Source organism: Helicoverpa zea, chromosome 17, assembly GCF_022581195.2.
Source record: "Helicoverpa zea isolate HzStark_Cry1AcR chromosome 17, ilHelZeax1.1, whole genome shotgun sequence".
Lineage (NCBI taxonomy): Eukaryota > Metazoa > Arthropoda > Insecta > Lepidoptera > Noctuidae > Helicoverpa > Helicoverpa zea.
The window spans coordinates 5,489,875-5,560,363 of NC_061468.1; the positions used below are offsets into that span (position 1 = coordinate 5,489,875).

The 70,489-nt window shown below is 36.2% G+C and overlaps 1 protein-coding gene and 8 non-coding genes across 10 annotated transcripts; 7 read left to right on the top strand and 2 right to left on the bottom strand.

The window, feature by feature from the left end:
• The first annotated feature begins 32,833 nt into the window (after window positions 1–32,833).
• On the top strand, window positions 32,834–43,577 carry LOC124638550. Of its 2 annotated transcripts, none has more exons than XM_047175553.1 (9): window positions 32,834–33,074; window positions 33,251–33,403; window positions 33,805–33,915; window positions 34,480–34,613; window positions 39,004–39,148; window positions 39,246–39,508; window positions 39,591–39,737; window positions 39,809–40,108; window positions 40,187–43,577. In XM_047175553.1, the coding sequence occupies exons 1-9, from the start codon at window positions 32,906–32,908 to the stop codon at window positions 42,677–42,679; spliced, it is 3,915 nt and encodes a 1,304-aa protein (XP_047031509.1). In that variant the 5' UTR covers window positions 32,834–32,905; the 3' UTR covers window positions 42,680–43,577. The 2 variants fall into 2 exon arrangements, with proteins under 2 accessions (XP_047031509.1, XP_047031510.1); XM_047175554.1 differs by having other exon boundaries at window positions 39,815–40,108.
• Trnae-cuc lies at window positions 33,954–34,025 on the bottom strand. The gene has a single exon. It is a non-coding gene; the product is annotated as a tRNA-Glu (tRNA).
• Window positions 43,578–44,677: 1,100 nt separating the features above from the next.
• Window positions 44,678–44,751, top strand: Trnai-aau. The gene has a single exon. It is a non-coding gene; the product is annotated as a tRNA-Ile (tRNA).
• Window positions 44,752–45,078: 327 nt separating this feature from the next.
• On the bottom strand, window positions 45,079–45,152 carry Trnai-aau. The gene has a single exon. It is a non-coding gene; the product is annotated as a tRNA-Ile (tRNA).
• A 2,234-nt stretch (window positions 45,153–47,386) lies between these two features.
• Window positions 47,387–47,460, top strand: Trnai-aau. Its single transcript has one exon. It is a non-coding gene; the product is annotated as a tRNA-Ile (tRNA).
• A 1,018-nt stretch (window positions 47,461–48,478) lies between these two features.
• On the top strand, window positions 48,479–48,552 carry Trnai-aau. Its single transcript has one exon. It is a non-coding gene; the product is annotated as a tRNA-Ile (tRNA).
• Window positions 48,553–50,149: 1,597 nt separating this feature from the next.
• Trnai-aau lies at window positions 50,150–50,223 on the top strand. Its single transcript has one exon. It is a non-coding gene; the product is annotated as a tRNA-Ile (tRNA).
• A 461-nt stretch (window positions 50,224–50,684) lies between these two features.
• Trnai-aau lies at window positions 50,685–50,758 on the top strand. The gene has a single exon. It is a non-coding gene; the product is annotated as a tRNA-Ile (tRNA).
• A 16,625-nt stretch (window positions 50,759–67,383) lies between these two features.
• On the top strand, window positions 67,384–67,465 carry Trnal-aag. Its single transcript has one exon. It is a non-coding gene; the product is annotated as a tRNA-Leu (tRNA).
• Window positions 67,466–70,489: the final 3,024 nt, after the last annotated feature.

Sequence of the window (70,489 nt, forward strand, 5' to 3'; positions counted from 1 at the left end):
CCTCAGTTATCAGACTTAGCAAATTGATATAGACCAAGGTTCCTGTTAGACAGAATGCCTGCAGGGAATCGTTGGTTAATCACTGTATTTGCCTAGAACTTGGATTCCTTGGCTATGTTAGCTTTATAATAGGTTACATCATTCAGTACCTAGTAAAAAGGGATTATTTATTGATATTTTGAAATGTACACTTTCAGTAAAATGTTGCGACTCGGAATCTCGGTAAATAGCGCATAGATGGACATTAATCAAGAGAAGGCCAATAAAAGACGTAAATGGGAAATAGTATTTTAACCCGAATTTCGGGTTATTTACTTCACACACCAGGATCCAGGATAAAAAGTATCCTTTAGCCTTCTTCAATAAATGGGCTATCCAACACTGAAATATTCTTCAAGTCAGTTTGGTAAGTGTTTCCATTACCGCATTGAAACAAGTAATTAACTGAATGTTCAGCTTCAGCATATAATTAGTATAGATATCTTTTAAGCTAGTGAGTCACTTACAAAAGGATCCCTAAACACTAAAATCACTACTTAAAGTCTTAAGTAGTGATTAAATGTTAGTTAAGACATGCTTAAGCAACGTTTATAAGTAAGAATTTGCTTAAACAGCCCTTAAGTATTACTTATATTTAATTCACGTTTATAAGTAAGGCTGTAAATTTACAAAGCACCATAAACATTCAAGTGACCCCAATACCCTGAGAATATGGTAAAGTGATTGTAAGACATCGAGTGTGCTCCCAGTAACCGATGTTTGACTTTCGTTGACATTTCGACCATGTTTTATGCCCATTGGCCAATAGTGAACGGTCCATATTAACTCAACCTTGATACAGAATATCCCTACGCACTCTGAAAGGTGCGATTGTTACAATAAACGATACTTTTACTATGCGAATTGCGATGTAAGTTCGATGACTTGAGCATTAATTAAAGAATTTGCAATCGTTCTGTTGCGTAAGTTTATATCTGGGCGAAATAATTAAAAATATTTTGGTTCTCTCTGAAGCAAAATTAGTGGTTAAAGTGCTTATAGTCGGTTGGCTCTGATTCAAAATTGGTGGAGGTGCTTGTATGTATTGAGATTCTTCATACCGACTATTTCAAACCGTGGTACGCAGTCATTTTTATAAACAAAAGTCAACTGTCGCATAACAGAACTACGAAGTATTTAACGGCAATCGTGAAAAGCAATACTTGTATGTAGGTACCTAACATACCGAAGCAAGCATAACTTTCTTCACCGGATTTTACTATACCATTAATCGTTTATTATTTAATTGTGTTTAAGTTTAACACCTTTAATCGCATAATAAATTGTTATATGTACCTCAATATTTATTTTCCCAATATTCTCACGGTTCGTAAATCGCAAACCGGACATCTGTTATCTGTTAATCTAAACAGATTTCTATCGGCAAATAACTATACTTGATGATCAATCTTCCCATTCAAGGCTTTATCCAGGTCATCTGAAATGAAAATTAGATGTTCCTAGGGCCAGCGTTTAAGGGAAAGCAGAGATAACGTCTAATCGGGTATAAAATTGTCTTATCTATTTCTATAAAAGGTACTCATAACAAGCTTGTGGTAAAAGTTGACCATTGAACGTTCCCTTAATAGATACTCATCCTAATGGATACAAGGGCAGAGCGTAACAAAACAATTTGTAGTATGTGTCAAATAACCAACTTCAAATAACAGTAACCGAGCACAAATGCACCTAGAAGGTTATTACAAATTGTTGTTGTGTTACTTATTTTAAACAAACGCATCAGTGGGTCAACCAGAATAGAATGCACCTTTGTAAACTTCTATGTCTAAAGAGTTTGTCACTGTCTTGTTTTCAATAAAAGTACCTACGATGCAACCATTTAATATTAAGAAAAAATCCAGTTGGTACCCTAAGATCTTTGATTTGCTATTTAATCAATATTATAAAGGCTCATTAAAGTAAAGCCTCTTCATTAAATCAGAATCCTACATTTTGTCTTAATATCTACCTATCATGACAACATAGACAAGTAATTAATTACTATACTTAATAATATAAAGGAATTCAGATAAAATCTAGAACAAAGATATTCTAACAAAATACACACTAAAGTTAAGTAGAAAAAAAAAAGTTAAGTAAGTTGGAGTAAACATTCACAAACTGGATGCAAGGTCGTAATAAATTAATTACCGTTCTTCATCCATTTTAATATCCATTAAAATAAAATTCAATAGGTATTCGTATTTGATGATAAAGATCATATATTATTATACTTAAGACTAGAAAAATTGACACCGTATCGGAAGCTCGGACTAAATTACTAGATTCTCATGTTTTTTTTTTGTTCTCATGTTCTTTTCAGAAGTAAAAATAGATAGTATCTGGATACCAATAAATTATAATTCTGGAATCATCTATAAACAGCGACTTACCTATTTTTTTGTTTTTTTTTTTTTACAGTCAATCAGTCACAAAGTTTTTTCAATAAGTATTATAAAAAATATAATTTATTGTCATATTGATATTTTTTATAATAATTTTAATTACGAGTAATGTTGGAATTAGGTTATTAAAAAAAAGCCTTGAGACAAATAAAATAATTATCTAACAACTGAATTGACGACATTACCGGTTGTCTGTCACCAATGAGAATGACATTTCAAAAGTTACCGAATTATTGCAAAATTTTTAATTAAAAACGATGCGTTGAATAAACATGCTGATCGTCTATGCAAACAAACCAATACATCACAATATTATGATTTTTATATTAAAAAAGCAAAATATTATACAAACTAAAGTAGGTGAGGTTACGTAAAATATTGGTTTCATATAAAAATGTGCAGTTTTTCCGGTGTCAAACGTAACGTTGTAGGAAGAACAATATTCCCTCGGTTATATAAAATGTTCTAGCTCACTTGTTACTTAACTGATCACATACACGCCGATCACATAAACATAAACCAACATGCATGTATTAAAAAGGTAAGTATAATATTTATAGCACATTTCGAAAAAGTTTAGAACTTCAAGCAGCTTACATCGCCTTGTCTTCAAAAATAAAATGATCAGAAATTTTGTCAAGAATGCATGACCTCTACATAGTGATTTATTAGAGTGGCCTAAATGCATCCTTGCTTTAACACGTAATAAAAACTGTTACATAAACCAAACAATTAATAATAAAACCAATAAATTATTTCAAACATGAAGATTTGCAAAACTATCAACACTGTTGTATAAATATAATTTATCTTAATTATTCTTAGGCAGACATCAAAATGAAATCAAGCCTCGTTCGGAAAAGGTTAATGTGTAACATTTTACACATTCTCTCTTATTTATGGCTATACCAAAGACAAGAAATTTGGGAGTTATAAAAAATAATAATTATTGCACCACTTTCCTGTTATAAATGGCTGCAGAAAACTGTAGACCCATGTTTCTGTTAATGTTAGGTATAAATTAAAAACTATAATAGTTTTTTCTTTGTGGATCAGATTGCGATAAAAAACTACCTACGCATACAAAAAATAGCGGAAAAAATAGTGAAAAAAAACCAGAGACAAAGTAAAAAACCTTCATAAAGTTCTACTGAGGCTTAGCTTAGATTTATCAAATTACTTATTTCTTCTAATTTAGGCGTTATTCACAATCATTACACAATTTTTTTTCACGTGTAGCACTCAACCGTCCACAGCTGCAGATTTCTTGTAAATTTTTGAAACAGCCAACAAGGCTTTTGCAAGGAGCCTAACATTGCATTGCATATTAATTCTCAAGTATATTAAGTCACACCAGTAATAAATGATCGAATGCATAATATTAACCTTTTAAATGTCATATTTATGTTTTGCAAATGCAGAAGATCGAAACTCAATACTGTTACATCAGTTTTGTAGCACATTTGTTAGGCAATGTTTGCCTAATTTTGTCCGAAATATAAGTTATGATAGATATACCTCCAGGTGTTAGTAACTTGAAGACTGGTTCTATCTGCAATATTTCGTGGAAGCAATGCATGAGATCTTCTTCATATTAATTAAAATAAAAACGCTTGATCTTATAATACCTATATCTAATTTACCTATGATTTGAATGTTAGGTATATCTTAGCTCCACCCGGACATTTTAGATCTACATTAAGACATTAGTGCTATAAAATATTGTTTTATTAATTTTCAATGACGTTTAATTAATATTATGCAATTCCGCGGAAATGTCGCGGTTGTTTTGCGCATCAATTTTTCATTCGTTTCGATACAAAATTAATTGCAATTATATAAGGTTAGCTAGTTAGATCGCATCCACTAAATTATTATTTATTTATAAATTATGCCATTTTAGAAATATTATCGCTAACGTGTAATATTTTCAAAATATTATGCAAAAAAAAAATTGCTTATTAATGTGATTATGTTTAATAGTGTTATAAAATACTATTTTTAAAATTATCGACCATGTTTTTCGAAAAATTTCCACAAAGTTACAAGTTAGACAATTCCTTTTTGAGGTCATTGTACTACAAGTTAGAATTTGCAGTCCTTTATTAGAATTTTAAAATGTAAATTAGGTAAGCTCTTGTTGTAGGTTATAAGACGACCTCAACAGATCTGTAGCATATTATTTAATTGTTTTATTATACTAATTTATCCAAATATATAAGAAAAATAATTTGGACACTGTTAGTTACCTATTAGTTCCTAAATAGATTTAAATAACCGTCTTTCATATAGCTAAACTAATAAAAATACGGATTCGAAACATCCTTCTGATCGAATCTGATGTTGATCGTCTCCATAAAATGTTAAATAAGAAACAAAAAAAAAAATGTACAACATAAGCCCCGTTCACACTTATATCGTAAACATCCGTTTTTCTTATGACAACTGTTTAACGCGAAAATTCATAATGAATAACTATTTTAATAACACCGACGTTTATATTTTCTATAACTCAACAAATAACCAGCCGCGGTAGTATCTCAACCAAATGATTCATTAAACTAAAATATAATTGACAAAAGATCATATCTACTGATGCAGGCGATCAATCAATAAGCTATAAACAAAATCACGATGATTTATTCAAGTTAATAAAATAAAAAGCTAATAATTTCTTCAAATACAGCGCTTCGAAAATAGTTAATTATAGCTAGTTTGTCTATGATTGGTTTAAGGAAACTTTCTGCTAAAAACCTATGTTAATATACATCCTAACTACTGCAAATAACAGACTTTTTATATTTGTTTATTTGATCCTGCTAATCTTTGGAAATACCAGTCAGATTAAATGTATAAAAAAGTGTGTTTAAAAAAGTTTGGATATTATAAGATTATTATAATTTCAATACCTAAGCTATAAAAATAGGGTGCAGCCTATAGTTTGTTTGGGCTCATAAATCAGTAAAAAGATGAATTGCTGTAGCACATGACAAAGTTCGGGTATGAAGCCGGTATCAGAACGACTGAAAACTTTGATTGGAATCAAGATTTTCTTTAAAACTGCATGCTCTAATGAATAGAAAATTGGCCTTCAATTATTTAGCATAGGATATATAAAGAAATGCCCACCATACATTTTCTAACTGATAGGTGCAAAAATGTTTTTATAGTGTCGTTTATATTTGGACACGTGTTTTTTTTTATTTATGTTTTTTTTTTTTACTTAAATAATCATTAAATGAAACTGTAACTTCTTCTGTTATATTTTGTTTTATATGATTGTTATAAATTGATTGTACATTAATTAGCCAAAGTTAACAGACATATCGAGAAACGGACTTATAATACTTATTCCTCTTTTTGTGTCGGAGTCAAAAATACATAATTATTAGGTATTATCTATTACTTACTTATTAGGTTTTACCTATTAGGCAACTTGATAACCTTTCTTTTATTTTGTTATCAAAAATAGCAAAAGAGAAATCGTTGGTTTCGAAAAAGTTTTAGTTTTATTTAGGTAATTTATTTGCATTAGGTAATCTAATTTATTCTAAATAATTTATTCTAAAAAAGCAACAAAACTTTAAAAGACTCTTTTAGGTATGCCTAATTTTATTACCTAGGCGCTAAATATATCTAGTCGCCAGCTTTCTAAATCTTTATAATGTATTCAGAATATACTATATAATATACAGGTATACTGAATAAAAGATACATAATTGCATGTATTCAGACGTCATTTAAAGCTGCTTTATTGTCCTTTTAGATAAAAAAGCTTTCGCTTCTAATCGTTTCTTATGCAATTTTTTTTAAGTTTTCCATAGAAATTCTAGCCATTTATATTACCCACTGACGAAGAAAAAAAAATATAGTGTTAAATAAAACTGTTTAATTTCAAAACGTTTTACAACACGAGAACAAAAGGGAATGCTTTTTTAATAATAATTTATTACTATTTATTTACTTGACTAAACCGTTGATTGCAGTGGTCACACTTTGAGCTTGCCGAAATCGCTTTGCAGATTTGAGGAGACTCTGACACTAAGGCTTGTAGGCAAAAAGAAAATTGCAATAACAAGTTATGTTGGCTATCTGACACCCGTTCATTCCCCTCAAAGTTTCCCACGTTACGCTTACCTATATTTGCATAATCTACATTACAAATAAACAACAACATACAGTTCTGCATTTCCGAAAACATTTATCTCTTGTTACAGCGCTTCTTGCCTCCATCGACTCGATTTGAATGTTGCAATTTTTTACTAACAGCTATTAACATTTGAGGAAACGCGCCGTGTTGTGAGAAAAACGCACGTTTATCCGGGAAGTGAATCGCGTACTATGAAGGCGAGTCAATCAATGTAACTATTGCATTGTTCTTGGAGCCGAGTCGTCAAAACTTCGACGAAACGTAAATTATAAACATTTCCTCGTTAAAGCGTGATTTAGGTGCGTATGCAAACATGGCGTATTTAAGTTTAAAGTTTACGTAGTTGTATGACGTTTGACAGAGTTTAGGTATACGTGCCAAAGATGCTTTAAAACGAGCTAAAACATTAGAGTGTTTTGGTTGAAATCTCATAGCTTTGCATCCAGCAGCCTCTTTAAACAAATGCGAAGCGCTTAGACTCCCAAAGGCACCAGTGTGACCGAAAAAGCAGTCTACAATTTACTCTTTTCGTAACTTTCGACGACTTTAAAGTATGATTAGAAGCTTGCGCATATATGGTTCAGAATAGACTTGCGAGATCATGATGATACGGCAGTAGGTGCCTAATTTCTTATTAATATCTTACAGCCGCATTCATTTGACCTCTTTAATCAATATGGCTCCGAAGTTATCGTTTATTAAATACTAAACCAATGACTCATTTAGCGATGCGGTTTGTTTGTGAGCAGTGGAAAAATAAAAAAGTATTTAATAGCACATGACAAGGCGTTGTAATGAACAAAATCGATTAGAATAAAATTATGCGGCCAGTGTCTATAATGGGAAGGAAAAAAGTTTTCTGGTGATGCGTGACCAAGGAGGTATGCTTTGATAGGCTGAACTTTTTATTCGTATATTGTTATTGTGTTCTACGTTTAAATAATGACTTTAAGTTCTGAGAGCTGCGCATTAATTAAATCAAAAGACAATCTTAGAAAATATAAACCTTAATCTGAATCAATAAACATTTCACGCCGTTAAAAATAGTGTTGTTTTATGGCAAACAGACATTTAATACTTTCACTAGTCATAATTGTAAAAGGGACAGTGTATCTAATATAAGGTTATCAAACATTTTACTACCAGAAGCCGACCATTTGAATACTGAATACTTAAATCCGTCATAAATGAGAAAAGCATGAATACCTTAACACATAACTATTTCTACAATTCATCATCATCATCATCATCTCAGCCATAGGACGTCCACTGTTGAACATAGGCCTCCTCCTTTGATCTCCACAGATACCTGTTGGAAGCGACCTGCATCCAGCGTCTTTCGTCTCCTTTCTACAATTAATGCTTTTAAATTCTTTTTTCTATTACTTACACACAAGTTTCATCAATTTTTTTTACTTATTACTCAAAATAATGCTTTGCAGCTTTTAACAGGTGTTAGTAAAAAAAAACTATGGAGTGACAAACATAAGTAGGTACGAATAGGTACATAAACGCACGGATGGCTAGTTTTTTGCCCCAAGTCATTTGCCTAGTATCTCGCAGTATTTGCTTGATGAAGCTTCTAATGCCTTCATTCCAATCATAGCGAATGCAACTGTAATTTTTGTACCCACATACTTTATGAGCTACAGCCCAGCACTTAGAAATGAAGGGAAATGTGATAGAGGTTAATTACAATATCATTCGACTTTAATGGTGAATGTCTTCATTTGTTCTCTGTTACTCATATCGATATACTTATCGATTAAAATCGACTTTGGGGCGCAACTAGAGGTATGTTGTGACCTCTTGAGAAATTCACATTACGGAACATTTATCTAATATTTAAATTTTATTCTTACTAAGCTGTACTCCAAAAGTGTCAATTGAAATAGAAATAGCTAAACGATTTCGAAGCTCGACGCTCGATCCCAAAGTGCCAGTTTTCATATAAATCTCCATTCAAGCCCGGCTTAAGTATAAACTTAGTGACACCTCCGGTAACTGAGAATTAAAATATGTGAATTTAAATATGTTGATATTCTGTAATGATTATCCTTACTGAATATATAAGCTGTGTGATTTCTATTTTATCTTAAAAAGACTTTCTTTGACCCTTAGAGTGAGTAATAGCGACCTTGTCGTGGACTTTGCAGTATTTTGATCATAAAATTTCTCACCATTCGATACTAATAAAATACGGAATGTCAGTGAGTGCAAGTTGCAATAACTTTTTGAATATACATATTGATACTTCCTTGATCATTGATATATTGTTGGTACTCGTATTAACTGAAAGTTTAGCCTACGCACACACTGTAGACTAACGAGTCGGCCGACTGTTGGCCCGATGGTTGATAAAATCGTGAATTCAATCAGCTTTTATTCCGTCTGATACCGGACAAATAACTGATCGTTATATTCTATTCTTGGTTAATAGCAAGTTACGTGTGCACTTGCATTGACTTTTTCATACCAATTTATGAGCCCAAACCAACTATCGGCCAAATTAAAGTTTGTTGTGTGGGCGTACTCTTAAGGTAATTTCTGTTCTTTTAACGGTTCAAATCTGACTACAAAAATTCGGTCGGTTGATATAAGTAAGATATTTTATTTCCAGGATAATGACAAAATATTTTTAAGCTTGAAATTATGCGCTGGAAGCTCACGATACATAATGGATTAAGTACAATAATTTATGGTACTCACGTAAGAATGCATAAGTCTTGATCAAAATTAAATGTAGTAGAGGTAGGTAAGTAGGTATACCTTTTTGTCACAGGCACAAAATTTAAATCGCTGGTACAGACTACAGACGAGACTATACAAAGGTTCCGCCAAAGTTAAGCTGAGACAATATTTAATATTTGAATCTATCTATAAGTTAGCTGTCGCGTCTTTGTAACCAGTCAATACCAGTTAGATTATCTCGCGACATGGTGTCAAGATATCCCTAAGCTAAGTGCTACCAGCAATTTTCTGTTTAAAAGCTGTTTATCATTACTCTGACTGTTATTCATGTAAAAGTGTGATCTTCAATGAGATTTGCTAATACAATCTTTACGTGTCTTCGTGTCAAACGAGCTTGTGAATATCAAATAGTTTTGTAAGTGTTCGTAATTATTATCGATGAATGTATTGGCATTTAAATCAATTCGAAAACACTCTTTCTATTCAGGTATTTTATTACACTTTCGTCAAATAACCCCTTTGGAGTCAGACCTTTGATGCCCCACGCGTGCGCACTTAGGCATACATCACAGTGTTTTGTTTGTACATTTTTGAAGATCGTTAAATAACAAACTTCCAAGGGGTATTGGGTTGCCCGGATAACTGCGTTGAGGAGGTCAGATAAGCAGTCGCTCCTTCTAAAACACTGGTACTCAACTGCCCCCGGTAAGACAGGAAGCCGACCCCAACATATGGCTGGGAGATGATGATTTTGACGTTGGCAAAGTTGCGCGACACTTTACAGCGAACTTGAATAGTAATGTAATAGTAGCAGAAAGTATAAGTGATACTCCAGAAGTCCAGAATAACCGCTCATTAGCTCAAACATGAATGCGAACAAATATTACTAAATGAACTGTAATAAAATGTACCAGTAGCACGAAAGGCAACATGCAATCAAAATTTCTTCTTACATCTATGATAGTTAATGCAATAGGTACATTTTATAGCTTCTAAGTATTATTAACATAATACCACTTTTCCTGAATGTCATTTGTAATACAAGTATCGGATGTAAATTAGCTTTTCATTTTATGATTGCAACTTAGAGAAACATTCATTTATCGCTTGGCAAGAGTATTTTCCAAGTGGTATGTTATTAGCACTATTGATTTCCATTATCAAATTTAAGACTCAACGTAACTATTTCATTCATATTGATGTCACAAATACACACAAATATGAAGCTGAAAAACTACTAAGAATCAATTCATTGCCTTCAGAAAAGCATTAATATAGTTTTGTAATAGTTTTCTTGAACCAAAAACAAAACCTGAAAAAAAAAAACTGAGATTAATTATTGTAGCAACCCAATTTGGGATACCTTAGGAAAAAGTATGTCTTGTTATATACGCAGTGTGAAAATTTCAAATTTTTATTTCATTCAATTTTTAAATCACAGAAAGTTTTAGCACACATTCATTCACATAAATTAGGTCAAAATTCATGTAAGTATAACTGTCACAAATAACTGTGATGTAAAAAATACTTATAAAGAATGTGCAAAAAAAAAAAAAAACAAATTGCATATTCGTAGCAACTGCACCGTATTGTATGACCGGTATTTCCGTACAGTGATGTAGTAGTTTGTCGTATGACTTACTGTTTTACCTTAGAGCAGTTAACTAATCGGAACCGCCGTGAGCACAAATCTTTATGGCAATTTTGCCAATTTCCACACGGAAGGAGAGATAATCTGTACTGATATAATAAGGAGGAAACATTTTTTTATCAAGCTCTGAAACTACTAACCCGATTTGAAAAATTCTTTAATAAAGACTACATTATATCTGGGTACGGGTAAAACTTATCCCGGGTTTCGGGTGAAATTGTGGGAAAACTTCTAGTCCAACATGTGATAGCTCACTCATGCTTATTCAGCCACAAAGTCATATTCATACGATAAAAAGCCCGGTACATAAAGGGTCAGGCAAAGCAATGGCTTCTCCAGTTGGTTAAGTTATCCAAGTGTTTTACTAAACGTTTACAGTATGAATATATGGAGTGGAATATTAAGTGTGACAACGTGGACATTGCATGTTTCACGCGTATCTTGCTCTTCATCTGACGGGTTTGTTCTATAAGTACGATTCTGTCTGAGGAGTGTTTTATCCATCATTTTAACCTATCATAGAATATATAAAACTAGCTTTCGCCCTCAGTTTCACCCGTTCCCAAAGTTGGTAATTTCTCGCACATGTCACTTTTTATCCATAGATAAAAGTAGCCTGTATCATCAGTATAGAAGGTACGAGTATGTAGATGGGTACTGATAGCGATTTGCGTGAAAGAGGACAAATATCCAGACATCAATTACAATTAGTACGATATGTTTGAAATATTTGCCTTACTGATAGACATTTAAAAGTAATGCCATTGAATATAGCATATCATCGCATTTTACTTCGACGTTCTCGACACTCGAAAGTGAAAATTGGTCGTAGCATACTAAAATCTCTTTTGTCCAAAAAGCTCACTTACAACTTAAGGCATGATATGCAAATATTAAAACCAACTTAATGAAGTATCATATACCTATGAATGGATCGGATATAGAAATGGCATGTCCGTCTATCTGTCACCTTGACCTAGCCACGAATACATACAAGTCGTTTTTATGTTACGCGCATTGTGCTTTCCAATGTACACATGTATTACAAAGCAGAAAAATACAATAAGTCGAAACTCGAAGAAACACGGTTACGAGCCATCCTCTGATGACTGTATAACGTGTGTTATAAAGTAAATAAGATAGACAGGCCTGGTAAGTTGACTCAATGACCAGATAAAATTCCTATCCTGCCGAGGAAATGGGATTGTTCAAGAGTTACAGCGGCCCTGGTACACAAAGGGCTCTAGAAGGAAGAAAGGTAGGTAGGTACTCGTAACTAGACTGGGACAGAAATATTTAGAAATCGACAATTAACTGCCCATCTAGCAGTGAGGAAAATGATGTGAAAGGAAAGCGATGAGGGTTCGAAGTAACACATCGAGTAAAAAAGAGAACATAATTTTATCACTCGTGATAGATTGGGAGCAGAACAAGAAAACTTGCTTATTTAAAGCATAACCTTCCTATAAGCGGAGTCGGTTACTAGTTCTATCTAGAAAACTAGACACAAATCAGAAACTTTATAGCTTGACAAGGGGTCATTAACTTGTCAATGGTACTGCAGACGCACAGATAAATCATTTAGAATATTTCTAAAAACTGTGATTAAACAAACACAAACACCTACATTATAATGATTGAATTTTTATATGCAGACAAGGCGTCTACAGACATTTAATTTATTGTCGTCTGGACATTTTTGCATCTGTTTTTTTACATGTTTAAAATGATTATTATATTTATTTGTCCCCACTTTGAAAAAATACTAACGCATTTTGGCCATTGTAAATGTGACAGCACTTTCTTTAATAGCTATTCTATTTTTTTAATGCATTCATTTATATGCAATTTGGTTATGGGATGTATAGACTGGATTTGTGAAGAGGATTTTTAAGGTGTTTCTTCCATATTTAATTTTCCTATCAGATCTTCTCCAAGAGAGAGTCCTGAGAACCGAGCACTTAGCTGCTTTGACAGTTCATAAAGTCACATAGAAGAATATAAAATTCTTTGACTTATTAGTTACTAGATATATTTAACAATGTTACCGTGAAAACAAGTCCCTTATATCCACTTACGAGTACATATTGTCCAATCATATCCTTAAGAAAATTAAGTAGAAAACGCCTTCGAGCCTGGATTTTGAGTTATTATCCTGAACCAAAGTATAAATCTTGTCATGTGTCACATTTGCACACTGAGATCATTGAATCAAGACAGTTTACCATGATGCCGTGGGCAGAGATATATCACCTTTCGTTTATTTATTGTGGGCTTTTAGTACATCTCTATGCCAGCTATTAACACGCAAAATTAATCCGTATTGTTAATCCCATAAGGTGTGAAATAGTATGACTGCAAGTACGCTAAAGGGTCGACGAAGGTTTAACAGTAATTCATCGTGACTATTTCTTTAATTTAATTTTAATTGTATATTTATGAACTTATTATATTTATGAATTACTAAGAGTTATATTTTATTGAAAGAAAATTGGACGCTACCAGGTGGTAGCTTATAACAGGTTAAACATTAGTAGAAGAATGCATGTAATTATCTTCTCAACGAAGTTTTAAATATTCGAATATTTTTTTAAATATTCGAAGAAACTGTACACCAGGGTAAATTAATAACAGTATGGAACCACTACAATTGTATTTACCTTTAGCCCCTGAGCTATACCACATTTATAACAATGGACACGGGTAGTCAGAAGCTAGAAAATCTGACAACCGGTCGTACCAAGGGGTATTGCGTTTCCCGGGTCACTGGGTTTAGGATGTAAGATAGGCTGTCACTCCATATAAAAGTACTCAGATGTATCCAGTTAGACTGAAAGCCGACAACAATATACGTAACAAAAATCAGGTCTTTAAAATAGATTTACAGATCTGACCGATTAGTAATGACTTTCTTTACTACCCATGCTTTTAAAATCCGCATATTCCTAATGTTTTTTGAGACGCAATATGTTAATATGGTGAGGTCATAACTAATTGAATACTCATAGTTAAAGGTGCCTATATTTTGTGGCGTTTGAATAATTTGTCTGTGAAAGTCTAGGCTAAAGTTAATGTCTGGACAAAATGATGGATCAAAAAGAGGACAAACTGGTAAAGAACGTGGTTTTTTGTGGAATAAAAGTTTAAGTTAACGATAGGTGGATATTTTTAATATTTCACTTGCCTCTCAAAATATGGTTGGTATTTGAAAATGCCAGTGTTGGCTAGGACTTCATAGCTGAATCAAGGTAGGTAAAAGTTAATAACATGAAAATTTCACAATGCTAGCTTCTACCAGAGAATTCAACCACTTTCCGTGAGAACTGTGTTGGCACGCACACTTGGAATAAAAAGTATCTTAGCCTATCACGAAAAATTGGCTAGTCAATTATGTTTTTTTTTTTTTATCGATCCCATAGCAAGTGCGGTTAAGAAAATAAACATACCAACCTAAAACCAACATAAAACATATCTACAGAGGTTTATTATGCTATAATTTACACGTCGTATGATGGAGAGAAAGATAGTCAAAGTACATTAAAAAATTTAAAAAGCTCCTTTACATTTTTGTAAAAATAATTGTTTAATAAATAACAAAAACTCTCTTACTGTTTCTAAGTAGTTACCAACACATTTTTCAGTGCAGTATACACCTAGTTAGGGCTGCCATCCGTCCGGATTTCCCCGGATTTGTCCTCGTTTTTAGGCCGTCCGGGGGCCGTCCGGGCGGGGTTTCAAGAAGTGTCCGGGGAAAACCCGGACACTTTTCTTGTAAGGAAGCACCTCATTCAATTAAAGTACCTATATGTTAAAAGTAAATGGATTACAAATTAGGTATTATTTTGTTTAAAAAAAATCGTACTCCTTCGGGGAAAAAATGCGATTTACGCCAAATGTCCGGGTTTTTTTAATGTTTGTCCGGGTTTGGCGAAATTCGAGATGACAGCCCTATACCTAGTACTATATATTTGGTAGGTAAACATTGCACAATATTTTTTTTAGTACGAAAAGCTAGGAAAACTTCCAAAAATGTGTAATACCTACCCCAAAAGACAATCATTTTAAACCGCCATTAAAATACGCGTAGAACCGCGCGGTTAAAATCTAATTAACCCGATTAGTTTTCCAGTCAAAACTATCACGAATTTTCATATTTTATCGCGAGAGCCTACTGACCGTGATTCCGATCTATCCAATCGATCCGGAATCGAGCGATATGGTTAGGGCGGGTCGGGTCGAATCGATCTGTGCAGAACTGCAGAATAAGCAATCGCACCACTCGTGCGCCGACCGCTCGAGCCGACAAGTCGCGCACTAAACCGCGGGAATATTCACCGCCCTTGGAACCGTTTGAAAATAGAATGTGATTGTTTTTTTTTAATTTAGTGAATGACACATAAATGTTGGTGTGACATGTTATCAACCTCCTTGGAATTTAAATGGGATAGTGATGTTTTCCTGAAATTTTTTAGGTAAGTTTTTACAGAGGATTCTACTTATTAGTGCTAATATTGTAAAACATTTTTGTTTATTTGATATTGCCTACTTCCATTGACAGTAAAAAATATTTTTCAAGGAACTTAAAACTTCGGCTGAAATAGAAAAAAAAAACTTTTTTTATGTAACGTGAAAACCGGATGAAGATATTACTGAAAATACTACTGTCTCAGAAAATATAAACTTTAAAGTTAAAAGATAAAGTCACAATTAACATAATCAAACAATAACACTAACTTCACAACAATAAAACTTTGTCGGTTAAATGTTAATTCAGTAGATCAAGTTTAAACCATTTATGTCAACATTTAATATATGACAACAGTTTATCGATAAAGAAGTTAAAGAATGTTTAACATTATATAGAAGCTACTCAATTTTAAATAAAATAACTATTGTGATATATGAATAGGTACCTATTATACATTAGGAGATACCATAAATAGAACTGTTAAACTATGTATTTCTGCTTTATCTTGAAATAGTAATAAAATGATTTTAACAATTTAGACGATGAAATAAAGATTTAACAGCATTTTATGTAAAGTTGATCGAATAATAACGATGATCCATATGATTTTCTTAAGTGGTTGTTAATAAAGTATACCTATAACTTAAAAATACACCGTCTTACCACAAAAACTTTTAAACGTCAGTTTATGCCTTGTCTAAAAAAATGTCAAATTATGACGTTGACATATGGTTCATTTTGCAGCCAAAATTTTATTAGACAAGTGTAAAACAGGGTTTAAAGTTTTTGTAGTAAGGCCCACAATGTTTACTAATGTATTTATTAACGAATTTAACTATTATTAGTTATTACTTAGCAATACTTAAGGGTGCATAAGCTGGAAACCACACTAATTTGTCTAAGAAATAATAGTACCTACCATAAAAAGGTATTTTCCCAAGGTAGGAAAATGTTAAACCTTTTTCAAAAATCCTTTTTTATTGGAGCAATAAATTAAGCATACTAACTTTCCACGACAATTAGTTTTCTATCCAATATAAATACTTATACAGAAGTCACTTTCTCAGTTTATGCTTACATTAGAATTAATGAGTAACTTTAGCACTTAAGTATTCCTTTGAAAACTATTTACTGTCATTTTGAGTGACAACTATTATGCGCGTGCGCTAAAGGGTGCCATTTGACCTCCACAAGATCATATTTCTTCCCATTTCTACCTATCTCTATTTAGCTGTAAATATTTTCAAGTATTTGTATCTTGTTGTACCTCCTATAACTTCTAGCTAATTAATATTATTTAAGGGAAAACTATTCATTTGTTTGGGTATAGAAAAAAAATACATAAAATAAATTTTATTAAGACAAAAAGTATAGAATAGTTTTTTTTTGTCATCAAACAGGTCTTCCATTCAGTGTTCGCAAGTAATAAAAATCCATTTATATATCCCATTATTTTTATCATGATATTATTAGATATTTTATTTATCATCTTGCTTAATATGGGCAAAGGCAGATTCTAAAATAACTGCCGTAATAACGATGAAATTTCTACACATTAAAATTAAGTTATTAACGCAATTTTAATATAAAAAACACCTTTTACGAGTCCCATTCTGTCGCCTCTTTCTTTTAATTTTAATTACACTGCCATTAATAAATCAATGTTTCCACTACCGTAGAGGCACCTTACCGTATCATTATATGTACTAGAAACAAAGTACGTAAGCAGCTATATTATTTTAATGAATACTTATAGTGATAATTAAAACACGCGTAAATAACTGTTATCCACTATAACTAGTAAATATGTTATTAACCTCTTTAATGGTTTTAATTAGACACTAAACGAGGCAGGTTGTTTTGTACCGTGCACCGTGCAATGCGTTGAAGAGTAACTTACTTTTAAAATGAAGAAATAAACGAAACCTCTATACTCGGTCAAGCGTGAAACAGATATTTAGCGGGGTTCCGTCTGTAAAAGTTGTATTATTTTTCTAAACATTTCGAAAGTGAAATCTAATCATTTAATTACTAGAACCCGTTTCTTCGGTTTTTAAAGTAAGTATCAAAAACTTAAATCTCAAGTTTGTTTGATGTTCGTTCAGTTTCACTACGATGATTTTGGACACGGAACACTAGCTCACGTTTTTCACTTTCGATTTATCTGCAACCGCAAACAAAGAATTTATGAGCAAGAAAGTAACGGCTATTGCTATAACTTACTGCTTCGATGTAATTTAATAATATTATTTATTTATTTATTTAAAATACTTCATGCACATCGTACAACGGCGGACTTAGGCGTTCTCTACTATATTATTTGTTTATTATTAAAAATAAATGGCACAGTTATTTACTTGGTTACTAAGAATTTTCAGAAACATTAACAATATTGTATTTTATTGTTCAGTGTGCTGTATGGGAAAATAATAACTTAAATAAAAAAGATATGTAACTAATATACAAATTTCCATCTGTTTAGTCTTTGCGACTAACAACTCTTTTGTTTTCAGTAACAACAATTTAAAGTCAAGTGTCCTCTATATTTGTCAAGGTTTTCTTCACGTTACTTTACTCGACTGAACCCTAATAAACAGCCTACTAGCATTCCCGTGCGTACATCAAAGAATTTGTCATAAATAAATCTAATACGCTCGATATAACGTTGGACTAATGAATAATTTATACATACATATCTATATATTTTAAAAACAACATCGGTTTGATCAACGGTAATTTCTTTTTTGTGATTTAATGGTTTAGGGTATTTCACACGATCTTAGGCGTATGGGATTACGATTAGAAATTCTGTGCCGGAAAAGTACCTTTTAGCTTGGTGACTGCTGGTTCAAAAGTATGGGTCTGACGGAATAGTCGTGGGACCGTATCACATTGCTATTAGTAAACGGGTTGGTGACTGTACATTAGTTGAACATTAAATTTTGTATAGGCGGCCGAGAGCAATAGTGACTTATGGTTATGGTAATGGAGTCTTGCTATTTGAAGGTTTAATGCTGTTTGAATTTGTAGTATATTTCTTCTATATTACATTTCTCAAGTACTATTAACGATCATAGATTTTAATCACTTACATTTAAGTAAGTATGTTATTATTGAAAATTCTCTCACTGTGCTGATGATAGACTACATAATTTATTATTTAGCTCATAATTTTCCACAAATGAAAGCTCTCTCCTTTCATTAGCAATATTATACACATAACTTTGTTACTGAAAGCTTTTTGATTTTAGAATTTAATGGCGGAATTTTATACAATACTTGCCTATCATGAAATGTTCGTAGAATACATGTCTCCCCTTTCGTCGGTTTTAAATGATTAGGTGCTTACATCAATCCCGTAACGTGTGTTTGATGATATAGCAGTATCTGATTACAGGCGAGTGATTGGCTAAGCTTCTATTAGACACAGCTATACAGGAAGAGGATTTGCCCCACGCATGCTGATTAAAGCTATTCTATGTCCTATAGATTTTATAACCATCCTTTCAATAACGTACGAAAATTCTTTTGAATTTTAATTGTGTCAAAATGCTTGATTGCGTCTTGAAAGTCATTTCTTCATTCAGAAATAGAGGCTCACTACATATAGAGAAAATTAAAAATACGATAACTATATTCCCGTCAACGCAGGAATCGAGGACTTCTCACTTCCCATGGGAAATGTCAGATAGTTTCGTACACTCACGAACTTAAGTAAATAATAACCGCTCGTCGTCGCACGCTATTTGCCATAATTTTAATGTCACACATTGCAGAAATATATTTACTTTACACCCTGTTTTAAACTTGTGTTTAAAGGCAACATTTCTTTTTCTGTAATTTTACCGTTTTCAGTCGCAATTAAAGTTATGAACAAATTGTCTGTATTGTGTATGGTCATTGGTCAACGGCAGGGACCATAGATAACATAGATTACATCACATTCGTTCAGTATGATGTTTTGTTGGCAATGTTTTTTTTTTTCTCTCTTTCTTATTTATATTAAGTGTGTTTTTTATAGTAGTATATTATCTTTTATAAATACTTTTATTTTATTTAATATGTATTTACTTAGTGCTTACACACCGATTGACGTCACATGTCAGTGTTGGCCATCGCTGAAAACCAGCGCCGCGACTCTGTTTCGGATAGGGTCGCTGCATATGCTGAGCGAGGGCCATTTCGCGTGATTGTGACGCATATTTTCCTTTCACCATATTCCTCTGTTCTTCTATTTTATTCTTGTTTTGGTTTTGTTTGATTTTATATGTATATTCCTTTATGTTTGTGCGTCACGAACGCGAATAAATGTTTTGATTTTGATTTCATTTGATTGATATGCTGGTGTTAAGATTCGACTACACTACTACGACTAGATTATATGTACGAGTCGTATCGTATGTTACACTGTCATCTACTTCTAGTATAGAAGTCCAACAGTCTGGTATCATTGAGTCTGTTTAGTCGACGTAACATGAGATTCTAGAAAGTCACAATTAAAAAACTATCTATCTTAAAAGATCTTCAGAAAGACGGAAACAGTATTTATATATATGTTTGATAAATTTAAAGACCTAATGTGTTTAATTAATCATCGATCCGTATGCCAACAGTGATTAAAAAATTTCGAAGCTATTAACTGTCCAGTGGTCTGGGCAATTAAGTATCACCGTTTAACTATCAAAATGTATATAAAAACGCGACGATGATACCTTACCTACCTAATTTTTTGCGCTTAATCATAGAAAGTATGATTAAGCATTTATTATAACTATGAATTTTTGTATGAAACGCTACTTATCCATTTACATGTCAAGACATTATGATTGATTTTAAGAAAGTAATTAATGAGTCACTTACACTGTAGGTCCCGGCTGTCATTGAACATCCTTGGCAGTCGTTACGGGTAGTCAGAAGCCAGTAAGTCTGACACCAGTCTAACCAAGGGGTATCGGGTTGCCCGGGTAACTGGGTTGAGGAGGTCAGATAGGCAGTCGCTTCTTGTAAAGCACTGGTACTCAGCTGAATCCGGTTAGACTGGAAGCCGACCCCAACAGGATTGGGAAAAAGGCTCGGAGGATGATGAATTAATGAGTCACTTGGATAAAAATAGCTTTAGAACAATGTTGATTTATGTGTCTCTTTCTTTTTACATACGCTTATATTGTACGTGCATTGGAAAAACTTCTAAACACCTTGAATTTCCGCTAACCGATACTTTGCGCTGGAAATTAAACAACTGGTTCGCACAGTCGATATTTTGCTACTTAAGTATTCCATAATATTTATGGTGTCGGGGATGTAACATAATCACAATAATAATGCTCATTCTTATATACGTAAGTATCTATTTGTCCTATTCAAAGATCTTACCGTTTGATGGGATTAAATTCCTGAAATATTCAACATACTGTGGAATATTAAAAGTGTGTTCATAGGCATAAATTGATTTTACAACTTAACTGTACCCCAAATTAATTTTCTAATAGGCCCATCATAAAAATTAAGCCTATGGAGCGATAAAGATATATTTTTTTATATTCTGACCATAAATTAATAATACGATTAGTCAAACAAATTAAGAGACGATGTAAATTTTAGCACACTTCTTCTTAATATTACGCATACATTGCTGCTTATTAGAGAGATGTATTTTGACATACTTCACGGTGATATTTACGAGCACTCAATGATCGAAATAAACAAAATATATTTTAGTTTAAATATTCATACAGCGCTATCGATAAGAGCATCGCTGACCCAATTCCCGTAACCGCTAGATTTTCGAAAGTATTTAATTTTAGCTAGCAATACTGCTTTTCATATTTTTATTGATCGCTTTCCCCTATTTCAAAGAGTGTTTAGAAAAGCTGATCGATTTTGATTTCAAAATAATCAATATTGAAATCCTTTTTACGATTCGCAGTGATGGTCTTTAACTGTGGGAAGTGAATTATGGTTTTAGTTTTCATATCGATTAAGATTATAATGAAAACAAAATCAAATAAAACTATTTGTTTATGTAAATTCATGGTATCTTCAGGGCATGCCATAAAGCTTTTTAATTGAATTCAGAGTCATGGATACTTTTTTTAAGTTTGGTATTTTATCGATCTCGTATAGATCTAATGCAATGCGAGCCACCGCGCAGTGGGAAACCACATTTTTCTCTAATATATCGCCGCATAATGAATATTAAAATATATAGTTTTAATAGCTTTCAACAGCCTTCTAGCGACCTTCACGAGGCCACCATATGACAGAACGGGATTTTATGTTTTTAAACCATAATATTATTTATCATATTCATATTTTTTACGACTAATCTAGTAGAACTTGACAGTTTTCTTTTACAACGTTCAGTGCAAGTTTTCTCGCTAGAGTAGCCACGATAAGAGTAACGAGTAATGATAACTGTTGTTTCGAGTAACCACAAAAAATAACAGTTGCATTAAAGATGCAATCAGGACTGGCTCGACAAGTGTAAGTAACTCTCCAAAAAGTATTACTATGACTAGGTGTTAGTACTCCAGAAAGCGGTAAAGACGTGTTCATATGTACCATCAAGTTTAGTCAGTCATTAAAACATATGTGGACTCGTTTGCACCAGAGCTAAATTACTTACGCTACAACTTCCATGATGTTTTTCATAAGGATTATGAAAAGGACATGTACTTAGTTAGGTTAGATATGTCTATTTATAAACCATTTGAGAATTCAGCCTTCTTAAATCGTGTACGATATCGCAATGTCTTCAACTTTTAAAAAGAGTTTATATATTTATGTATCCATCCATATCATCCCGTTATTACATTTTCTCAAATCACGAAGGGTAAACAATAATATTTCAATATGTTTTTTTTTTAATTAACTGTGTAATATTTCAAATATTGCTTGTGTTGCTTTAATAAGGCGTCAAAGAATTTTGTTTTGCGTGTTTATTATTGCTAATTGCTTTATTATTGTTAAAATATGGTTATTTATTATAATTAGGTTCTTAAATGGCCTATTTTTTTGTTCATTTGAATAAATTAATTAATTGCGTGCCCTACTGCCCTTAGATGTATTTTGAATTTTCAGATTTTTAATCCGTAAAATTATTCAAATACGCACAAATATTTTTTTTTATTAACCAGTACGAATATATTATAATAAAAGTTAAAATTCAAACTAAGTTTCAACGTTTAACAGAAATACTGTATATCTGAATATATTTTCGAATAGATTGTCATATCATCAACTACTAAACAGAAAATAAATATTATTGAAATAACACGCTATAAAATAACAGTTTATCCAAATAAGGATTTTGACACTGACAGCTTTTTAAATACGGTTTTTATTTCAAAACTGTATTTTTCAGCTTTCTAGAACGGTATGTTTTTTTAAATACGCAATGAAACGAATCATGAGACCAGTTACAAATCTAGACAAATAGTTTATTTTGGAGTTAATATGAATTTTATTGATTCTTTTTCATTACAATTTACCGTGTGTTTCAGGCAATTATAATGATTTTAGAATAAGTCTATATAACATTTTATAAAAAATGTGTAATAAACAGCAGCAAAAAAAATATCATCAGTTTTGAATATAATTTTATTGAGCTTTTTTCCGTTTTACTTAGAAGATTCCGTTTTCAGAAACTGTAGCATCGAAAAAAATATTAAGTATTCCGTTACACTATGTGTAATCCTATACATGCATATGCATACATTATTTTTTAATTTATTCAATTACTTAAAATATTTTTTTTTATTACCTGCGTTTAAAAACTAACTGTTTTATTTGTAAACGCGGGAACAGTTTATTTAACTGACTACCTAAAGCCGTTAAATTTAGATTACACTTAACTTGTCGCTTCGACTATCGGAGATTCTTAATAGCTCATCTTTTATTTATAAACTACAGTATCATAAAGGGCCGACCACACGTGCTATTTATCGGCATCGACACCTCCAGTAGAAAGTAAGAGAGAGATCGAACTAAATACGTCTATAGCGCTGTCCCTTTTTTGCATTGGAATTCGATAATCAAAACCATATTTTCCAATGTCAAACTGTGTTCTACTTAGCTTAATTAAATTTTCATTTATTGATTAAATAGTTAAGTAGGTACACATATCGATGACTTGGAGTGAGATCTCGTAAGTGTAAGCTTAACTTTTCAGCAGGATAAAAATATATGTAGCAAAAATGTTACTTCCGAGGTTTTCACTCTAGGAAGACGATGTGTTGTTAGTTGACTCGCCGCGACAAAACGCGCGATGTTTGTTCCGTGTGTAGAAGCTCTTATAAAGGTCTAAGATAGCTAATCATTGTTTGACAGGTAAACTGCCACGCTGTCATGTCCCTACATTCGATTTGACATTTATAAGGTACAAAGATATATTCATTTGCTTTTTAGATCGGATTTTATCTGATTTATTTGTATTTTGTAATGTTTTCCAAAGGACGATGGGCGTTTTGGTACCCTGTCCAACAGTGTTGATTCTAGTACCATTGCGTAGGTCTTGGCAAGCCAAAAAATGTTTACTATGACGACTAGTGCCAATTCCTTGTCCATTTCGCGTGACATCGACTAATAGAATGTATAATGTTCATAAATCATCAACGTAGATGTAGTTCTTAAATCCAACTGTATTGAATAAAAACTGGTAAAGTAACAAAAAAACAAGAATTTGGCCTTCTTAGAATGTTTGCCTGCCCACTGCTTTAAAAAAAGTCTGTGTGCAAACCTTTGCAGTTCACGCAGAATATAGCTTATGTATTTGATGAAAGTCTTTCAGTATTTACAATCAATTAATGTTTAATGATTATCGTGTTTTAATAACAGGTTTTTTTTATTTCATATAATGTGTAGGTACATGGAAGCCAGTATGTTTAAAGATAGTATGTAACTAAAATGATTTGTTGTGTTTTCAGAAATGTTTTGAACTTTTGTCAAATCAGATGACGATTGTGTTTCCGTAGTATGACTCCATAGACTATTACAACCTTTAGATTATAATAGAGTGTATCTCAAACAATTTAAGATGTCTATTAACTGAGTTTAAAATTATTATATCTACTGACGACATATGCCTCTTAATGAATTTGCATATCTGGATGACATACTTGTTTCTATGTCGATTTAATTTTTATCGTTACTCGGATCGGATAGCTAATTGAGGCAAGCCCCATAGTTTTTATTATTGTTCACGTAAATACCTTTCGAATGATATATCATACGTTACTGTTGGAGCGGGTACCAAATCCCATACAAAGTGCCCATTGTCCTTTTCAGCTGGTGATGTTATTTATTGTGCTTCTAAAGAAAATTTATAGGCATTTAATATAATATTTTCTGCGGTCAATGGATAGTCAAGAATGTTTCAAAGTTTTGTTAATTCGTTTATTTCCACGAGTTTCAAAAATATTAAAAATAAACAATATCATTCCTTCCAGTCTTGCAAGAAAAAAGCTGTTACTTTTTCTTGTACATATTTCGTTTTTCAACCTTTAGAGCGCTCAGGACTAATCCTTCTTACTTTATGGTATTGCGTGTAGGTATCTAAAACGGATCGGGAAATATTATTTCTTTTGATTAAATGTTAGGTTAGGTTAGTTAGTTAATAAAGTACCTAGTAATTAATAAAGTAACTAAAAGTATCATCGTTAGTGTTTATCCATAAGACAGAAAAAAAAGTTGAAAGTTGCTAATAGAGCTATCTAAAAACCAATTAACTCCTATACTAACTAACCTAACCTAACAATTATCAAGCTTTTTCTAATTAATTAAGTACTTAAGAGTTAACGATTTTAAATCCAAATTTTGATTTCCTTGCAATCCAAAAGGCCGCACCCTGTAATCAACAGGTCCGTATCGATCACTGATTTATTATAATATTAATATTCATTATTAAAAATAATTATACACCGTGATTTCATTAGACATGTTTATAAGGCTACTTTTTCGTGATTAATTTATTCAAAAGAAATCAGTAGGCCGTTATTTGAATTGAGGCGTTAGATAAATGTACGGTACCGCTTTAATTTTGCCAAAGAAAGCGTCTGGGTGAGTTATGGGCTCTATTTATCTATACATATGAGACGAGAAAATTTTATGGAGTATTTCTTTCGTGCATTGCGTATTGAAGGAGTTTATACTAGAAGAGAAAACTTATACTTTACTTAACTAGAAGAGTATAACTTTCGTGCAAGAAGGATTTTGAGGTACAATATTTCCGATAAAGCTAAAGTATGAAAAAGTTAATTACTTATATGATTGGATATGAATCAAGAAAACATCTACGGAATAGCGAGTGCTGTATGATACGGTCGCATGATTTGATATAACAAAATTTCAATCAGAGGGAATGTCATATTAAAAAAAATGTCCGAGACTCCTTTGAAATATGATGATTATATTATGTTCACATTTTTTATTAATTCTCATAGCTTCTAAACACTACAATAATAAATATACATATAGGCCCCCAACCGAGTCACGCTATGGTTCAAAATTATTTAAACATGAGTAGACATATGTAAGGGCTTCCTAACATAAAAACAAGTTTATCCATAACGGTTCAAAATTAAAAATTTGTTTTTAATGTTTTTAAATTAACTCGTTTTAAGTTAATCTGTCAGTTGATTTATAGGCGATAGTTTGAGACAAGTAATTTGCTATCGTGACAAGCTATCAAGAAAAACCCAAACAGACTTAATTTCTTTAATCGTTTTGATCAATACACTACCTTGTCAGAGGTAATTTCTATGTGCAACCTCCTATCAATACTGTTTATAATAAAGCTTTAGACTTTTTTGTTTGAACCACTAGTCCTACGAAGAAGAGGACCTTTTTCGAAAATTCTGTCAATGAAACATAGACCGTTGATCGAGAAAGGTTTTAAGGCTACATTTAATAAGGGTGTGGGAACCATTTCCCTAGGAACGCGAGCAGAATTGCGTTGATAAGCACCTATGGGCCAGGCCACAACAGTGCGTTGCGGCTTCGCATCGCAAAAATCAACGACGCATATCATATTAATCGCATAGCTGTGCAATGTTGTTTTTGCGATGCGACGCCGCAACGCACTGTTGTGGCCTGGCCCTATCTCTATATGCCTGAAAGTCTGAAAGCAAGACTTCGATGAGGTGACAATAAAAAAGTCACTCTATTTGACAATATTGGTGCAATACCTTAAGCCTACATATAGCCCCAAGCTCCAATTCTCAAGTACCAAACAAGAAATGTTTGCACTACTTTCATACATTATTATGTCACTGTTATACCATAAGTGATTAAATTCGATCAAGTTCTTTCAACTGGTTCAACTGGTTTAAGTGAGCTTGTAAATTTATTTAACATTACACACGTAAGTTGAACGTAATTATTCACTTGATACTAATTTGTGAATATTAAGAGTTGAATATAATTTTATGGTCCGTTAAGTTTATCGATGTAAGGTTAGGTAATGTTTGTAAGTGCAGGTTTAATTGATTTAGTGTTAGGAGTTATACTTGGGTGATTTGTATTGGTTTAATGACTTATTGTCGTGCGTTACGTTCCTGGTCTTTAATTGCTCGATTTAGAGGTCGGACGTTTCAGGCGTTATTACCCACTTAGGCCAAACAACCAATGCACCTGGCTCCACTTTGTTCGCGAGCGAACGAGCTTCAAAACATATTTTCGCTTTTGTGGAGCCTAAGTCCTTAACCTTAGCCTAAGACCAACATTCAACGCATCATACATGTACCTACCACCACCTAATATAGTACAATAGATTGGGAAAAAACAGTCTATAATGCTCTGACCACCTAATATGTATAGTCAATCAGATTTGTAAAAAAGGCTATATCTGCTACTTCTTAGTTACCTAATATTAATTAATATTTTAGTATAGTGACCCAAAATATTACTTACAAAACTTTACTTACGCAACTATTTTCTTGACACGGAAGAACAGACGAAGCGATATTAAAATTCGTATTAAATGTTGGTTAATCGTGATCTTTTCACATGTGATTTGTTTATATTAGAAACGGGGAAATATAATAATAATCCTCCAATCCCTAAACGTTGAACTATTTTCAAATCTCCGTGGGTTAGTAATTCCTCAAAATGTAAATAGGTATGTTATTTAATTAATTGAAACATAAAATAACATGCAGGCATTTACTTTACAAATTAAATGCGTGAGATTTAAATAATATTCTAAGCAAACTAGTCGTTTCTAAAATATGATTAAACTAACTTTACTATCTGCCACGCACATCTATAAACATCTTCGAAAAATGCAATTAAGTATCATAAAGCACCGCGGATATTTTTGAACTACTGTTTTTGAATGTTAACCACGCTGCGGCCTCAAAAAAGGCGTGTGAAACTAATCAAGGTGTGGTCGTAAAATAATTGACTGCTATTAAAAAACATTAAAAAAACCTATTAGGAAAGATTTTAAGATCCGAAAATACGACTTTTAAATCGACTTTTTTTTAATATGGGATATTTTAAAGTTTTGCACAATCGACCCTGCCTGCGTATTGCAAGAATGTGTAAAGTGATCGAAGGTGAACCGTTTTTAGAAATGAAAGTGTACCGCGAAATTAAAGCAGAATATTGTATTTTAATTATACTTGTTAAAATCATGTTAGGTATATTTCTTGAAAGATGTTGAAATCTTTCCCTCAATGGTTTTCTCGGTGACAAAAAAGTCGGTTTTCAAAAAACTTGTATAGATCTACTTAAAATTAACTCTGAATAAGTAATTCGGGTTTGCGAGAGTAGGTCGAGTAGAGCTGCATTGTTTCTTTGGATTTTTTTTTAATTCTCAAAAGCTTACATTACAGTCATTAATTATAACAGTTCCATCTCTATTATCAACCGACTTCCCAAAAAGGAGAAGGTTCTCAATTCAGATGTTTGTATTTTTTGTTTATTTCAATTGTTTCGAAGACAGTAACAATCATTGGTTGTCCTAACTACTTCCTCATAAGTCATATCTATATAGTATTCGTCACTCTCTGCCGAATAGTAACTACCTTTATGATTACATTATACTAATTGGCTACAAGCATGATTATATACCTTGTGTTGTGTAAACAAGTGTTGATATCATTATTATCATTATATTGTCCTTTTGTTATTGTTTTGATTTTTTGTTGCATGGCTAGGTATCGATGTCATCAAAATAGTGATACAAATTGGACTGTTTATTTTGTTTAGAGAATAATATTTAGAATTATTTGAACATTACAGAGTTTTAGCATAATCTAGCCGTTGTATAATACGTTAAGTTTAGCCGCTAGAAACGCCAGCATACAAAAACTACGAAAAATAATAGAGACTTTTTTGAACATCGTAAAATACAAAAAGGAATTCAGAAAATAGAGAATTCTCAGTTGTCAGTCAATTTACACACAATAGCTACAAAGCTTTCCGAGTTGATCACAATCAGCAACAATTAAACAACAACAGACAAGCAACAGAATTGTCAGACAGACAGACACTTTTAATGGAACTTCAATATCGAGAATTAACATCGACCTCAGTAAAAAAGTAATCAATTGCTTTACCAATACCTTAACGGTCTTTTTGAATATGGTACTTTTGGAACCAACAGTAGTGTTAAGCAGGTAATTATTTTCATTATTCCGTTTGACTTTTACCGACCTTTGAAAGGGTACCGTTATCCATACCGTTCCATTTATAGCTATAGCTCATCTCTTAATCGCACTTCACATGTTTAGAAAACGTAAATTGATGGATCAAAAGCCTTATCTATTATTTGATTGGTCTAAAAGTTTCACGTATTATAATGTGATGGCAGTCATTCGTCGAGGAGATTATAGACATCGTTCTTCACAACTGCCCATTTGCTGACTATTAAACATCGGTTGAATATCAATGATGTAGAAGATATCAGTAGCGTTGTGCGTTATGCTATTAATGAAGTGTTTCAATATAGTGGCCGTTTAGTTTACTACTACCATTAATATTGAGCTATAGACTTCAGTAGCTAAAAAGGAATTTCTATTGCGGAAGACTTGTAAGAACATAAGTCATGGAGACTTTTTTTTTACTACACCAGTGTAACTTTGACTCAAACTTTGGATACCCAGACTCTTACAGCAAAACTTCTAAAAGACGTATTCCTATTTTGCTGTATAGATAACCAACATGCAAACAATCAGACAGATCTGTCGAGCACTCCTTCATTAAACTAAACAACTTCTCAAGGCCTAGTTAGAAGTAAAGGGCGTAAACACTTAGTTGCAGTAACTAGCATCCTCGGTATCAAGGGCACATGGGCTTGGCAAGGCGGGAACGCGTTGCTTTCAACGAAGCTTTGTACTGGCAGAATGCCTGCAGCTAGTCTTGCCAGTATGTAGTTTAGATGTAAGTGTAGATAGTAAAGGTCAATTTGGAGATTGATGATGTCGTTGTGATGCAGAAATGAAGGTCCATTGCTTGCCATGTGATGTTTATGATATGAAAGCTATTTGGGTTTTGAAACACTAAGCATCGTAGAGCGAGTATCTAATAGAGACATCAGAATAAGATTAACCGAGACTAATCATGAAGATGATCATGAGGATAATACACAAAAAATACAAATCGGTTCAAAACCTGTTAGGCCCTGAACTTGAGAGCACATAAAACTATCGATGCCTTTGATAGATAATTCTTAGATCTTTGACAATTTACGGGTTCGATAAGTGTCACCAAAAGGTATCGTATTACGGTTGGTATGTATAAACATGTTCTGATGCAATAAAATCCCACATTCCACTGAGAAATGTATACCGTAACGTCTTGACAGATCATAGAAGTTCTTCATCTTCATTTAGTCATAACAAATTATAAGAAGCCGTAACAGTTCCATACGCTTCTGATACTGATGATGAATTTTCAATTCTGCCTTCAAGCTATACATTATTCATCTGAGAATATTTGAAATTTGAGCCACCCATAACAGTTTCCAATATCACGTCGTTATAGATGAAACGTGGATTTAAGAATATTTGCCGTACCTCTACATTATCAATTCTGGGGTCACCGAGCTACCAAACTAATCATCTCCAATTTTCTATAAATCATATTAAACCGGTACAGTTTTGATGTTTACTGCGTGAAATTAATATATGTGTCCAGATGTTCGGTTTCGGTAACGGTCCAAATTTGTTTATTGATTGTAACAGGTCTAGTGGCCTATGGCCGAAAGCCATATGTTTTAAGAAATGCTCTATCTTGTAACCTGTGAACTTTACCGTTGATAATCTTCTGCCGGATCTTTTTTTATACAAATTAATGCTTCGCTTGTAAAATGCCGATATTGCAACCATAAGAAATAAATAGACAGAGATTTATCGAAATAATTTGATTGATTAGGTGTAGAAATGATCCTCAATTTGTCAAGTTGGATTAAGGAAAGCGCTGTTTGAGTACATATCACTATTCTGCATAAAGTATTGGAAAATTATTCACACTCTTAAGCGTGTATTAGCCTATTATTTGGAAAGGTAATATTTCATTCAATTAATTAGGTGTAAGAGTAATGCTACAACGCATCACACACAGCAAAATGTTTGATGTGTTACTGACTTAAGTGTAGCTTTGTAAGTAGTCCATCGATAATCTAGGTACCTATTTAAATGTAAATATATTAACATAGTCCTTAAATGAAAAGGTTACAAGACATGTAAAACACGCAGTATTCTCTGAAAAATCTAAAATTAGATGGAAACATATGCCACCCAAATTGTGAGCATCAAAAAAGATCCATCTATACTTCTATCCCAAATTCCCATTGTGTTATTATCTAAATCTCTCTAACCTAAACAAACAATAGATCAGGTAGTGCTAACGGTGGCGACAGATCAAAGATAACATCTTGACAAATCAATGATATTTAAAAACCAATCGATAACAAATGACCATAGAAAAACTCTAAACTCCATTGTATAAATCAAGCATCTCATTATGTAAATATTCGGAAGTTGACTGCCATCATCAAAACAATAAAACTAATAACGGCAATCATTTACAGCCTATTGGCAATCAGATAATTTGTCAAAGACCCAATGGCCCGGAGGCATAAGAATCGCTTTGGGCCAGAAAACAATGAATCCACTGTATCTTGACACTTCACAATAGCGCTGCTTGCTAAGACAAAAGTCCGAATATCACCGACCCATCCATTCGAAATTTTAGTTCTACATTTTTCCATGTGTCAATTTACACTGGTGCTTCTAGAGTTTGGGACGGCATTTAACCCATGACCTACCATACTAGACAATTCACACCCACGCCATGATAATGCGTGAACAACTCTATTGGTTATGGCCTTTGAATGGAGACTGATGGGTTTCGGATGCTAGAATATGTAAAAGGTTTGACCCTTTGTTGGTAGCAGAATTTTAAGTAGGAATTTCTTTTGAACCTACCGCTAAGAGCATGTTAGATACAATAATAAATTGAATAGCGTTTGTAACCTGCAGGATTTTTCTTTTCAGTCCAAGTTTTCGTATTTTGAACTATGAATCAGTGTCTGGCCCAGCTTACCAAAATTCTATTTAAATTCTATTTGGTATAGTTCGAAAGAATCACTTTTTCTTTAGAATTGGAATGACTGTTTTAGTTAATTATTCACTGTAAATCTTTATTGGTTTTCTCCTTAAGAGAAAATTTCGTTAACCCCGTTACTAACCCAGTTAACTTCAAACCTATTAGGCCTACTCATGTTTATTAAAAAATAAACTAGTTAAATGACAAACAGTTTTGGTTCGAAAATCACAAGTCGTTAATAAGTAGGTCGAATTTCTGTGGCTTATGATGATACTGGCATGTAGGTAATTTGTCCGCATTTTAATAAATTACTCATTTGAATGAAATATAGTTCCGAGACACCATTTCCATCTGCCTCTGCCGCTAAAAATATTAACAGGAGGGAAAATAAGCCTATAGGTAAACAGCTTCAGTTTTCATAAATGTACAAAACTTATTAAATAAAGGCAGGTGATTGAATCTAACAAGATTTTCCGCAATGTAGGTGCATATAGAAACGAAAGTCTTGCATAGATAGATATGCAGATTTAGAAAAATACAATTTATTCAAGCTGGGTAAAAGTGGATTTTAGCGAAAACTGTAATTTCGGTGTCGCGTAACTGGTTTCATTTAATTTCCGAGTTCATATGAATAATTAATATTTCGATACTAACATTTCGAAAGCGTTTAAAATATTCGGTCGTGATATTTTCTCTGTAGAGTTCATTTATATTTCTAAAATTAATCATGAATATTTTATTTTACGTATTACATAGTTACCTACTATTTCGTTTTAGCATAATTTGTTATTTGGATATTTCATTCGTTAAGGCCGAATATTTTAGTCAAATTAGAGGTTTAACATTTACGGTTATTATTTTATTTTTTAGATGATGATGACGAACACGGCTGTTGGAGGAATGGCAAACATGTTTGTTGAATACAACGCCATCTGGCGGTTGGGAACAATATGACAAATAAAGCTTATCTCCGTATTGGTTCGGCGTTGGGGCGCGAGATGGCGCGAATACTACTCCTGGTGCTGGCGGCAAGTGCGGCGGGAGCTTCCAGCACTATTGAAGAGGTGGCACTCATGAACATCACCAGATATTCCAATGGAGATTTTTTCTCTCTTAGGGGTAAGTTCCTTTCAACATGATATTTAAAATACATAAAAAATAGTCACGATGATAAGATTCTAAGAATTCAGTCAGTCTCAGTCAGTCAAACAAAAAAAGTTTTCAATCTGGTCTTATTATTTTTACCTATCTATCATTATCCCTTTCACTTCTAAAAATATATATTATTTTTGCAGGGACGGATTGCGGCCCCACGCGTTGTATGGAGGTGTCCCACGGGACCGCTCTATCAGCCATGGCCGATGAGAACATGGGTTGCCGATGTCAATGTCGTAGTGAGACGCCCGCCTTCCGTGAGGATCAGCACTCGTGTGTCAATCATATTGATGGTAAGTGATGCTGGACATTTCGAAATGTGTTTAAGAAAATGAAAAGGGGTAGTATATTTAGAGCCTTTTCTCAACCGACGTAGTAAGGTTAGTAGTGTTAAATCGGCTCTGTACATTAGCACTGATTTTAATACATAGTTGGATAATTATCTTGGATACATAGGTACTTAAGTTATGTAAAATACTTATTAAGACCTTTCCTGGGTCGAAGGTCAGAGTCAGGCGCGATTAAATGACGAGAACGATCACATAACGCGGTATGCATTGACAATGAGAAAGGGTCAGAGAAATGGGACTTGATAATGATGGTCTATCATTAACACCATATTTGTAACTGCATACATTTAAGACAGTAGGTAATATTAAGTTTGGTTTGGCTAAACTGTTTCATTTTATTTCAGAATGTCTGATGGCAAGCTTCGGTCGTGGTGCAACAAAACCACAAATTCCGTTCGTTTATTTACCTCTCAAAGGACAAATAATTTATCCCTCCAAAGAAATCATTTTTACTGGTAAGAAAAAAAAAACACTTTCAAAACTAAAAAACATTTTCCGATACCGGGAATCGAACCCGAGCCTCCTGGGTGAGAGCCAGGTATCCTAGCCACTAGACCATATCGGATATGAGTAGTAGATCGAAATTAAGTATTTTATTCCACAACATAATTAAAAATATTTAAATATAGAACATTCGTCCTTGACATTCGATAAAATCAAGATAGAGTTCATAGCGATTATTTACGGCTTTGGAGTAATCAAACCGTTTGATGATATTTTTAATTTATTTGTCATAATTATGTCAACAATGTTAATCAAGAAGACCTTCCAATATCTCAAGGTCTCTCAATCAACTCAATTTAGTTGCAATTTTTATCTACTGGTTCACATTCAAAGAAGTAGAAGATCAACAAACGTGTATTTTTAGACATCATAATTCGGTTCCTAATTGGTCCCATATTAATAATTGTTTGTTTTTAATTACTTTAATAATATATACGATAGTTCAAATAATTAGAAAATAACCTTCATAAAAAAAGAATTGAAGAAAAAAATCCTCAAACAATCTCTATTTGCAGACGTTGAAGATGCTATATGCGCCGTAACGAGCGCTCAATACTTGTCGGCATCTGGCTGGGTCACCCTCCGTGACTTGATCGACAATGACGTGCCGTTCGGACTGTACCGGGACGAGGGGAGCACTTTCTTACAGGTAACATTATTATTTTAATAGGACTCGGACAAGAAACTGATTCGTTTGGCATACATTTTGTGTCAAAGCAAAAAGTCAAAACATTAAGTAGCTAGCTACAAACGGAGAAAACGAAGCTTTGCCTCTTTATTTTTTTTTAAAGACTTGGTATTTAGTATCTTTAGCCAAAAAAAATCAGAACAAGGGTTTCCAAAATCATCATCTCCCAATATCTCTTCAAAATATGTGACAATTTATGGGACTTAGGTACCACTATTGAAGGGACCCCGCAAACCATACAAAAAAATATTGGAAATATGGGCTACATAATAATGTAGCTACACGTAGAGACATAAGTAATTTAACTTCAAAACGTAGTCCGCTTTACCACCCAAGTGGAAAAGCAACAATATCTGCGCACACGACGAATAAAAACAATAAAATCTTATAAAACTTATCAAAATAAGGCAATTATTTTCACATATTTATTGGAAACTTTTATAATTCAGAATTAACATGCTCTTGAGGTACTAATTAAATTTTGGAAAAAATATAAAAGGTTACGCAACCGGTGCGTTTGCGCAGATCTTTATCGTGAACAAGAACAATATCATATGGAGCAGTGTATTCGTACCACAGATAATCAGATCCCATTGCAAGATATACTTGAAAACCTTTTACGTAAGGACTATAAGTTCGGCCATTCAGAGAATGCGTTCCTGACACGTCGCGATTGAACTGACGACGTAATAACATTCATTGATTATTGATATAATAATGTTGTTTTAATGCTCCTCAATTGTTAAAACGGTAAACAACCAGCAAAAATATTTTTATCGTAACTGCAACGCCATTGCAAAGTTACGTCGTCAGTTCAATCGCGACGTGTCAGGAACGCATTCTCTGAATGGCCGAACTTATAATAAATGTTTCGAACAGAGGTTTTATATCTCAGCTTTATAAGCTATACCACCTTCCGCCCGCGGCTTCGCCCGCGTCAAGTTCGGTTATATCGCGTTTCCAAGAGAACTCTTCAAAAGTCCGGGATAAAAACTATCCTATGTTCTTTTTCAAGGTCAATTCTATCTCTGAACTAAATTTTATTAAAATCAGTTCAGTGTTTTAGACGTGAGAGCGTAACAGACAGACAGACAGACAGAGTTACTTTCGCATTTATAAGTAATATTAGTACTTAGGGATTAGAAGTCGAGACAAATTCTAACGACTCATAGAAAATGAGTTAATTTCATTTCGTAGAAGTCATATTTTAATTGAACTTGCCGTTAACAGGGTTAGCTCAATTAGATGAGATAATTATCTTTTATCTTCTAACTAGTTTTCAGACTAATTTTAAATGCTATAAAGCTCTTCGTCTCCATTCGTTACGATCCAAGTTTCTACTTATATGTATCATCAGATTAGCTGCCTAGCTACCATCCAATTATAATGCTCTATAGACCCCTTTTATAAAAGACAAGTCGACTATTCAGGACGTATTAGCAGCACTCACACAAAGGTATGGAAGCTGTATTATTTCCCATACAACAATTAATTAGTAGCACCTAACTTTCATTCAACATCAAAGAATTAATTTAATTAATTTTAATTACTGTTATTGCATGCTTTGATGTAAAACATTGTAGGTAGACCTAATAAATAAATAAAGAGTGTAGGTAATAATGAAAGTGTTTTTCATCAAGATGCATGTCTGACCATGGTAGCACACAGGTCTTAATCTTAACAGATCTTCTCTCACTTTTTGGTATTTTCACACCAAAATTGGTGAAAGAGAGCACATAAAAATTGACGTAAACTTATCTCTCTGTACATCTGTCTTACTTTTACTTGACACTTTTGAACATGGAACAGAAAGATTGGATACGTTTATACCTATCTTGTTTTTTTTTTTTTTGTTTGAGCGTTCTTAATGGCGTTCTCGTAAATACATGACGTTTTACTATTCCTAAGTAAATATTTATTGCAAACTACTCAAGTTTTGAATTCTTAACCAAATTGTCTAGTTTTTGGTAGGATTCCAGTCATCAGCTTAGAATGAAACATGAAAGATTAAAGATTGCACCTAATCTAAGTAGATAAAATTTTATGTAACAAGATTACATGACACTCAAATCATCCTGACCAATAACAATTTCATCATAAGATGTAAGCGCAAAATATGTCAGTAGAAATAAATTGTCCAAATATAAAAAAAAAACCTATTAGTTGCCACATCTTGCATTCGAAACGCAGTCGACAACATCTGGGGTCAACTATACTAAATTCATAACGCGGTTATGCACACGCGTCGAGCACATAAATGTTTATCTTGCTGGACCGAAGACCGGTCTGTTAAACCAAGGACGACTTTACTTTGAATACTGAAGTTACTCGAAGCAATAGGATTGATATTTGCACCTTCAACGCTTTTGGGGTGTCTCGATAATGGAAATGAAGTAGGAAAGAAAAAGTGAATAGTAGGTTATGATAGGTTGGGCCCAGCGATATGTAAATAAAGATCCAAAAACAATAGAAATGGAGTTGATACAGTTTTCAGTTCATGCCATGATAATTGAAACAAATTGAAAAACTATGAGTGTTGGATGAGTTTCAGCCGTCACAGGTGATCCTTAAATAAGAATATAGGTAACGCTCTTGAAAGAATATCGTTTATTAAATGACAGTTCAAAGACATTAAACACAACATTAAATCTCTTTATTACAGCCGAATATTTTAATGGCTGTAAAACAGAAAAACTTGCTAGTATAAATTAATATGATTATGATTTCTTCCTTATGCACTGGTGTTTTAGTCCGCTAACCAAATTTAATATTTTCAATTCCTGTGTGGTCCTTTTGATTGGCGCGAACGTACAAAGTAGCAATAACGTAATTAATTTGGGGCACACGATTTTATTAAGTAAATATTTAAAGATAACCGTCGATATTAAAATCTGATTCAATATGAATGTTAATATTGCAGCCCAAATTAATGTTGTTGGTGTTGATTTGTACAGCAAAGTTCACTAAGCATATAGAATTTTTCTTTTATGCTTAAGTGCTCTTTGCATGTGAACTTTTCTAACATTAAAACATTATATTCCTGAAATACTAGTTGCACTTGTCTACGATAAAACGACCGTTCCAGACATCTGGTGTCGCTCCTTACTTCAGATCCTATCTCTAATGTTGAAGAATTGTCCGTGTACTCAGAATTGACAGATATGTATTGCTAGCTTTTTTCCTAGTACTAGGTTCTAGGAGAACCGGTGTCTTTATGGAGTACATGATATTATAGACATTCGGAGAACTGTTACCGTTTTTCGGTTGTTTTTTAGACAAAAGAAGAAATGTGTACAAGGACTAGATAAATATGGATGACAATTATAGCAGCCATAGGTGTAATTGATAAATAAAATGTCAATAAAAGAGCAATGTAATTAAGATGTATCGACGCAGAGACATAAAGAATATCCGACGTGTAAAACGGCACGAGCCGTTTCTGATAATGAAATCAATATTTTCAATGTTAATACTGCGAAAGGGATTTAATTGTACGTACGTTAAGATAATCCAGTTCAGTCGCCCAATCTTTATTACTCTGACGTCGATATCGAGACTAAAATTAATAAAAATACCATTTCAATGTTTATCAAAAACAGACATTTTGATGTAGACTTGCCGCCAATGATCGAAATCTTGTGTCACCGTTATCATTTTTATGGCAGTATTAAATGAAAACGATAATCGTTATAAATGACAGTTGCGAATCGACGCAATTAACTATTATTTATAATAATAATTTAATTTCTTGATATAAATCGGGTCGGCAACGGGATATGTGGCCATGAAGATATTATCTCCTGTTCAAAATTTTACTTATTTTGGGCGGTCTCGACAAAACGCTAGTTTGTTGGATCCATCAATCGAGCGAGTGTCAGCGCGGGACGGGCGCGTGTTGAAATGCTACACGCTCCCGATGCAGTCCCAGATAAAGACGAAGGCGTCAAAGGAGCAATTTGTATAATACGTCCAAATACTCCGCATTTAGATCTGTTCGAGAAGATAAAGTTATAAGATGGATTTGCATTTCCATTTTGCTTTTTGCAGGTAAACTTCGAGTAGGCTCGACATTATGTTAACAAATGTACACAAACGTTTTTGGCCGATACGTACTTTTTATTTCTTTAAGCTTTATTTATCAAGTGATTTGTAACCAAAACTCATGTCTGCTTAGTGACAAATGCTGCAACGAATTGCACCTGATAACTGTTGATTTAATCTGCTTAAACTTGCGGTCCGAGAAAATAAAGGTGCAAAGCTTAACGCAATTTTTTACATCTTTAGATCGCATTATAAATTTTGGAACAAATATCTGAAATGATGTGGAAAATTCTTGCAATTTATTTGACAGTGGCGAGGGTCGGCGACACTACACTCTCGGCTGGAAGGTCGGCTGGTGGCTGCTCACGTTCTATGTTCCTCCTCCACTCCATCACGTCTTGCTGCCAGTTGCGCAGCGTTCCGTATCGCAGGCGCATCCGATAACGCTTTACTTGGTGAGTCATACATGCCATTACATTTATAAGAATCTTGTGTGAAATTAATGTAACAAATCGTTAAAGACTTACGTTAACTTATATGACTCATTTACAGATGTACGTTCAATACCCTTCCACGCTGGAGAGCTAATTACGACGGATTCTTCAACGCAAAGTCAGGGGCTCAGTGTTCTGGAACTACTAGCTATTGGCGTATGCGTGCTTCTCTTGATATTCGTGTACGCTGCTGGGATTATGTTTTATGTCCACTACAAGCAAAAGCACAAACGGAAAGACAAGGATCCGGAACAGAATCATTCAAATACGTTGTCTACTGACAATGAGTCCATGGAGTCACGAATCGATATGAGTAATGTGGTAAGAAAAAAATATCTTCCTATATGTAGATACTAAAACTATCTTTAATTGATGAACTTTGCTAATCTAACGGTTATTCCAGATGATGAAAACTAATCCGTTGCTAAAACTTAACGGTATGGGCGGAGACTATCTAAGTGACGCAGGTTTTTCTGACACCAGTGAACATACCGAAGACACTCTTGATTCGTCATCAAATAACACTCTGTCACATAGTTCTATACACAAGGTTGGTATCTAAAATAACTTGCTTAATATTGACTTGTATTTTTACGCAAATAAAATATCTGGTTAACTAAGTTTCAGAAAATGAATGCGAATTCGGTGATTTCGGCAATGGTACACTCTCGAAGGAAGAAGAACCTCAGACCATCCTCACGAAATGGGAACACTTCAGAACGAAACCATGAACGGTTCCAAAGACGATCTGCATCTCCCGATACTTTAGAACGAGCGCCACATTCAGAACTGTCTATTGTAGACTGTACTGTGGAGAATAATTATAATGCAAGCCGACAACTACCATCTTCAAATGGAGACTCTTCGTACAGAAAGAAATTATATTTCAATCCAGTATTTTTTGAAACTGATCTTCTCAAAGTAAGCGTTTATCAGAATTAGAAAAATGTTATGAAATATAACACTGCATAATTCATAACTGTTTTATTATTATTACAGAATCCACCACCTGCAGCTATAGAGTTTTTGATTAAAATTCGAGAAGTAATGTCTGTTGCCAAAGAAAAGATGACATCAAAGCGATTCATTCCAATTCTGACAGATATACCAGAAGAAGATTCATATCACGCTATAGACCTGGGATGGGATTTCCCATGCGCACGCCGGGGTCGCAGATTTAGTGCAATAACTCTAAAACAAGAAAACAGTCGAAAGACTGCCGTTTGTGGAGGCTGTCCAGGTTGTGATAGTAGCGCGAGACCACACCAAATAGATTTAAATAGATCAAACTCTTGTAAGACATGTGTTAGTGAAGATTATAAACAAAAAATTGTAAGAAAATGGTTAGATGAAGTACCACTTCCAAGAAATAATACTAGACCAGTAAGATCTGTAGCCAAAGTAAATGGAACTCCAAGAGTTGTAGAACCTGTTAGGAATGACGAAGTCTCTTCGAAATCAACAGAATTTATTACTAGTGACTTATCGAAACCTAAGGTCCCTGAAACCAAATCTAAGATAATAGAAAAGAAATCAAAAGCACCAGAAATAAAGAAAATTTCAGACCATAAATCTAAAATTGCAGAAACAACTATTAAAGATATCAATCGCGACTTAGATTCTAAGGAAAACTTCACGAAAGAACTGAATTTAACAGAAATGAAAATCATTAGCAAACCGATTAATCCAAAAGAAATCGAAATCATAAAAGTAACAACTGTTCCTGATCTCAATGGGTTAAATAATGTTATGAATATCAATCAGAAATCGAATGTCTCAACCTTAGCTCCGGATAAGAAGCACCCATCAGGCCACACAACAAGGCGTGTAAGAAAGAAACTTCCCCCTCCTCCTCCTCCACCAGCTGAACCATCAAAACCAGAAGATGAAGAAGTGGAAGAGGTCCCAATACCACCCGAGATTAAAGTGAAGATGGAAGCCGTCATACGTGAACTAACCACTTGCAGACGTGTAGAGCCTGAAGAGTTAGAAGAAGTGAAAATGGAAAGTATTGATCCAATCCCACCCAAAATAGTCATTCCCGTACTAGCAGCTGACAGCCACTACAGTAGTGATGATAATACGCTCTCAAGTAAAAAGAAAAAGTACATGTATAATAGTCAGGAAAGTTTCATGGAGTTGGATAGTTTGGAACGCAACATGATGAAGAAGCGTAGATTTTCGGTGGCTTGTGGCCCAGAAGTACTCCATAATAATAGATTTGAAAACAGACAAAATTTATCGGATGCTAATGTTAAACGGTTAACTTGTAGTTGGCTCGACGTGAAAAAGGCTGTAGAAGCTTCTCATGTGGTAAATCAAATCACACCAGCTTCAAGTGAAGTTTTTGTTCACAGTATGGAATACAGTACGTGCAATAACGTTGACAATGTTTTTACGGCTGGACCTCTAACCATAGAAGTCCGAGGCTCACCTATTGAAAGTAGGCGTAATACTAACAAAGAAGATTTCGATCCAGATACTCTTGATAGACGTGAAACAAAGAAGCGCGTTGAGAAGATATTACTGAAATCGGCCGGTAGCTTTAAACAACAAAAGTCAACACCCTCAGAAACTGAATCCAGCAAAAAATCGCCAGTCTCTATTACAACTCGAAAGATTGGTAATCTGCGACAAATATACGAAGCCAAAGCTAAAGCACAAGAAGAGGAAGTTAAATTCATTAACTACAATAGACGTGGAAGCATTACATTTGGTCAGGATATGTCAGCATACATGAGGTCGGGTAAAGCGCCAGATTTGATCAGACATATCGAAGGCCAAAACGATAAACCACCCATACCATCAAAACAGCGTCGGGGATCTGATGCGTCTCTAAAATTTTACAGTTCAATGCGCGAAAGTCCACCCGGTGATCGGCGACGAATGTCAGAAGATAGGGATAAATTCCCACAATATACAAGGCTAGATAACATGAACGCCCGGCGCTCCGGACGTCGATCTGCCCGAACCAGATCTCGAAGAACTGATCTCAGAAAGTTATACAAAACAGAAGATTCTGGATATATGAGCACTGATTCCAATGAATCCAAATGCAGGGCAAGATATTTAATGCAATTAAGGCCATTAAAAGCGGTTATACCTGAACCAGTACCAGTATTAGCAGTCAAGCCGCCAGTTTTACAAATAGAATCCGATACAGATGATTTAGAATCACTGTGCGACGGGAGAAGTGAATCTGGTGGAGAGAGTGTCGAGACCGATTCAGTGTTTTTTGGAAACTTTGATGATTCTAAGGAGATGTTAGCAGAATTGGGGCTGAATTCTTTTGAACCTCAAACTAAGGTAATGCAGGTTCATGAGCAAATTGATTCAGGGTTTATGGGAGAGACGAATATTATTTTAAGTGGTGACAGTGACTCGGAACATAGAAGTGTCATATCAATAATGGCTGGGCACGATGGAAGAGCATCAGCTGCATCTATCAATAAGTTAGACGATGCAACTTATTTACATTCAATAGAGTGCTGAGTGCAATGTGTAAATTTAGTAGATCAAAAAATAGAATAGAAGTATATTTAATGTAATGGACTTTGTACATAATTATTGTTAATAATATGATAGTGTCGAAATTGAATGAGTATTATGTTATTAGATTGTACATACATTATTTTGAATATTATAGTTTATGATAAAAAATTGGCAATAAAATAGTTAGAAATTGTGTTATTTTAATATGAAATTATATGGAGGTAATCGAAAGAGTAAATTATAAGAAATGTGTATTGTATGTAAATTGATAGTCGCCGAATTTTACCTCAAATTTATTGCGGTGTTACCATCGGATTTTCGACTGTTTTAATTTCTTTACTTTTAATTTCTTTTCATTATATAAAATGTAAATACATATTTAGATGTTCTTTAGATGAACTACCCACCATTATTGTTTGTATAATAATTATTATTCAATGTTTAATTTAGCTTTATTAAAAAAATTTTTTTTTTTTCGATGTAATTATTATTCTTATGCCATTTTATGCTCAAAGTATGCGTAATAGTTAGATTTTAGTTATAATGTGTATAAATAAATATATGAAGGCTTACGAGTTTGTAAATTTTATAGCCGGCCGGTTGTGCAATTAAATTTTTATTAGTTTTTCGAGAAATAAATGGATTGGAGTTATTATAATGGTTTATGGTATACGTAAGAGGCTCAATTATTTATTGAAAATTTATTTTTAAGTGTGATAATGTAATGTTTTAACAAAATAATTTGCAATATAAATGTAATCATTAAGTAAGTCTGTACTTAGTAGTTAGATATGTTTGGGAACTGTGTTGTGTAAAGATAATATTTTCATACTTTGTAAACAAAGTAGTTAAAGAAAATATTTTTGTATGAATAAAATAAACTACGTTGTGTTATAAATAATGCCGTTTTGCTTGATTCACATTGATATCAAACCTTAACCAAATATTTAAAAGAATATATTTAATAGTAATTTGGAAAAAGTTAGGTATAGACAAAATCGTAGCTAAAAGAGCAGCTTAACTTACGAATAAAATAACAATCTTTGTAGAAAGCATAGAAGCTAAGCAACAAAACAATATTTTTTAATAATTAAACCACGATGCAAGTTCTAATTTTGAAATCAGATTATGTATATACAAACCTTTTTTGCCACACTAAATTCAAATTTGACACGCCAAACGGCCAGTACCTTAAAATTATCACCCCCATCTGTTAACAGTCAACGCAGCCATCGATTTTATTTCATTCGAAATAAATGTAAATTTTTAAATCCTACGCATCTTAAATCACAATCTATCGAAGTCAAGCGTTATCTTTGATCGGTACGAATTAATTTATGTTTTTCAATTTGCACTACACATACTTTAGGATGGCATTCAATCAAATAAAGCTCTTGATGACAGAATTGCACCTCACTGATGTTATAAATGTCAGGGATTCGATGTTTTTTTTTGTTACTTATGTATTCGAATTTTATTTCGATTAAGATGTAAGAGCTAAATGAAATTTAATATCGATTGAACCTTTCGGTACAATTGGGAAGGTGAAGTGAATTCTGAATTTAAAATTGATTTGTTTTAAAATCGAGCACGATATTTAGCACTTACACAATATTTATTAAATAAAGACGGTTTTAATTGTGTGCAGCATATAAGCTAACAATTTTGAGTCAGTAAACAAGGTTTTGATTAAATTTAATGTAACTTAATTGGGTCAGCTTTGAGCTTACACCACAAGTTACTTATAAGGTAATAACGGGAAGGAACTGATCTTCTCTAGCAGTTTGATGCACCAGAAAAAAAAAATTGTCACCCAACACCGGTAGTTTCTGCGCAAGAAAAAACTAGCTAGTGCATTCCATACTCAAATAATAATAACCAGATTACGGCTGATCGTTCATAGTTTAATCTCTGCCACTGGTTTATTACAAACAAATGACTATCTCTAAATCTCAATATACGATAGTCTAGACTGTAATTTCAGGACTAATCTTCATCGGCCCATTAGCTCAGTTGGTTAGAGCGTCGTGCTAATAACGCGAAGGTCGCGGGTTCGATCCCCTCATGGGCCACTCATGCTTTTTTATCACACTTTTCGAAAACATTCGAGAATCAGATTTTCATACTTTCCGGTAAAGTAATCATTCTGAGAATAAAGCTTTATTTTGTTTATAAATCGACTTTAATTGATTATTATTTTATTTGATTGGCAGTCGTAAAATCGTTACGCGACTTTTGAAGTACTTTGCAATTACTTTAAGTTAAATTATTCACGTTGATAAGATCACCAAATAAAACTCATTTTAATTAAATAGTTAGGTTTAACTTTGCTACATTACTTCATAATTAAATTAAATAATTCGCAAAAAACACATTCATAAAATGCAAAAAGCTGGATGTGGCCCATGAGGGGATCGAACCCGCGACCTTCGCGTTATTAGCACGACGCTCTAACCAACTGAGCTAATGGGCCGATGGGATCTGTTTCCTGAAATATACAGCTGCACTGAAAATAACTACACAGTATTTTAAAAAATCCGAAATAGTATTATAAATGTACTGTAGATACCAAACTTTCACGAGACTGTGCGACTTCTCACATCCAATAAACGGAATTAAGAGAAACATCTTGAACAAAATAATTACAGTAATCTCAAATTAATCTCGATCAATAAGTAGCGATGACCCTAGAAGATCACCGTAAACAGTAATCGTTAATCATAATAATTGCAGGGTTAAGGTCGGCAGGCTTACGATTACCACGCACCTGTGATTTTAGGGTTAAATCAAAACATATCTGCTTCACCGCTCTACTTTATAATTATTTTTACATTACTCACGATAACTTACTTTAAATGGCTTGTTCTTACACAGCTGCGTATCAAATTAACATACTTAGTTTTAAATATCGATGAAGGGACTAATGAAAAAATTAGAAAGCGGCGTCTTTACTATAAAAATTAGATTTTGACCTGCATTTTAATGGGTCAATTTTGAAGCTAATTTGAAAGTAAAATCTATTAATATTCATCAACTTCTCTATTACGTTTTAATACTCGCATAAGCAGTAGGTATTTTAGCTCAGAATCTTTTAGGGACTTTTTACAGAAACTAGTTTAATGAGACATTGAAGTTTAGTCTAGCCCTTTATCTGTATGCTTTGCTTTTACTGCTTGAATCAAGGCTTGAGAATATAATGTTCCCTTCTGTTACCCTTTCCTAATAAATTCATTGATGTATTATATTATCAACCTTGTGCTTGAGGAATGTTACGCTACGGTGTAAACAGCGCCACGCATGTAGATCGCGGCCGCAAAGGTTCCCACACTTATCACAGCACAATACAGATGTAATATTCATCATATCTTGTAGAACACATTGAATTTTCATTAGAAAATAACCTCCATTTGACTTTCAGTTGCCATTAATATCAATATCTTGAATGATGTGAGGCTATTTATTTCCCAGTTCGCACACCTATGTTTTATAACTCTAATAAATGACTTTCACTTTGACATAGCAGGATACCTAAGTTCTTGTATATTTATTTTATTGGGTATATGAACACTCCGATCCTATATCTAGATCCGATCGATGAATTCATGAAAATATGTATGTCTCTACCAGACCTCGGGACTATAGAGTCCCGGATTTTTGGGAGGCAAACGTGGGGCCGAAGCCAACACGCTGAAGCCCTTTTGAGACAACTTTAATGAAATGGTGACACAAAACCGACGATTATCCCTGTATACACTATAGAAATGTACCCAAGGACAATCCCCGGTTCTGTGCTAAACTATTGCTAACTATGGATGAAAACTACTTGGGCTATTGTAATGGGATGCTAATGGACTAGGAATGGGAAAACTACGGGAACTATGGCACCTGCCGATGACAATGTAATAAATACATGTTAAAATGGCAGGTGGAGACTCGCCAACTCACTTACTGGGCCCCCGGGAATCAGTCACTGAAAAGCAACAAGAGGGCAACAGGGACATGAGCGGCTGAGAAGGGTGAGGATACCTCGGCGGACTTTAAACGCAGATCACGCGCTCCCTGTGGGTCCAGCATCACCGGCCCACTCGCCACTTACCACGAGGCACCTACCCTCCGAGCAGGACTAACCTTGCTCTAGCGACTCCACTCTGACCGGCCGATGAAGGCAAGCCAAGAGGCGGGAGACCTATCCCCCGTCATGCTTCACTCCGGCAAGCCGGAGATGGGGGACAGTATACTCTCCCTGGAGCACTCGGATATATAGCCCCGCGGGGTCGCTACTCCCCGTCATCCGCCTCAGATGCCCTGCGGGGCAAAAAAAATATGTATTATTAATTGCAAAGCTATGAAATACTGTGATCGACAACATCCCCTTTGGTTCACAGTAGGCTATCTAGGGGACTTATGGCTGACCGGTACTGCGGGATTGTTCGAAAGAGTTACAGCGGGCCTGGAATACTAGGGATTCCAGGAAGAACAAAGGTGAATTTTGGTCAGTAAAAGTGACAAACCCCGTGGCTGTACCCACGATAGAATGAATAATTTGATGAATTTTTATCTACCAAAAGGGGTTTTACAACCGCAAACATTGAAGAATTAGCAATTACAGTTTCAGTTCCTCTAAAATACCCCACAAACTCTCCATTCATATCCTAGAGCTGCATGAAAATAGCTTTGTTTGTATCAATTTCAGATCTGAAAGCCATCGGCCCATTAGCTCAGTTGGTTAGAGCGTCGTGCTAATAACGCGAAGGTCGCGGGTTCGATCCCCTCATGAGCCAAAGCTCTTTTTTTATGGAACATTCAATCTACGGTAGAAATATAGAGCACTGTACTGTTACAGCCTTTTTATCGTCCCACTGCTGGGCACAGGCCTCCTCTTACACGGACAAGGATTGATAAATATATACGAAAATATAGAGCACAAAGCTTGTTTCTTGAAAAAATGGAGTGGATTGGTTACTAGCACTATTTAACTATAACGATAACCGAATCACAACCAGCCGTCAAAACATTAAGTTTCGTTGTAGATAAATAGTGCAAAACGCCTTAACTGTCATAAAAGAGGTGGCATACCTTAGAAGCAACGGTTACTCAGTCTCACCGCATCATATTATCACATAACGTGATAACTGTTGTTATAATTTAAAGCAAATCAGATCAACGTTAATTAAGTACACCAGAAATTTAATACTTTTGAAATGAGGAAAATGCCTTAACCAACGTTTTGTAATGAGAACCCAATGTTTGTGCGTTTGTAAATTAATATATGACGTTGGTTGTAAAAACTGCGTAATGAAATTAATGTTTGATTTCGCAGTTTATTGAGTCACTTGTCAACGCTGATTACCAATAAACGGTCGTATTTATTGCTAAAACGATAAATTTAAAAATAAATTGCCACCAATTTAACTACCTGATATAAATAACTCGAAAGTATTTAGGAAGGCAGGTGCAAGCTAAGACAGAGTTGTGCTTACTACAAGTTTAGCAATGTCATTTCAATGGAAGCAGATAGGTGCTGCACGTTAGCATTTGGTCCTTAGGTACGCGGACGGAACTACATATGTACAAGGACCAGTTTCGATAAATGATGTTACTTGAACCTCAAAAAGTACAGTTGTAATTTTGGCAAGAAAAGAAGGAATAGCTATTTTTTTTCTATCTTGTGTAGAAAGCACCAGGCACAGCATAAATAGATATTACTATAAGTATTATCAATAGGTATAAAATGCTTGCTATGCTTAATAAAATTTGATAAAAATATCCATAACGAATATTTACAGTCTGAAATCCATCGGCCCATTAGCTCAGTTGGTTAGAGCGTCGTGCTAATAACGCGAAGGTCGCGGGTTCGATCCCCTCATGGGCCACTGTCACTTTTTAGGGCTCCGTTTAAATAAATATTTTAAGGCGACGAATTGGTCAACAATAATTCCATAACCGGCACGCGCATCTAAGGCGCCAAAAGGGGTCGGAGCGTCTGAGCGGGGCGAGGATAACAATACGCGCGCTAGCTTATAACTAAAAGTCGTAAGTGACAAAATGGTTTTGTAATTTTATTATTTAGAAATGATAATTTGATAAAAATTCCTTCTACAATTTTAAAGAGTATGTATATACTCAACTACTAAAAAAGTTAAGAGGCTTAAATCGGTCCCGTTTGCCCATAATATGTGAATCTCTTTTTAAAAAGAGGTATGTTTGATATATTTTTCTCTGTTATAAAAGTTACCTAATCATGTTTCTACGTCTAACAAAATAAGGTTTATATCATGAACTTCCAGGTAACCAAGTTGTATTTTGATCCGTTTTGCATTTACTGAGAAAAATTGAGATCCTTGGCGCCAAAAATTCCAATTCGTCCTCTTAAGGGGCTCAACTTTGTTTACACTGCGGTACGTAAATTAAGGATCTACAAGTATACGTAGACAAAAATTCAACACTGATTTTAAGTGTCCGCTTCGACAAATTTTAATTTATAATGATCAGTAGTGTTGCATTGAAAAGTACACTTGCATCCGACGCATTGAATGGCATCTCACACCATTTTAAGATGCATGATGCATGTTACTAACTGCAATGTGCATGAATGAAGTGTCCCCTGGGGCGCTTACAAAGGTGAATGTGTACTGTCTTTGTGAACGTTTCAAGATGTCTTGCAAAATCAATGTAGGCCTCCAATGAAATTGGTAGAGAGAAGTTCCTGAGATTGATTACAATACTCACTACTTTAGCATTGTATAAATTATTTATTTATTTAAAATACTTTATGCACATTGTACAACTTAACGCCTTAGGCGTTCTCTGCCAGTCTACCTTAGGGTGGTGGTGAAACAGAAGTGGTAGGTGCAACACAGTTTGAGGAGCATAAGTGCAAGATAATAAAATAATATATTTATGTATACATAAATATAATAAATATTTATATATATATATATTACTGAATCCAAGAGAAGAAAGTGAAGAAAATGAACTAGCGTAATGATTCCGCCAACTTGCCATGGATGTGTTTAGGTACGTAGTTTAATTTTAAATTAAAGGTGAAGGAGATAAAACTTAGATTCAGTTGGCAGACCTATGTACCTATATTGTACACGATAAATTGTAGCTGGAAGAGCAAGCTCCAATTCATCAATGGTTTCGTTGTCATAGTCAGCTGTGTATTAGGAAGGTGTCTCGTAAAAGAGCTCATATTATGAGTTAATTACTAACAAGTATGTAGTGCTAATTTAAGAATGGTCTAGCTTTAAGTTATTTTCAGTATTTAGTGCTAGTCTATTGTTTTCGATAACCTTGCTAACGTGATGTAGCAATACATTTATTTCGAAAAGAATTTAACGCGAATGTGTATAATAATAGCCGTTATCTCACAATAAACAGATAAACGGATTACTTTTTCTTTCTTATTTTATATTGTTTTCAATAAGCTCCTTGATCCAGTTTTAATTTTCACACGATATACATATCGGCCCATTAGCTCAGTTGGTTAGAGCGTCGTGCTAATAACGCGAAGGTCGCGGGTTCGATCCCCTCATGGGCCACTCATACTTTTTAGGGTCCCGTACAAAAAGGGCAAAACGGGACCAAGACTTCACAGTCCGACTGTTACCAGACTGTATCTAATGACCCATTATAGGTAGTCTGGCAGTTGAAATTTTCACAGATGATGCATTTCTTTTGCAGCTTTAATAAAACATATATCAATGCAAAAAAAATTTGGGACTCTCATACAACAAAAGAGATTTTTGCACGGAGCCCTTCGTCGACGAGTTCGAATCGCCCTTGTCCGGTTTTTTAAAGCCGACCTTTATACCTACTGTCTCTCGTCTTCAAACTTCAATAACAGTAAAGGCATAATGAGCAGGTAACTTCATATTCTACTGTATCGATTCGATTCACATGAGCAAAAACCAAATAAACATATGTAGGCACTGAAAGTCGTGTTCATTTCAGAAGCCATGAATTTCAGTGCAGATGTATATTTCAGGAACCATATCCCACCGGCCCATTAGCTCAGTTGGTTAGAGCATCGTACTAATAACGCGAAGGTCGCGGGTTCGATCCCCTCATTTGCCACTTCCAGCTTTTTGCATGAACTTGCAAACTTATATTTTTTTGGGAAAAAAAAATGCCAAAGTTTATTTACGGTGTAACAGTTCCTGATCAACCCCTAGGCTGTAAAATTTTTCGCTTTTCCTAACATATAAATACCGCAGGCTTCCCCCGAAGGGGAAGAGGTTGCGCCCCGCCATCCGCGCAACCCTGTAGAGCTCGTCACCTTACTGGACGCTCTTCCACCTTAGAGGACCATGCATTAACTTTACCATTAGTCCCGTCTAATAAAAACTAAGGGCAGGGGTAGACGAGACGTCAGCAAATCAAATCAGACTTAACATGCAGGGTACAAATTGAATTATAGAAACTATTAGAGAGTGAGAGGGATAGCAAACCTACCTAACGAAACCTAACAGAAGAAATACATAGAGCTTGCGCTTTAGGTTATAATAATATACTGCTCTAATGCTACAATCCCCAGTTTAGTGACGTGTAGCCACCCTAGAGTGGCTGACACTCCGCACGTGAACGTCTAGGGCTAACATAGAAGGTTCTAGCCGTCACGTTCCCTATATATAAAATATCGCACCCAATCCTAAGACAGAGTACTGCGAAGTACTACTGCCATTGGGTAAGATAAGTCTCCAGTTAGAATGAACGCGTACAATTGATGGATTCCCGTTACGGACCGATTTACCCTTACAAAGATCAAACTAGCGCAAGCGCAGTGTATGGTCAGTCGGTGGTAGCTTTCTCTATGAATACACCTGGTATACACCGAAGTGGTAATTCGTCACTTCCTCTTCCTTAATCTCCCCGTTCTAGCCTAGTCCAGTCTGCGTGTTTCACCATCAACACAAAATCATTGATCGACTCATGAAGCCGTATGCGTGATGGCAAGACACGGTCCCTAGCGTCCATCAGGACGGGTCTATGGTTTAGTTTTGTTAGGGGAAGTATGTGAAGCCTACCCCCGCTCCCTGGAAGAGTGCGTACAACAAATGCAAGACAGAAGAAGCTGCCGGTTTGTCAGTCCATAAGAAGTAACTGTAACTAGCGTTTGGTTTAATTGTATCCTGTTATGGGATAACGTGTATTCTTAATGACGTAACATAAATCATACGGCCATGAGCCGTTATGTAATAATGAACCGCGGTCAGTCAATACGGTTCTGCCCTCCAATTGTGTATTCGATTTGTGGGAGCCCTAGTCCACGGCAAGGGTATGGGTGTGTAACTGTGTCATTATTGTAAGTGTAGTAGAAGGCCTTCTCCGTTTCCCTATAACCAAACGCGAGTCTGGGATACCTCAGTGTAGTCGGGAGAGAACATGCCAGATATATACATAGATAGAAGCGCGTTACATAAAACAAAGCTCAGTATTCTTACGCTTACGAAAGTGCACAGTACCATTACGCTATTGCCAAGTCTCGTCTCACGCTTTGCAATACGTTTATGTTTAAATACCAGAGCAGCTAGAAAGTACAGCCTAGGGGTGTTGATCACAGCCGAATTACATAATTAAGGTCCCACAACTGTGGTCACGCAGTCGCCGTGGTAATCCCGAACCAGGGCACTACTCGATTCCCTACGCAGTGCATGAAGCACACTAAAATAAAAGACAATAATGATGTAAAACCCATAACATCGATATAAACCACTCACCGATCAATATCCTGCACCCGGACCTATTCGACTTACTCACGCGAGTCCTCCTTGTCGCTTGCCCGAAGAACGTTTCCCTTCTTCCTCCGGATGACCGGCCGTGGGTGTTAGGTATACGCTCCTACGACTTAGTTACCACCACAATACCACACTCTCGCGCAGATCACTTCGACCATGCACCTTCGCCTCCCCAGATTCACTGCCACCCTCTTGCGTTCTCAACACCCTCGTTACCCATATCCCTTCTCTCGCACCTCCGCCCCCCCGTGACAGCCCCCGCGTCCCTCAAGTTTCTTTTCGTTCAGCCGATTCCCTTTGTTTTTTCCTAATAGCTTTATTAGTCTTTTGGTAAACTTTCTCGATTGTTCTCAGGGTTGGCTCGGACCCGTCCAAGTGGCTTGCACGTGTGCACTTCTATTGAATGTTACATTTCCTTATCGTAACTTTTCGGTTATTCCGAGAACTGTAATGTTTTAAGCGTGGGATTCGTAACCAAACTGTATTTAGGGTTCCGCGGTAACAAACGGAAATAGGGCCTCTGCAGGTTCTCTCACTTGATGGTTTGTCTGAGGAAACCCGTGGTCCATAGTCTCATCTCGTTATTACCTAGGCCAGTCCGACACGTATCTAAACCGCTGTTCCGAGCTATACACATTATGCACATCCAAATCCAATCCGTGGTTGTCCAATGCCGTTCTTCTCAAAGGTATTGAGTTGTAAGACATGTAGGAGCATTGTCTATATTTATTTCTATACATACAAAGTTGGTGAGACTAAATATTATCTTATTTCACGGAACCGTCGGTGAATGCCCTGCCGCAATTCCCTTTTTTTCCCCAGACCGTTCTTAAGAATGCAAGAATGCGCCGTTGAGTTATCACGTGTTAAACACGGGCTAGCAATAGGTCCTATTACGAATGGTCGTAAAATACAATGTTTATGGGTTTCTAAGAGGCGCGTCATTAAGGCGCCTGCTAAATAATAAATAATAACAATGATACCAGCTAGATTGTTGTTATTATGTAAGTTATGTTTATAGGTATGTGCCAGGCTATCACATTCCCCCCTCTGAAAATCAGACGCGTGACGTAGTACAGCGTTTGAGTTTTCACAATAGGCATAGCTGGCTCTCGTGTTTGAACTAGAAGGACCGTAGCTCGTCGGAGCTCCCCCCCCTCAGATCCTAAGCTATCATAACATTAAAAGATTGATTGTTTGATTTTACAAAATATACAGATTATGACTTTTTTTTTTTTTTTTTTTTTTTTTTTTTTTTTTTTTTTTTTTTTTTTTTTTTTTTTTTATTATTATTTTTTTTTTGTTTTTTTTTTTTTTTTACATATATATATTTTTTTCTTTTTTTTTTCTTTTTTTTTTTTTCTTTTTCTTACACACTACTTTGATACATAGTACCTCTCGAGATGCACCGCGTTATAAGTACCTATTATATCCCCGCTTTCGGGGTCTACAAGCATGTAAGCATTAGCGTGTGGTATTCCGCCTACCTTGTATGGCCCATCATATAACAAGGAAAACTTCTTCGATATCTTGGCAGCCGCATCGGATCTATTATCTCTCCTAACCTTCACTAAATCACCAAGCTTGAATGTTATTAGCTTATGGCGTTTGTCATACCCCTGACTCCTAATGGTTGCCGCTTTCATTAAATTATCCCTAGCCCTCTTCCGTATCTCCTCAACGCTTAAAAGTGGTCTAACCTCAGGATTGTCACCCAATGACTTATCAAAGGTTAGTTTAGGGCTCTCACCCCTAAGGACTTCACGTGGCGTGTATCCCGTACTAGAATGTACTGTGTTGTTATAACAATGCTCAATCGTTGCTAATACCCCCACCCATTTGCGATGAGAGTTGTGACAATAAGCCCTAAACAATCGCCCCAATTCTTTGTTAACGCGCTCCGTACTATTTGGGCGGGGATTCCTCACTGTTGTATGCGACACAACTATCCCTAATTGTTGCATTCCTTCATACCATAACTTTGACGTGAATTGTCGACCGTTATCCGTTACTATTCTTTTTATCGGTACGACCGATTTGTATTTGCGTACACACGCTAAGGCAATCCTTGTGTTAGCTCGCCGTACCGCACACAGGTGCACATACTTGCTAAACACATCCTGCACCACCAATATGTACTGCATACCGCATTTTCCCGGCGGCAAGGGTCCGTACCAGTCTGCCATCACTATTTCCCCTACTTCAGTCGCTATCACTGGCTTACAAGCTCCAACTGTGGTCTGGTTTGCATGTTTTGTCTTTTGGCATAGGTCACACTGTCTTAGGACTGATTTGATCATACGTGCCAGCCCGGAGAAATAAAATCGATCGCACACCAATCTCTTAATCCTGGTCTCACCGAAATGCCCCGCTTCCTCGTGCACTGCTTCTATTATCTCTGCCTGCATAGCCCGGGGCACCACCAGGGCCTCCTTTCCAGAATGATCTGCTTTGTAGGTTAGTTTACCATTTACTAAAATGAGTTCCCCACCACGTTGTCTTATACTTTCACATCCACCAGTACTTAGTTTCTCTATGGCTTCCTTACAAAAATTGTCTTCACTTTGCAACTCTATAATGTTTTTGATTTTAGTGTTAACAGTTTTAGCTTTGCAGGATGTAAACATGGCTATTTCAAGACACACCTTTCGTAATTCTTGGACAGCCTCCACTCCATTTGCGTACCGCGATAGGATATCAGGGACAACATTATTACTTCCCTTCACATGTTCTATGGTGAAATCAAATTGTTGAATAAATAGAATCCATCGCGTAACTCGTGCACTGTACAAGTTCCAGTTATTTATGAAGGATAAACTCTTATGGTCAGTCCGGATGACTACTCGGGAGCCTCGTAAATACGTCTCGAACTTCTTGAGACCATACACCACAGCCCACAATTCCTGTTCCGACACCGTCCACCGTTGTTCAGGACGGGTCAAGGCCTTACTACAAAATCCTATCACTCGCTCATTATTCTCGTCGTCCAACTGATAGAGGCAACCAGCCACTCCTACCCCGCTACTGTCGGTTTGCAAGTAATATAGCCTATCGGTGTTCGGATGAATCAGGACAACTGTCTCTATAAACGCGTCTTTCACAGCCTCGAATAGTCGGTCTTCTTCAGGGGTCCACTTCCACGCTCTTCCCTTCTGAAGCATCCGGCAGAACGGAACTGTCATGTGACTATACTTAGCGACAAACCGTCTATAATAGTTCATGAGACCTAGAAACGCCCTAAGTTGTTTTACTGTACGAGGTGTAGGGAATTCCCTAATAGCTGCGACTTTGCCTGGGTCCATCCTGATCCCCTCAGGTGATACTATATGACCCAATAGCTGTACCTCACTCTTTATGAATTGGCACTTTTTTAGACTACACGTCATATTTGCTCGCCCTAGTAAGCCTAGAACGTGGTCAAGATGACCCAAATGTGTCTGAAGATCCCCGGATTTCGTAAATACTACCAAATCATCTAAGTAATTTACACAAAATTCCCTCACTTCCGAACCTAGAATCACATCCATTGCCCGAGAGAAACTACCAACGGACGTCTTCAAGCCCTGCGGTAGCACCGCGTAGGTGTAACTCTTGCCCATAAAGGTAAAACCGGTGTACTTAGTAGAATCAGGGTGGAGAGGTATTTGGAAATAAGCATTATTAAGGTCAATCAAGGTGATAAACCTAACACCGTTAAATGACTGTAATATATCCGCGACTAGAGGTGGCGACTCTACTTCACCTATCATCCTTTTGTTTAATTCACGCGCGTCTAGCAAGATCCGAACAGAGCCATCCTTCTTTAATGTACATGTCAGCGGGCTACTATACGGCGTCCCCTCTCTCTTGATTATGCCTAGCGCTAACAATTCCTTCAGTTTCTCTTCTACCTTTGACCTATACGCGAAGGGTATCGGGTAAGAACGTTTAACGAAAGGCTCCTCGTCTCTCATCTTGATAACGTGATGGTATTTGTCAGTGCGTCCCGGATGTGCTGAAAACACACGTTTGTTCTTTATAAGGAGCTCTCTGAGTCCATCCAATGAAAAATCTACCGTTTCTTGAAGCCCCGATATAAACTCATTTATGTTTTGTTCAGATTCATAGCATATCTCAATTACATTAGTATCTAAGGTTACTACTTCCATGCCCGCCTTCTCACTAGACGCAGCGGGCATTTCTGTCTCACTATTAATATTACACGTAATCCTTTTCTCTATACTATTACTGTGACCACCATCGGTCAGCCTACATCCTATTTGATCCTCTCCAAGATCAATTTCTATCACCTTTCCTAAGTAATTTAAACGCAACGACCGCCTAGGCCCACATATGACAGTGGCCTCCCATTGTTCTAGCCAATCAATGCCTAAAATTATTTCCCGAACTAAATTCTTAACAATCAGACAAGGCGTCTCTACACAGGTTCCATTTATAACTAAAGGCACTAAGGCCGCCCTATCAACTCGGCAACTTTTGGCCTTAGTGGCACCCTGAATCTGAACAGGAGATATGGGCATAAGGGGCACCTGTATACCTCTATTCATAATTGCCCCGTAGGAAGCCTCAGCTATACAGGTAACTTGACTCCCCGTATCAATTAGGCATCTTAAAGTGTAATCCTTTACTTGTGCAACTATTTCTATTAGTCGGGAGCCAGCGCTCATAGTATCAACCTCGTCCAAGCCTATGTCTTTAAACACTGTTAAAACATTATAGTAATCTGGTTCAGTTGTACCTAAGTATCTCGCGTTAACCCTTACTTCTTGGGGCATCTGATTAAGAATATGGAAAAACAGATCGCGTATACCGTTATAGTTTGATTCAGTCGGTGCAATAGGTTCTATTGGGTTTCGTATTCCATTACCTGACAATCCTAAGCCTAAGCCGGGGGACCAATTATATCTAATCATATACCTATATGCGGCCTCGGTGGCCTTATGAGCGCACTTGTTTGTCCCATCTTGACATACACTTGTTGGCCAACTGGGACTCGATTGACCAACAACGTTTAGTTTCCCGAACCGCTATGCTCATCCTCCGGTATATATTGATCATACTGGTCCTGGTCACCACCTTGGACGAATTCTATCGCGTTTGCCTGCCTCTGATGATAGGCTGGGGCTCTGAATTGCTTGTTTGTATAACCCCTACCTCTTGCTTGCATGTTCGTATGTGCATAACCTCTACCCGTAGTCGGCATGCGACCTCCGTGGTTGGGGTCATCGACTTTGACTGGCCGCCTTCGCACATTTTTTTCTATGTTCCTTAAAAACTCTATCCCGCTTTTAAAAGTACTCGTATCCCTATTGGCAAACCACGCTATCTGTACGTCTTGCGGGAAATGACGGATTATGTAGCCAACAACTTCGGATTCTTCCAAAGGCAAACGTAAGTCCTTTACTAAATCGACTAGTCCTGCAAAATACTCTTCCATAGTGGACCCACCATTTGGGTTCCATGTCGAATCGAGTAATCGGCTCTTGGCTATCTCCCTTTCCCTACTGCCCCAAAAGACATCCAACAAATCTTTCTTAAAGTCATCAAATGACTTCCAACTCTCACTGTATAACTCCATTATTCTCTGCGCTGGCCCTGTCAAGCTGCCTATGGCTATATCTAGTGCCCTATCCTCTGCCTTTATGCTTTTTATGTACCGTTGCAGCTGTTTTAAAAATTTATTGGGGTTCATGGTGCCTCCACTAAATTTCGGCCTTTCCGGTGCCGATCCTAGAAAATAAACCCCTACTGAACTACCGGCATTATTTTCTACTGTTAACGTTGGCTCATTATGAGTGTCGCTTACACTTAGTACTTCGGAGCTCCGTGCTGCTGCCATACTGTCATTGCTACTATCCGCTGTGACCTTGCCGGGGGATACCGTTTTCTCTACCTTTTCAAGCCTAGTGACAATATTGTCAATCTTTTCCGCGATCTTTGATAATAAAGTGCTCTCGTTAATTGTATCTACATCACCGTCACATCGCTTCTTATTGGTTGTTATTATAGTGATGTCACTATCGTTGTTAGGCCTAGGATGCTTCGATGGCCTACCCCTACGGTTCATGCTTAGAGGTTAATTTGTCACTTACTTCAAGAGCTCAGTTTCGGAGTACCTGAGCTACCTAATGTTGTTCCTGCTTGACACGACGCCTTCGATGCAACTTTCAGCAACCACGCCAAACGCTGACGTCAACACGATGTTCTTGTTGCTGCAGTCAACTGCTACGCCAATACGCGATGCTTTTGGTGCGTCTGCAACCTGCAACGCGAGACGCGGGCGCCGAAACAGCTCGTTCTTACATCCACGCCCGTACTCGGACCTGAAATATTCGGCACACATGTGTCAAAGACTGATTTAAACAATATTAGTGATCCTACTCTGATATCACGTCCAATACCACGATAAGTATAATAACCAATTTATAAACCTTTGCATTGTTTAAACTAGAACAGCTCAATTTTATCGTTTTATAGGTAAGTAAATACTACGTTGTGTTTTGCGTAGTAACCAATAGGGACTCGAACCCATAGTTGTTTTTATGGTCGTGATGATCAACGTTGTGTTTTTGTGTAGTAACCGATTTAGTTCTTTTGTTCTCGTTGCACTGAAGTGAATCAGTACATTTTATGACGAGAATCCTGGTCACGGCACCAAATGTAACAGTTCCTGATCAACCCCTAGGCTGTAAAATTTTTCGCTTTTCCTAACATATAAATACCGCAGGCTTCCCCCGAAGGGGAAGAGGTTGCGCCCCGCCATCCGCGCAACCCTGTAGAGCTCGTCACCTTACTGGACGCTCTTCCACCTTAGAGGACCATGCATTAACTTTACCATTAGTCCCGTCTAATAAAAACTAAGGGCAGGGGTAGACGAGACGTCAGCAAATCAAATCAGACTTAACATGCAGGGTACAAATTGAATTATAGAAACTATTAGAGAGTGAGAGGGATAGCAAACCTACCTAACGAAACCTAACAGAAGAAATACATAGAGCTTGCGCTTTAGGTTATAATAATATACTGCTCTAATGCTACAATCCCCAGTTTAGTGACGTGTAGCCACCCTAGAGTGGCTGACACTCCGCACGTGAACGTCTAGGGCTAACATAGAAGGTTCTAGCCGTCACGTTCCCTATATATAAAATATCGCACCCAATCCTAAGACAGAGTACTGCGAAGTACTACTGCCATTGGGTAAGATAAGTCTCCAGTTAGAATGAACGCGTACAATTGATGGATTCCCGTTACGGACCGATTTACCCTTACAAAGATCAAACTAGCGCAAGCGCAGTGTATGGTCAGTCGGTGGTAGCTTTCTCTATGAATACACCTGGTATACACCGAAGTGGTAATTCGTCACTTCCTCTTCCTTAATCTCCCCGTTCTAGCCTAGTCCAGTCTGCGTGTTTCACCATCAACACAAAATCATTGATCGACTCATGAAGCCGTATGCGTGATGGCAAGACACGGTCCCTAGCGTCCATCAGGACGGGTCTATGGTTTAGTTTTGTTAGGGGAAGTATGTGAAGCCTACCCCCGCTCCCTGGAAGAGTGCGTACAACAAATGCAAGACAGAAGAAGCTGCCGGTTTGTCAGTCCATAAGAAGTAACTGTAACTAGCGTTTGGTTTAATTGTATCCTGTTATGGGATAACGTGTATTCTTAATGACGTAACATAAATCATACGGCCATGAGCCGTTATGTAATAATGAACCGCGGTCAGTCAATACGGTTCTGCCCTCCAATTGTGTATTCGATTTGTGGGAGCCCTAGTCCACGGCAAGGGTATGGGTGTGTAACTGTGTCATTATTGTAAGTGTAGTAGAAGGCCTTCTCCGTTTCCCTATAACCAAACGCGAGTCTGGGATACCTCAGTGTAGTCGGGAGAGAACATGCCAGATATATACATAGATAGAAGCGCGTTACATAAAACAAAGCTCAGTATTCTTACGCTTACGAAAGTGCACAGTACCATTACGCTATTGCCAAGTCTCGTCTCACGCTTTGCAATACGTTTATGTTTAAATACCAGAGCAGCTAGAAAGTACAGCCTAGGGGTGTTGATCACAGCCGAATTACATAATTAAGGTCCCACAACTGTGGTCACGCAGTCGCCGTGGTAATCCCGAACCAGGGCACTACTCGATTCCCTACGCAGTGCATGAAGCACACTAAAATAAAAGACAATAATGATGTAAAACCCATAACATCGATATAAACCACTCACCGATCAATATCCTGCACCCGGACCTATTCGACTTACTCACGCGAGTCCTCCTTGTCGCTTGCCCGAAGAACGTTTCCCTTCTTCCTCCGGATGACCGGCCGTGGGTGTTAGGTATACGCTCCTACGACTTAGTTACCACCACAATACCACACTCTCGCGCAGATCACTTCGACCATGCACCTTCGCCTCCCCAGATTCACTGCCACCCTCTTGCGTTCTCAACACCCTCGTTACCCATATCCCTTCTCTCGCACCTCCGCCCCCCCGTGACAGCCCCCGCGTCCCTCAAGTTTCTTTTCGTTCAGCCGATTCCCTTTGTTTTTTCCTAATAGCTTTATTAGTCTTTTGGTAAACTTTCTCGATTGTTCTCAGGGTTGGCTCGGACCCGTCCAAGTGGCTTGCACGTGTGCACTTCTATTGAATGTTACATTTCCTTATCGTAACTTTTCGGTTATTCCGAGAACTGTAATGTTTTAAGCGTGGGATTCGTAACCAAACTGTATTTAGGGTTCCGCGGTAACAAACGGAAATAGGGCCTCTGCAGGTTCTCTCACTTGATGGTTTGTCTGAGGAAACCCGTGGTCCATAGTCTCATCTCGTTATTACCTAGGCCAGTCCGACACGTATCTAAACCGCTGTTCCGAGCTATACACATTATGCACATCCAAATCCAATCCGTGGTTGTCCAATGCCGTTCTTCTCAAAGGTATTGAGTTGTAAGACATGTAGGAGCATTGTCTATATTTATTTCTATACATACAAAGTTGGTGAGACTAAATATTATCTTATTTCACGGAACCGTCGGTGAATGCCCTGCCGCAATTCCCTTTTTTTCCCCAGACCGTTCTTAAGAATGCAAGAATGCGCCGTTGAGTTATCACGTGTTAAACACGGGCTAGCAATAGGTCCTATTACGAATGGTCGTAAAATACAATGTTTATGGGTTTCTAAGAGGCGCGTCATTAAGGCGCCTGCTAAATAATAAATAATAACAATGATACCAGCTAGATTGTTGTTATTATGTAAGTTATGTTTATAGGTATGTGCCAGGCTATCACAACGGCATAATATTTGAACTATAGTTCGGCCATTCAGAGAATGCGTTCCTGACACGTCGCGATTGAACTGACGACGTAATAACATTCATTGATTATTGATATAATAATGTTGTTTTAATGCTCCTCAATTGTTAAAACGGTAAACAACCAGCAAAAATATTTTTATCGTAACTGCAACGCCATTGCAAAGTTACGTCGTCAGTTCAATCGCGACGTGTCAGGAACGCATTCTCTGAATGGCCGAACTATAATCATTGTCATCCTTAAATACAATCGAACTTATTTGATCAAAACTCTAGATCTCAGTATTTGCAGATACTAAAATACGGTTGGCTGAAACTTTGTGCTTCAAATCAACGCATACATTCAAAAATGGAACATTCAATATTTGAGTATTCGATATTTGAAAATCGCTCACAGCACGAAGTAAAAAGATATAAATAATAATAATAACTGGTTTATCGCTCACTTTACTCAGTCGTTAGAACACTGTTGTCAGGGACATCGGTTTTCATGACTTCTAAAATAGTGTTTTCTAGTATTTAAATAAATGTGGTAGAGTTTGCACTTTGATGGTGCGTGAGACTTTACGGTCTGACACTGATTCGCGAAATACTCGCTTAAACACATAGATTTAACATGCATATTACCCATTGCCTATATGTATTTTTATCCTTTGAACACTTGATGATAACATAATTTAATTAATAAATCAACTACAGTAGAATAATTTTTGAATAAGAATATAGTAGGCATTTTTTTGAATATTTATCGGCCTGATGACGTAAATTAGTTAAATGACGTAAAAACCACGATGCGGAGAAATTCTACAAATATATTATTTGCTCAGTTAAAATCTAGTTTTGGCTGCTTGGTTGGTCAAAATTGGCTAACTGTTGGAGATATTTTAACCGGATATAATATCAAAACATGAATATGGAAAAAGAAATCAATAGGTACCTAATAGAAGTTATGGTTCACAGCTGTTGACTTGACCGTTGACGTCTTTCAAAAATTAGATTTGTCAATCAAAGGACATCATTCATTTCGTACCCAAAACTGAAAGTGCCGGCCAGAGAAAAAAATAGTAGATTCTTGTAGAGAATAATGCCCTGAAGATTTTATACTATTACAAGAATCGTCTACAGTTAACCCCCAGGCTGCTATTTGACTTTGAAAATACAAAAATGTCCAACAATGTTTGGAGCATTACATTACGTCCCCAAACTGGAGAAAGCAGGTGCTGCCTTCAAAAAACTCCTGCTTAACCTGGGAAGTCATCAAATGACCCCCCCCCTCCGGCTGTGGGTTAGCAGCGTGAGGGAAAGTCGAACTATTACTGACTAAAAAAACCCATCATGTGCCTTCTTAAGCCCTTTGTACCAGGGCCGCGGTAACTCTTGCGAACAATCCCGCAGCCCCGGCAAGCCTTGGCCCTGATGTCAGCCCCACTGGGGCCCATTGGGGGTTGCAGACGCCAGAGTAAAAATATCGTTGATTCTCATCTAGGATAATGCTCTGATGATATTTTACTATTATAAGGAACGTCTTCGGTTAACCCCCCTTTTTTTCTTAACGACGTCAAAAATCATCAAATGACCCCTCCCGCTGTGGGTTAGCAGCGGCGAGGGAGTGTCAGACTCTTACTGACTAAAAACCGTCGTGTTCCGTCATAGGCCTTTTATGTACCAGGGCCAGCTGTATCTCTTTCGAACAACCCGCAGTCCCGGCAGGCCTTGGCCCTACTGGGCCCCGCTGGGGTTGCTGACATCTCTTTGAGGAGCGCGTGGATCAACGCGCGCCGTTGACACGGGTCTGTCGTCTAAGTAGCCAGAGGGACGATGAGCCACCCGAACTCACCGCCCACAGACCCACGCCTACGGTGGCCGGGAGTCATGTCGCGACACCCGGCGCCCGTGGTGTCTACCTGGTCCAGCGCGGCGGCCGAGATGAGAGGTGCGAACTCTCTGTCGTTCCGCCTCCTCCTTCTCGAGCATGACCGCTTCGCAGAAGGAGGCGTCGGCATCCCATTCCCTCTCGCCCCGGACCATGGCCTGAACCAGGGCCGGACGCGAGAGGCCGCCGCCGCCTAAAACCTCGACGAGGACCCGGCGGTGCCCTTCCCACGCAGGGCACTCCTGGACTGTGTGGTCCACCGTGTCCTCGGGGTTCGGTTAACTCCCTGACTGCTATTTGAGTTTAAAATGTGAGAACCGCGAATAAAAATTCTATACTTGAATCCTGCAGCCCCGGCAGATTTTGGTCCTGGTGGGCCCCACTGAGGTTTTCTGACTCTCTGTGAAGGGCTTGGAACAACGTTCGCCTCCGACACGGGCCTGTTGTCTCCAAGGAAACGGAGGAACGATGAACATCCCGAAACTCATCGCCCACAGACCCAAGTCTACGGTGGCCGGGAGTCGTCTCGATACCCGACGACCTCGAGACCCGAACGTGGTGTCTTCCACGTCCACCGCAGTGGGTGGGATGAGAGGCGCGAACTCTTAGTTATTACACCGCCTCCTTTTCTGGCATGCTCGCCCCTATAGAATTTCGGGTGACTCACCGTCCCTCCGTCTCCTTGGAGACAACAGGCCCGTGTCGGCGGCGTGCATTGTTCCACACCCTCCACAGAGAGTCAGCAATCCCCAGTGTGGCCCACCAGAGCCAAAACCTGCCGGGGCTGCGGGATTGTTCGAAAGAGTTACCGCGGCCCTGGTAAATGGTCAGAAGAAACATGATGGGTTAGGCTCCTCGGTGTAGCAGGATGGGTATCGTAGATGTTCGGTCAGTAAAAAAATACTGTGGATGTTATTTCCCGTAACATTCAAGTATAGATTTTTTATTCACGGTACTCACACTTTAAACTCAAATAGCAGTCAGGGGGTTAACCGAAGACGTTCCTTATACTTAATAGTAAAAAATCATCAGGACATTATCCTCGACGAGAATCAACGATATTTTTACTCTGGCGTCAGCAACCTCCAGTGGGCCCCAGTGGGGCTGACACCATGGCCAAGGCTTGCCGGGGCTGCGGGATTAATCGCACGAGTTATCGTGGCCCTGGTACATCAAGGGCTTAAGAAAGTACATGTTGGGTTTTAGTCAGTAAGAGTTTGACTTTCCCTCACGCTGCTAACCTACAGCGGGGGTGGGGGGGGGGTCATTTGATGACTTCCCAGGTTAGGCAGAAGTCGTTTGAATTCAGCGCCTGCCTTCTCCAGTTTGGGGACGTAACGTAATGCTCCAAACATTGTTGGATTTTTTGTATTTTCAAAGTCAAATAGCAGCCTGGGGGTTAACTGTAGACGATTCTTGTAATAGTAAAAAATCTTCAGGGTATTATTCTCTACAAGAATCTATTATTTTTTTACTCTGGCCGGCACTTTCATTTTTGGGTACAAAATGTTCGAGACTTGAATGATCTCCTTTATATATTTCGAATAATCGAACACAAGGGCTTGATGCAATTTTGTTATTTTTTGCACGTTTCGTTACACTGGTGACACCTGTTATAACTACTGTTAGGTACTTGAACACAAAACATTTTCAGAACCGGAACAGTGACAATATTTGTACGGACAGCTTTCTACTGTTCTACAGAACTTGAGGTAATAAACACTTCGCGATATTATCTCACAATTTAGAGGTACCTGCTTCGTAGGGCATGTGTTAAGACAAAAGAGCATATAACAAACAGGAACCACCATGAGCATAAATCTCTGTGTCAAAAAGGTTGCTGATTCACGAGGAGGCAATTCAACGCACTAAATTGTGATAGATCACTCGAGCGTTTTCAATCATATCGTTATGCATCCACACTAAAATTGGGCAAATTTCACTGAAAATTTGGCACAGTAATATTTAAACACGGGTACGGTGATGACTTACGCAAGACGGCTGGCAGAAGCTGGATGCGAGAAGCCGAAAATCGATCTCAGTGGCGTGCACTTGGAGAGGCCTATGTATGTCCAGCAGTGGACTGCGATAGGCTGATGATGATGATGATGAGCAGCTCTTGAACATTTGGCAGCAGGAATGACAGGTAAAGGTGCCTCCAGTTACTTGAATTCTCCAAGGTTTAAGATGGACAGTCGGACAAGTTCCGTGACGTCACCGCGGGTGGTCTTTGACAATGGAGTGTGTTTGTGATGAGGACTAGAGTATACGACGCATGTGTAAAAAAAATAAAAATATTATTCGTTATCCCGTAGTTTTTGCAAAAGCATTTGCGATTGCAAAATTGTGATAGCGACATGCACCGCTATGTTTTGAGATTATACCTATGTAGAATTTTAAAATAAAATAAAATCATGATTTTATTACAGTTAATTGGTTTTTAGATATAGTGTATATATATATATATATTTTTTTTGTTCTACTAGGAAAGTTTTTTTTTTGTGTTGTAAATATGTATATAAATTTGATTAACGCGAGTGATGTAATTAAATAAACACCTACAGATCAGATAAAAAATTTTAAAAACTTTCTTATATCTTCTTTAAATATCATTTCTTAGTTTTAAGAAACGGCATTATAATTTCTATATCACTTTCTGAATGCGCGTAGATAAACTTACCTACACTAGAGAAGGAAAAAAACGTAATAAACGTAGTTATGAAAGGATTACCATCTAAGTAGAACCTTAAGGCTCAGAGAGTCAGACTAAACAAAACAAACAAAACCTAAATCCTAGACAGAACATCGAAACAAGTAACACTTACAAGTCAATACCCACTTACTCGATAATCAATTGAGTATTGATATCAAATCGAATAGGCTTAGGAATCGTAAGTAACACTTTCGTCCACATCGGAGCATCTTATGACGCACGTAAAGATAGTGTTAGCACTGATTTGTAGAACAGATTATGCAAATTGTAACCAATGTTTGTAATTTATCGATCACTTTGAAATAACGGGAATTTTAGGGGTTGCCAGATTGTCTATTTAACATTTATATAAAAGCTGACTTGAATTGTAGTAACCGTTTCTGGAAAGTTGAAAATGTTTATTTTGCTAGATAACCCAGAATTCGCTATAGCCTTAACTATGATATTTTGGAAAACTTCACTGGACAACACAAGAACTGTACGGTGTAATCTCGAAAAATGACACTTCCACATTTTACAGCTTTCTATAGAAAATTATGTATTTTACATACTGCTAACAAATTACATCACCTTAGAGTTTCAGTTTGTCCTATTGTTTGACAGAATTGCAAAAAGAAAAAAAAAGGAGAGAAAAAGATCAAAGAAAATACTGAAATATGACATGAAAAAGAAAGCAGTGGATGACAGCTGACAGGACGGAATGGGAACGTGCAAAAATTGCGCAGATCCCAAATAAACATGGCGAGAAGAAGATGTTAAAGGAGGACTTCCGGGTTTATCCTGCTCTATTCTATATTTTATGGTAACTTCATAACTTCCATATGATAACAAAATCCGGCTTACATTTTCATAACGTTTTCATTTGTTTATTAAATGATATGCTTATGTATGCTAAATGACAATAGCGATAATCAGTGGATAGAGCGAACGTTTCCAATTATGCCCCATTGTTCTAAATGCATTGCGACAGACATAGTTGCTTGTCGTTAACAAAAGGGGTCGGATATAAATAGAGAGAGATAAAAGAGCAGGGAATCTATTCATCTATTTTCAGCGTTCCCGCATGTGGTAGCGTGGCCGAGCGGTCTAAGGCGCTGGTTTAAGGCACCAGTCTCTTCGGAGGCGTGGGTTCGAATCCCACCGCTGCCAAGACTTTTTGGTATCACTAATGTAATATAATGAAACATGTAAATATTTGAAATAATTAAATTATGACAAAAGCAATTGACATTTGACTCCCGGAGCATATTGTAACGTATAAATATAGCCACAAATAAAAATAACTTACGCGACGTTATTTTCTCCGACGTAGGTATCTAAAATAAACTATAAATTCACAATAAGTACACATTATTGTCGCAATTACAACGGCTATTGAAACATCCATCATTTTTGACGTCTCGTACAAATCAATCGACTTTGGTTAACCCTTCATCATTACTAAATTATTATGGCTTAAGAATAGTGATGTGAAACGGTGATCGATAATTTATTTGGTTTATTTACTTGTTCATTTTCTTTCTTCTGCAGTTTTGGAGACAATTCGTATATAGATAGCACATAAGAGTTCGTGTATCAACATTTCTTAGTATAAAATATCTACTTACTTGATATAACTTTTGTTTATGACAGTAAATAACTAAGAATCACGCTAACAAAGGCATAAATATGTTTCATACTTAGCAAATTGTAAGTCTAGTGAAGTTTTACATTTTCATACTGATGAAATTGTTACAGGAAAAAAATCTTATATAATTAAGTATCTCTTTAAAGTATGTATTTACGAGTATCTTCTTTATTGGTTAAGAAGTCAAACCACGTAACATCACTATTCCATATGACACCCACACGCGGCAGTTAACTTCACAAAGCGCTAATAACTTATATTGAAAGTTGGCACTTCCAATAACTATGTACCAATCCAAGTTATAATCCCGACACAATGCTACTTCATACTGGTAAACCGGTTAATTGATACGACGCCATCAATCATCATCAAACGCGATTTAAATTTCGAATTAATAGAACCATTTTTAAAATTCAGTTTTTTTTTTAACTTCTTTATGGAATGTAACCTCTTCAGTTCAATCTAAAGTTATAGTGTAATCTGTGGTTATTATAATGTTATCATTTTATTAATTTTTTTTTTTTAGCGCCTGCACGTTTATTTCATCAAAAGAAAACTGATTGAGATGGCTGTTGTCTATAATAAATATTGGGCGTGTAAATTATTTAGTGTTACTTAATAGACGATTTAGAAGGTATTCCAATTTAAACTGCATTGGACCTCCAAGTAGAGTATTGATAATTTGTGAGTAATAGACATTAATTGGATTAAATATTGATCGTAAGACGTAACTTTATTGCATTGGTTATTTATATTGAGCTATCATGATTTCATCACCTGCAAGTGTGCGTTTCTTCATATTCGGCGCTAATAGTTGTAATTATATCTTAATCCAAATAAAATAAATAACAACATACAATACAATAGGTCAGGCAGTCAGGGGGTTAACCGAAGACGTTCCTTATACTTAATAGTAAAAAATCATCAGGACATTATCCTCGACGAGAATCAACGATATTTTTACTCTGGCGTCAGCAACCTCCAGTGGGCCCCAGTGGGGCTGACACCATGGCCAAGGCTTGCCGGGGCTGCGGGATTAATCGCACGAGTTATCGTGGCCCTGGTACATCAAGGGCTTAAGAAAGTACATGTTGGGTTTTAGTCAGTAAGAGTTTGACTTTCCCTCACGCTGCTAACCTACAGCGGGGGTGGGGGGGGGGGTCATTTGATGACTTCCCAGGTTAGGCAGAAGTCGTTTGAATTCAGCGCCTGCCTTCTCCAGTTTGGGGACGTAACGTAATGCTCCAAACATTGTTGGATTTTTTGTATTTTCAAAGTCAAATAGCAGCCTGGGGGTTAACTGTAGACGATTCTTGTAATAGTAAAAAATCTTCAGGGTATTATTCTCTACAAGAATCTATTATTTTTTTACTCTGGCCGGCACTTTCATTTTTGGGTACAAAATGTTCGAGACTTGAATGATCTCCTTTATATATTTCGAATAATCGAACACAAGGGCTTGATGCAATTTTGTTATTTTTTGCACGTTTCGTTACACTGGTGACACCTGTTATAACTACTGTTAGGTACTTGAACACAAAACATTTTCAGAACCGGAACAGTGACAATATTTGTACGGACAGCTTTCTACTGTTCTACAGAACTTGAGGTAATAAACACTTCGCGATATTATCTCACAATTTAGAGGTACCTGCTTCGTAGGGCATGTGTTAAGACAAAAGAGCATATAACAAACAGGAACCACCATGAGCATAAATCTCTGTGTCAAAAAGGTTGCTGATTCACGAGGAGGCAATTCAACGCACTAAATTGTGATAGATCACTCGAGCGTTTTCAATCATATCGTTATGCATCCACACTAAAATTGGGCAAATTTCACTGAAAATTTGGCACAGTAATATTTAAACACGGGTACGGTGATGACTTACGCAAGACGGCTGGCAGAAGCTGGATGCGAGAAGCCGAAAATCGATCTCAGTGGCGTGCACTTGGAGAGGCCTATGTATGTCCAGCAGTGGACTGCGATAGGCTGATGATGATGATGATGAGCAGCTCTTGAACATTTGGCAGCAGGAATGACAGGTAAAGGTGCCTCCAGTTACTTGAATTCTCCAAGGTTTAAGATGGACAGTCGGACAAGTTCCGTGACGTCACCGCGGGTGGTCTTTGACAATGGAGTGTGTTTGTGATGAGGACTAGAGTATACGACGCATGTGTAAAAAAAATAAAAATATTATTCGTTATCCCGTAGTTTTTGCAAAAGCATTTGCGATTGCAAAATTGTGATAGCGACATGCACCGCTATGTTTTGAGATTATACCTATGTAGAATTTTAAAATAAAATAAAATCATGATTTTATTACAGTTAATTGGTTTTTAGATATAGTGTATATATATATATATATTTTTTTTGTTCTACTAGGAAAGTTTTTTTTTTGTGTTGTAAATATGTATATAAATTTGATTAACGCGAGTGATGTAATTAAATAAACACCTACAGATCAGATAAAAAATTTTAAAAACTTTCTTATATCTTCTTTAAATATCATTTCTTAGTTTTAAGAAACGGCATTATAATTTCTATA

What these genes read in the sequence shown, in the direction of transcription:
- LOC124638550 (XM_047175553.1), top strand. Translation starts at nt 32,906, where the DNA reads ATGACAAATAAAGCTTATCTCCGTATTGGTTCGGCGTTGGGGCGCGAG. An exon ending in AGGGGAGCACTTTCTTACAG is followed by an intron (nt 34,614 to 39,003) that starts GTAACATTATTA and finishes TTTATTTGACAG; the next exon opens with TGGCGAGGGTCGGCGACACT. An exon ending in GAATCGATATGAGTAATGTG is followed by an intron (nt 39,509 to 39,590) that starts GTAAGAAAAAAA and finishes CGGTTATTCCAG; the next exon opens with ATGATGAAAACTAATCCGTT.